Source organism: Nannobrachium achirus (genome assembly GCF_963921795.1).
Source record: "Nannobrachium achirus genome assembly, chromosome: 11".
Classification (NCBI taxonomy): domain Eukaryota; kingdom Metazoa; phylum Chordata; class Actinopteri; order Myctophiformes; family Myctophidae; genus Nannobrachium; species Nannobrachium achirus.
Genome location: NC_137820.1, coordinates 7,538,872 through 7,599,302, shown reverse-complemented (window position 1 = coordinate 7,599,302; position 60,431 = coordinate 7,538,872). Strand labels below are relative to the sequence as shown.

General features: G+C 41.7%; 3 protein-coding genes across 3 annotated transcripts; all 3 read left to right on the top strand.

Moving 5' to 3' along the window:
- Positions 1–16,893: 16,893 nt before the first annotated feature.
- On the top strand, positions 16,894–23,087 carry LOC308293845 (5-hydroxyisourate hydrolase-like). The gene is made up of 4 exons (XM_080736482.1): positions 16,894–17,030; positions 18,033–18,170; positions 19,709–19,844; positions 21,772–23,087. Exons 2-4 carry the CDS (start codon positions 18,037–18,039, stop codon positions 21,859–21,861), a joined length of 360 nt encoding a protein of 119 aa, XP_080592608.1. The 5' UTR covers positions 16,894–17,030; positions 18,033–18,036; the 3' UTR covers positions 21,862–23,087.
- LOC308293846 (5-hydroxyisourate hydrolase-like) lies at positions 16,913–36,887 on the top strand. The gene is made up of 4 exons (XM_080736483.1): positions 16,913–17,030; positions 25,256–25,393; positions 26,874–27,009; positions 36,764–36,887. Exons 2-4 carry the CDS (start codon positions 25,260–25,262, stop codon positions 36,851–36,853), a joined length of 360 nt encoding a protein of 119 aa, XP_080592609.1. The 5' UTR covers positions 16,913–17,030; positions 25,256–25,259; the 3' UTR covers positions 36,854–36,887.
- A 14,411-nt stretch (positions 36,888–51,298) lies between these two features.
- On the top strand, positions 51,299–52,090 carry LOC308293689 (signal recognition particle receptor subunit beta-like; the record flags this gene model as incomplete). The annotated part of the gene is made up of 1 exon (XM_080736284.1): positions 51,299–52,090. The coding sequence occupies one exon, from the start codon at positions 51,299–51,301 to the stop codon at positions 52,088–52,090; it is 792 nt and encodes a 263-aa protein (XP_080592410.1).
- Between the last annotated feature and the right edge of the window lie 8,341 nt (positions 52,091–60,431).

Here is a 60,431-nt window from a genome sequence, read left to right as displayed (position 1 = left end):
CATTTTTTAAATGATAAATACAAAACGAAGTTTTGGACATACAAGGTTTCCACCCGACAACGACGATATATAAGGCTTTTATAATTTTTTGCGGCTCCAGACTTTTCTTTTTTGGTCCAATATGGCTCTTTCAACATTTTGGGTTGCCGACCCCTGCACCATCACCTCCATTAGCCTACCACCTTGAAACGGTACTCAAAAGTACTCACATTTTTCTACTTACTGTAAGTAAAAGTAGGCTATATCAATACTGCAAAGAAAAAAAATACTCTGTTACAAGTAAAAGTCCGGATTTAACAGTTTTACTTGAGTAAAAAGTACAAAGCATTCTTAGCAAACATTTACTTAAAGTACCAAATGTAGAAAGTAGTTCATTATGCAGAATGTCCCATTGGAAAAGTTTTCAAATGTTTGAAATGTATTCATGACCGAACTGGTTAATGTATGTTTTGTAATAATCTAAATCTACAAAGTAGCCCTAGCCTAACTAGTAGCTAAAGTTTTCAAATAAGATATATAGCAATAGAGTAAAAGTACAATATTTGAGATGTAGTGGAGAAGAGATACTAAAAATTGGACATACTCAGGTAAAGTAATAAAAAATATACCTCAAAATTGTACTTAATGAATTGCAATTTTATAGCGCTTTTCCAAGTGCTCAAAGCGCTTATATGGTTCATTCATTCATTCATTAGTTACAGTACTTTAGTGAATGTACGTAGCTACTAGTTTCCACCACAATCACCACCTTGGTGGTGCAGCATCAGTATTATCATTATCATAACAGGACACAGAGAACTGCTAACTGCTGCTAGAATGTTCACCAGCAAAATAATGATGATTAAGTTCCACCATTATTAGCACTAAAATGCTAGTTGTTGTTTTGTTGTTGTGTGTGCCGTGCTTAGCACTTTCTCTAGATGGAGTGCCTATTTTGGAAAAGTAATTTAAGGTGAACCATGTTCTCAACATGTCTAAGGCCTAGAATTATTGAATGCTTTAACCAGTGAAAAATAGCAGATATACTAGCTCGCAGCGCGGCACCGAGTGCCGCGCTGCGAGCTTGTAGATCTGCTATTTTTGAAAAAGTCGTGAAAATGTGTGCAAATCTTTGAATATATGTGTTTTCAAAGCGAACGTTTGTAACTCAAATTTTGCTTCTGGGTGGTCCCTGGAACTAAATATTTTGAGATGCGGGTCCTTCACATGAAAAGGTTTGAGAACCACTGACATAGTAGTCTCTCAAGAACAGACTAACTGAGCTCCAGTTAAGTGAAAAGGACCTTTTCTTTGACGATAGCTGGCCAGATTGCTGACATAGAAACATAGGTTTTTCAAAAAAAAAAATTAGAAGGATTCAAAATTTAAATGTTCACGATTTTTCAAAAATAGCAGATCTACAAGCTCGCAGCGCGGCACTCAGTGCCGCACTGTGAGTTTGTAGATCTGCTATTTCAATAGTTAAAGCATAAAATAATGATACACAATAATGCATACCCGTTCTAAATTTAAAGAGTGTTTGAAAAATGCAAGAAAAATGCAAGAACAGCAGCTTCTTCAATCTCTCAATGTTGTCATGATAAGACGCAAGTTGAGCTTTTAGATGTAGGATTTTTGTTGTGGTGTTTTGTTTGTTTGTTATTGTTGTTGTTGCTAACACGGTTAACTCACTGAACCTTGACAGAATTTGTTCTGGGAGTGGAAAGTGTTTTTTCTGTCTGGGGATTGTATGACTCTGGCACCCTCTATTGGAGAACTAATGCATCAGCAGCACTTCATTGTCCACTTGGAACACAAGCTGAAGAACAGAAAATAGGCTATATATAAATATATATATAAATATATATATATATATATATATATATATATATATATATATATATATATATATATATATATATATATTACTCAGCACTGTTTTCATCAGTTATTATTAACCTTAACCATAGGAAACAATAATAGATTAAAACAAATAATGGTGCCCAATAATACAGTATCTGGCTTAAAGTCCTGTTCGCAATTTGGTGTTAGGGGAGTTTCTCACCTGAACTGAGTCAGTGGGTCCCTAGACATGAAAAATCACCGAGGTGCTTGTCCGCCATAGTGCCACGAATGGCGCAATGGCCAAATCAAATATGGCTGCCATCGGCTATGATGAAAATCCAACCTTTCTGTTTCTGGGTGTATATGCACATGTAATACCTCTATTTGGACTAATTGTGGTGTGGGGAATTCATTTCTGATATTGTTTTGACCATTTTGGGTGATTTGGACCTCAAAAGGCCATGGTCAAGGTCATTTTGCTATTCCGAAGACTGTGGGCCATAACTTGGCCATTGTTAGGAGTAAAAACAGGTGCAGTAGGTCTAAATCAACTAATGCTGACATGTATAATTCATTTCTGACATTGTTTTGACCATTAAGGATCATCTTGTCTTTGAAATATCAATGTCAATGCCATTTTTTAAAAACGATTTTGTTCATTACTTGCACTTTTATAGTATTTTTTGTAAGTTTGTTACCATTTTATAGTAAGTTTGTTTTGTTTATAACAAAAAACATACTAGTGAGAAATACAACAACTAAACATCCACATTTAACTTTAAAGGGGGGTTTTAAATGGGTGTTTAAATGAGCAAATAAGACTATTTACGAATAAAAGTGACAAATAAAATTACACAACAAAATCACACACAAAATTAAATAACAATTTCCCTCAAAGTGCACCATATTGTGATTGTGTGCATGCAAGTTAGTATGAGGTGTTTTTACAGGATGGATTTGTCATTGTTCCATGGCAAAATATGATGCACAGAACTCCATCAGTGTCTTGCTTCAGACATGGCAGGAGTGTACTAAAGTCAAAGTGCTCCTTCCATCCATCAGAGCTTGACATTGACTTTTTGAGGCAGTTGTCCGTTGGACAAGTATATTTCCCATTCACTTGTCCGGGGACAAAAGTCACTTGTCCGGATAAAAATGTCATACATTGAAATAATAACAAAAGGACAGCTAATGACCCCCCCTTGCTCCCTCCACTCCACAGTATGGGCACTTGTCCCGGACAACAGGACAAGCCTTTATGTCATGCCCTGTTCCATGTTCCATTGGTTCTAGTCTTTCCTCATGTTCCTTGGCTGTTGCAAGCAGGTGGCAAGAAATGCGCTAGAAAGGTGCCTTGTTGGTCTCAGCAGTTGTACTTCTCTGCTACCAATACTGTATCTTGTTCTGTCAAGGTCTTTGCCTCTCCAAAGTTTGTTAGATATTGTACTCGGTCAGAAGCCATAACTACATGTTTAATCCTCACCTGGCCCATGCAGTCATCTCTTGTATCCAAGGCATATGTGCCTTGATCACTGTCTTGGCTAGTGGTGCTCCAAGATGAGACTGCTTGATGCAGTGGAAGTGAGTCTCACCAGTGCCATACTGCTGCCAGATCTCCTTCATCCCAAGTGCTTGGAAATATGGGGTGTAGTATAGCAGTAATGTGAAGCAGACAACAACGCTCTGGGGTCCGCTCATAGTTCCGACATCCCATTATTCTGACCATTAGGTTAGTGAAGGTTAGGGATAGCTTTGTTATAATGGAGGCTGTACATGCACCAGGTGTCAGCCTCCTCAATATTCAAGATGTCTGGAATCTCTTCTCCACTAGCGACATCATCAACAGAGACAACAGAGCTGATAATAGTAAATGGACTGCATTTACAGTATATAGCGCTCTTCTCCAAAGCGCTGTACAATGTATTTCACATTCGCCCATTAACACACACATTCACACATACATTCACACCATGAAACCATGCAAGGTGCTCATCGGGAGCAGTTAGGGGTTCAGTGTCTTGCTTAAAGGGGAAGACCACCCATTTTCAATATTGAACTATGTCATTAATATACCTTAGAGGAGTTGTGTGGAAATAAACAAAAAGTTCCCCCTCTTCTGTGTTGCCTAGAACTGGAGGATTGATTTGGGGGTTTGTATTGCAAATTACAACTTGATGACATCACACATTGTACTTTACAATACAAACCCCAAAATCAATCTTCCAGTTCTAGGCAACACAGAAGAGGGGGAACTTTTTTTAAATTTCCACACAACTCCTCTAAGGTATATTAATGACATAGTTCAATATTGAAAATGGGTGGTCTTCCCCTTTAAGGACACTTCGACAAATAAGCAGGAGGAGCCAGAAATCGACCCTGGAACCTTCAGATTCCAAGGCAGCCGTTCTACCTACATCGCCACAAGCTTGAATGGACACCATATTCCGAACACACAGCTGGAGAGCTGTTTGTTCTCCTCAGACACCCAGAAAAGGTTGATGGGTGCGTCTGTCGACTCTAATATCTCTGAGGATGATGAATGGCTCCCTGCAAAAGGGGCTGGAGGTGAAGAGACAAAGATTGAACTAGATTGAGGAGGCTGTCACCAAGCTGCTGGTACATGTGGAGTCAACTAAACCTACCCATAACCCTAACATAATGGAGGAAATAATGGGTCGCCAGGATTATGAGTGGACCCCAGAGAGTTGTCGTAGTGATACTTCCAAGCACTGGGGATTAAGTAGATCTGGTAGCAGTATGGCACTAGGGGTGCAGCGGCACATGCTTCTACAGCATCAAGCAGTCTCTCATCTTGGAGCACCACTAGCCAAGACAGTGATCAGGGGACATATGCCTTGGAAACTGGAGATGAATGCATGGGCCAGGTGGGGACTAAGCATGCAGCTATGGCTTCTGACAGAATACAATATCTAACAAACTTTGGAGAGGCAAAGACCTTGACAGAACAAGACACAGCATTGGTAGCAGAGAAGTACAACTGCTGTGACCAACAAGGCACCATTCTAGTGCATGTCTTGCCACCTACTTGCAACAGCCAAGGAACCTGAGGAAAGACTAGAACCAATGGAACATGGATGGATGCAAGGAACACTTCGACTCTCGAGGATATGGCTGCCTTGCTGATGGATATCGGTGCATCATATTTTGCCATGGAACAATGGCAAATACATCCTGTAAAAACACATCATACTAACTTGGATGCACACAATCACAATATGGTGCACTTTGAGGGAAATTGTTATTTAATTTTGTGTGTGATTTTATTTGTCACTTTTATTCGTAAATAGTCTTATTTGCTCATTTAAACACCCATTTAAAACCCCCCTTTAAAGTTAAATGTGGATGTTTACTTGTTGTATTTCTCACTAGTATGTCTTTTGTTATAAACAAAACAAACTTACTATAAAATAGTAACAAACTTACAAAAAATACTATAAAAGTGCAAGTAATGAACAAAATCGTTTTTGAAAAATGGCATTGACATTGATATTTCAAAGACAAGATGATCCTTAATGGTCAAAACAATGTCAGAAATGAATTATACATGTCAGCATTAGTTGATTTAGACCTTCTGCACCTGCTTTTACTCCTAACAATGGCCAAGTTATGGCCCACGGTCTTCGGAATAGCAAAATGACCTTGACCATGACCTTTTGATGTCCAAATCACACAAAATGGTCAAAACAAAATCAGAAATGAATTTCCCACACCACAGTTAGTCCAAATAGAGGTATTGCATGTGCATATACACCCAGAAACAGAAAAGTTGGATTTTCATCATAGCCGATGGCAGCCATATTTGATTTGGCCATTGCACCATTCGTGGCACTATGGCGGACGAGCACCTCAGTGATTTTTCATGTCTAGGGACCCACTGACTCAGTTCAGGTGAGAAACTCCCCTAACACCAAATTGCGAACAGGACTTTAAGCCAGATACTGTATTACAACTGAGCAAATTTTTGAATTGAGGGTTGAGTTTTGTGAATAGGGTTTGGTATTGAAATGAGTAAGACACCAAACCCTTCTAATGAAGGAATCGAATTGGAATTGATAAAGTCCTAATCAATTAAGGGCCCTGTAAATATTTAATTTCTCCCATAAATACAAGCATTCACTAATAGTTTCTATTGTTTTGACATCGAGTAAACATGAGGGTTTACTATTCCTTTAAGTTGACAGTTGGCGTAAGATTATTTATCTGGACAATTGTGTTTGGTTAAGTTAAACACCATAGGCCTATTCTCATGACAAAGTTTCAGCATTGTCTCTATTCAGGATATATTAATAGTAAATAGAATTTTCTTCTTTTAACACTTAAATAATTCAGATTATTGCGACCATCAGGTCGCAGTTACTATCAAAACCTCCACCGGCTGTCAGTCTGTCTGTCTGTCTGTCTGTCTGTCTGTCAGTCACACGTTACACATCACACTTTTGTTACACATCACACTTTTGCCCTACTCATATCTCCGCCACCATTGCCCCGATCCATGCCAAAGTTTGCATTTCCCTCATTTCTAACATGGCCCTCTTCTAGCGCCACCATCAGGCCGATACTTGCAAAACCCATTTTTGGACACTGCTCCTACAGATTTTGTCCTAAAATCACACAAAGTGGTACACAGTATCTCTAGAGTCATGTCATCAACATGGATCCGTCCCATTTCCCATACTCCCTCCCGATTGGCTACCATTGCCTTTTAAAGTTTGTGTATGCGACCTGACGGTCGCTTATCTCCCGATTAGGGAGTCTTACTGGTTTTGTTATCCAAACATTTGCGCAGTGAGGCTTAATGTGCGCCCCCCCAGAACAGGGACCCCAGGGTGCATGTGGTTATAAAGAAGATGTCCTCTCCTCTTCCACACAACACAGGCGAGATGTTTCGACACAAGTTCTATCTTTGGCCGAATAATAAGGAGTTGTGTTGGGCCTGGGAGAGATAGAGAGCGAGAGCGGCGTGATTATTCATTATCACGTCTTCAGCAGCAGTGTGTGCCACCATCGCTTTTTTACAGGGGACGTAATTATGTATAATTAGACCCACCGGTTTCCCCTATACCTGGGCTTGACATAATGAGTGCTTGGCCCTGCCAGCCGGCTTGCTTATTAAATATGCCACTGCGTGTGGGCTCGGAGAAGAGAGAGTTTGGGGGTCTTTGTTTTCCTGAAGACGCCTCATTGTTCCGCTCTGACATCCTTCTCCTCCTTCTTCACCACACGTTGAGGAACGAGGAGGCGGATGGGGGAGGAAACTAACAGTGTAACTATAGTACACTACCAAGTACCGCCATTATGTTCCATCCTGCTCCAAAAGAGGAAGACTTTGCATCATTAAAAAAAAGTAAAAAAAAAAGTGTTGAAGTGAAACTTATTGAACTCATTTTGAACAGAATTGTGAACCTAAATCCCCTTGTTCTGAACCAACAGACCAGGAAAGAAATATAACATTTTCCTTTTCTTTATTGTTGTATCGTCGTTGTTGGGTGGAAACCTTGTATGTCCAAAACCGTTTGTTTTGTATTTATCATTTTTAAAACGATTTATACTTGTGAAGACAGCCGATCTACAAGCACACTGTTGTGTGCTTATAGATCAGCTGTTTTCACTACTTTTGTGCGATGGCCATATGATGAAGCAGTGCTTTACTTTGTACCAATGTACAAATTTGAAACTTGGAGATACGAGGTTTCTGCCCGACAGTGACGATATCCTACTTTAAAACGAGGAAACCTCTGTCTGTCACCTCAACGGGTTGACCGGTCGATCAGAACTTGCACACAGGTATTGACCTGGCCTTTACAGAGAGTATTTTTTGCTTTCCCCAAGGCTGTTGCTGTATTCGGTGCGGTATTCAAATATTGTACTTTTACTCCACTGCAATAATTTGAAGCTGTGATATTGACCAATTTTGTGAGCCTTATCATCACTTTAGTGACCAGGGGAAATAAGCAGGGAGATGAATGCAGCTGCAGCTCTGATCAGCTAGATTGTCTTTATGAAGGCCTGGCTGATTGGTGTGTGACTTAATTGGCCACAAAAAAACTCCACCTCTGCATTCTAACTCTGCGCTCTCTCTCTCTCTCTCTCTCTCTCTCTCTCTCTCTCTCTCTCTCTCTCTCTCTCTCTCTCTCTCTCTCTCTCTCTCTCTCTCTCTCTCTCTCTCTCTCTCTCTCTCTCTCTCTCACACACACACAGATAAACAACCATCATTCGGACATGGAGGATGACATGTGATTGGGAGGCTTCAGGTAGGCTACACTATAAGACAGAACTTAGCATAACGGTGTTTACTTAAAGATGAAGTGCCATGATCCCCCCCCCCCCCCCCCCCCCCCAAAAAAAAAACATGATTATCAGGTATTATGATTATACTAGGAGTAAAAAAAAAAAAAAGTGTACAGAAAGAGTTAAAATTGGGTTTTTATGTGGCCACAACCACCAGTTAATGAACTGGTGGTTGTGGCCACACCCACGTGTGTTGGGTGAATGGTAAAAGGGGACGGGGCGATTATCTCCAGATAGAGTGATGTTACTCTATCTGTGTTTTTGGATCGGCACTTTTGACCCACAAGGTGGCAGCCTCGAGAAAGAAATCCAAAATGCAAAGGCCATACATAATTGCTCATAACAACCACACCAGGGGGTCTAATGAAATACTGTCAACCTCCTAGACACATGAAAACCAGAAAAAGTACAAAACTATGGCACCACCTCTTTAAGGTTTATACATTATGACCACATATGTTTCTCTACGAATAGACATCCATAGATTACACTCTAAGCCTTTGCAGTGTATATTTACTTCACATAACTGGCATCAAAGTGGCCAGAAAGTTGCTGTATTTTCTAATTACAATAAACTACTGTAATCCAGTTTACACCATATAGCACACTAGTGTATTACTTTTATTGCTCTCTACAGGGGAGCGCTAAGGAAAATTGTCTATAGGGCAACAAACACACTATTGTTTTGGCCAATGAGGAAGCAGCATTCTCGTGACGTCCACTGCTTTCTCATTGGCTAAAAGCAGTTTTTGCAGCTTCCTTATTGGCCTAAAGTTACTCTATAAATCTTTCTAGTTGTCCCATGTTGTGGTTCCATAACCTCAGATCCATTGTCAATACGATCAATCAATATAATAATACAATCAAAATAAAATATGTACAATTGAAGGGAAAACTGTTTTCATGTATTGAGGTTACCCAATGCAGACAGTGCAGGGATATATACACACAATGATTAGCAGTCTTTAAAGGAGTAGTTCACTCCCAAAATGCCTTTTTTTCTATTGATTAGTCACGCCATGGAGACTAGAGTTAAATAATATTTTTTGTTTTTTGTCGCATTCCTAAGACAAAAATGTGATAACAATACATTTACCCCCATTCGTTCCAGATTTCGAAACGGGTCCCCATCCGGAATCAATAGTGTGCCAGCGGTGACGCAATTGTAGTCCTTAGCGGCCATTTCTTGGGTCAAAACACAGGTGTTTCAATTGTTTGATTGCATAGAACTAATGCTATAGTCTAATCAGAACACCTGTGTAAGTCTGTGTTGACCCAAGAAATGGCCGCTCTTAGAACTACATTTGGCACACCCTATGGGGGTAAATTTACTCAAATCAATTTTTTGTCTTAGGAATGTGACAAAAACCAAAAAATATTATTGAACTCTACTCTCCATGGCATGAGTAATCAATAGAAAAAAAGTCATTTTGGGGGTGAACTACTCCTTTAAGGTGGTTTTGTTCCATTTGATATTCTTATCCTATCACAGCAGCTCACCAATCTTGCTGCTGTGTTTGCTCATTGTTGTACTTCACCCATGCAGCAGATATGGGAGTTATTTATCATTGGTGATGTTTTCAAACTCTCCTTGGGTGGCTCCTCACCCGGCTTCCGTCCTCCGAACACGGACGGACCAATTGTGTTCGCATATACGCCCGTCGCCCGACAAAGCCGGATGCACCACGTTGGATTCGAAACCGACGTCCTCTGTGGTGGTGGGTGCAGGTCTCTGTGGTTCTTAAGGTCTCTCGTCCCCTCCACTCTCTCTCTCTCTCTCCAGACTCTTCAGCAACCTGGGATCAGCGATGGACGGTGCTTCAAGGAGCTGGTGGCCACCTACTGACCACCTACTGACCACCTACTGACCACCTACTGACCACCTACTGACCACCTACTGACCACCTACTGACCGCTGGTGACCACCTACTGACCGCTGGCATCCTGACCTCTGACATCATGACCTACTGACCTGCACTGGAGTCTGGACACAGTCTTCATATGGGACAGCATCGGTCAACACAGCCCGTCTCGCTTGCACCGTAGAACCTTGAGTGTTCACCTAAAGCCAGGGGCGTCACACCAGATTCTGGGCCCTGGGGACAAGGATTCACTGTGGGCCCCCCATGAATGTTCTTCATAGGGGGAGGGGGATTTTCAAGGCCCCCCACCTCCTCCTATAGTAACTCAGTCCCACCCCCCCCCCCACCCCCACCCCTTGTGACGCCCCTGCTTAAAGGACAACTTCATAACAAGGGTTCATTATTTAATTAGAGAAACGAAAGGGTGAGTGTTAAATGTTCACATTTACTGCTTTCTATCGTTTTAGCCATTTTAGCAATTTTGATTTCAATGGGTGGGGGCATGTGTACAAGTGGCTAAATATGTCTTTAGACACAATAAGCCAACAATATCTCTATAACTATTTACAGTAACACTACAACCCCCATAAGTCACATCTGCCCATGAGAGATTGCTGTGCATCTTGGGAATGGGCTTATTGTGTCTAAAAAGACACATTTAGCCACCCACTTAAACCCACGTTAAAATCGCTAAAACAACAGAAAGCAGTAAATTAAAACATTTATACACGCATCCTCTCTTTTCTCTAATTACAATCTAACATATCGTCTCTGTCGGGCAGAAACCTCGTATCTTCAAGTTTCAAATTTGTATGTTTTTCGCAAAGTAAAGCCCTGCTTCATCACACAAGGCCGTCGCACAAAAGTAGTGAAAACAGCAGATCTGCAAGCACAGTGCTTGTAGATCGGCTGTTTTCACTAGTTTAGTTCATTTTTTAAATGATAAATACAAAATGAACCGTTTTGGACTTGCAAGGTTTCCACCAGACAACGACGATATGAACCCTTGTTGTAAAAAAAAACAAAGTGTCCTTTAACTCTGACAGTGTACAAATGGAACCAAATACACCCTTATGGGTCCATTTGGTTCAATTCGTACACTCTCAGAGTTTCAGACCTGTAAGGTTACATTTGTACGGCCTTGGAATTAAATCAACACTCAGTGTTTTACTGTACAGTTAAATTATTTCCTAGATAGATCCAGTTTGGAAAAAACGCTGATCCCATTGAGTTATGGATGCCATAAAAACAATGGCAGCTTTCAAGATAATGTAGAGTAATGGCAAAAAATATTGTATAGGTCACACGCAGTCACACACACACACACACACACACACACACACACACACACACACACACACACACACACACACACGTCGGCTGACCTTGCATAAATCTGACCCCCCCCCCCCCCCCCCCCCCCCCACACACACACACACACACACACACACACACACACACACACACACACACGTCGGCTGACCTTGCATAAATCTGACCCCCCCCCCCCCCCCCCCCCCCCCCCCCACACACACACACACACACACACACACACACACACACACACACACACACACACTCACTCACACACACAAGACAAACAAATCTATTGATTAACGTTATAGTCACTTTTCTGTCCACTCCTCGGGGACATGGTCTCCAACACTGTATAATTTTCCATTATGGATTCCCACGCGGAAGCTCATAATAACCCTGTTAATGAGGGCTGTCGGCGCGACAACAGCTGTCGGCTCTCCTCTTATGACATATTTGATATTCATAAGGCCTGGTTTGGCAGTTTATTTGCAGCCCAGGCTGTATACGCGGCGCTGCTTAGACAGAGACCTCCCCTGGGTGCAGAGTGTTTGTGCAGTGGTGGAAAAAAGAGTCCTCACATGTGTTTTACTTAAGTAAAAGTATCAATACTGCAAATGTAGAGATAAGTAAAAGTCCCGGAATTCAAAATGTAACTAAGAACAACAACAAACTAAAAGTAACTAACTAAAGTTTTCAAATAAATCTAGTACAGTAAAAGTACAATATGCCTCTGAGATGTAGTGGGGTAGAAGTAAAAGTATTGAAAATTGGAAATACTCCAGTAAAGTAGCCTATGCAAATACCTCAAAACTGTACTTCAGTACAGCATACAATATGTATTTAGTTACTTTCCACCACTGGTGTGTTTGTACGTGCATGCGTGTGTGCGTGCGGTTTTATGAGTCTACGTCTCACTGATGTCGCCGGGGAAATCACGCTACGGAAGTGAGCCGACCGGAAAGCACAGCTGTCGTTTGTCGGTAACAAGAGAGAGAGAGAGAGAGTGCCTTATACCGCTCACTTTGTTAGAAGCTGCAATCCGTGACCTTTTTTTATTCTTTTAGTTTTTTTATGTCCCAGCCTGGATTCGAACCAGGGTTTTTCCCGTGTGAGAGACCACATTTCAATACGGCTCTGTGTCCGGGCTCATAGGGGACATGGTGCTCGTGAGCTTCATTTGTCCACTCTCAGCAGGGACATGCTGGGCCCTTGATTCAGCCCGGGTAAAAGAGTTGGAGAGGCCCTCATTGCGCGCTATAGAGAGAGATCGCTCAAACATTTGCCATTTCAGATCATGACAAGTGACAAGCCAGTGGGCCAGTTACTGTACATGATTTATATTTTGTCGTTGTCGGGTGAAAACCTTGTATGTCCAAAACCGTTTTGTATTTATCATTTTAAAAATGATTTAAACTAGTGAAAACAGCCGATCTACAAGCACACAACGCCTCGCGATGTTGTGTGCTTGTAGATCGGCTGTTTTCACTACTTTTTTGCAACGGCCTTGTATGATGAAGCAGGGCATTGCTTTGCGAAAAAATTTAAAAAATTTGAAACTTGGAGATACAAGGTTTCTGCCCGACAGTGACAATTTACTTTGTTGGCCGCCCGCCCCCAAAATGGAACGAAGGCCTACATTTTATTTGATTTTTTTTCCTAATGGCCGGCCTGGACCGGCCGGGAATGAACCGACCGTTCGGGAGTTGTCCCGCTTTTCCCAATGGCCAGCACGTCCCTGACTCTCAGAGTTACAGACCCATAAGGGGCAGGTGTAGCAGAGTGTTTCCAGTGAGCCAACGTGCACAATATCAGCACCCTGACTCTGTACAGCGTGGAATTGAGATTGGTATCATTGGTAACACCTGAAGTAAGTAAGTAAGGAAGAGGCCCAATTTCTTTCCAATATGGCTGCTGTGCATGGATCCTATAGAAGAGTTGGGAGACCGCATCCAACCACTGTTCATGTAATTACTAGTTTTATTGTATTACCATAATCCACCATACAGATTGGTCCAAAGTTGTATTCTTAAAAATAAGTTCCGGATTGCAGCTTTAAAACGAGTGCATGTTGTAGGTTAAAAGTATGTTGGCTCAGCCAGAAACCACCATGTCAAGTTGAAGGCAAATCAAATGTCCCCCTTAGCATTCATTTGGCATATCTTTTAACCACTTGAACCCCAATAACGCCCGAGGCTAATTCTTTGGGGGTGGGAACAGAAAATTCACCAGAAATAGCAGACGCTGTGAGCTTGTAGATCTGCTACTTCCGGTGAAGAGATTTGGTAAGGAAACAAAGAGCAGACCAAGTACAAAGGCCAACAGTGGCGTCAGTTCAGAAAAAGGTAAGGTATGGCAATATGACTGGTGTCTTCGCGCGCGTCCAAGACACCAGTCATGTTGCCATACCTTAGCAACAGGCATGATACATTTATTTTAAGAAGAACATACTATGTTTCCCCCCGTTTCTACGGTTTCTTGGGCTGGATATGGCAGCCTGGAACAGTTGTTCAAGTGCAGCTAAACTTGACATAATATAGTAAACGTGCCACAATTAACACTAATGAATTGCACCTGTGCAGCTGAACTGCGGAACCTGGGAATATACTATTCTGTCAAGATGGGGAGAATAAAAGTGTGGAGAATATAATTATAATACCTTGTTAAATTTTGCATTTGTAGTTATTTTAACGTAATTTAACAACATAACCAGCACAGATAGATAATGGGACATTCATGGATTTATATTTTAAAGTAACTTGTATTCTCCCCCTGGACCCAGGGTATGGCAGCTGCATACCCCTGCCATACCCAATTGACGCCCCTGAAGGCCAACCCTCAGGTCCGTTTCACTAATATAAAGTGGTTAAAGTGTCCCCACCTGAAGATATGGACTCTGTTGTATTAACATGACAAATGTAAATATAGTGTCACTGTAATATATTCACAAACTGTAGGCTACTGTTTGGAATATGGATATTTGAAAAGAAGACATTGTGTATAGCCTATAATACAAAGCGCTTTATACAGCTATAATTGTACTCGTTTAAAAAACCCAGGAAAAAAAAAACACAACAAAAAAGTGTTACACGGCGTGTGTAGGCTGAGAGGTGTGCGCAGAATGTGATGAATTGAATTGAGAGGTGCAATTAATCATATTCTTTCAGCTGAGCACGCTCAGTCTGCTGCGTATGAATATAATTACATACATCATTATGCTCTACTGTGGTTCTTTTCCTGCCTCTCCGTTTTAAGCTTGTTCTCTGTGCTTTTGTGTTTTTTCGTCCTTGAGGCTTGAATGTAAACTTATGATAATGGTGTCTGTAGTAAAGGTATTTTCATAAAAACCCCAATGTCATGTTGTGTGTTCTTTGTTTGTTTGTGTGCTTTTTTCCGGATGCCATGGGTCAGCATTTAGCAAACTTTATAAGCGCAGTTACACGCTTATGTTGCGTTCCATCAAGCTTTGTGTAATTATGAAACGGAAAAGGCCAAACAAGGCTACTATATCAAGCTGACCTCAGGGCTAAAGCGGTTCGGAAATAAATGCCCTTCATTACAATATGGCAGACTATTTATATTTAAAACCGCAATCCTTCCTTTTAGTTATGTCCAGCAGCAGAGAGGCAGTCCCCACTTGTCCAGTGGGGATTTTTCACTTATGAGCTTCAACCAGTACTACCTCACCAAGTAATAATAAGATACATTGCTGTAATTTGAAATTTGTTCTCCGCCTTTGACCCATATCTCTTAAGAGCGTTGAGCTGCAGCCGTGCCGCACTCGGGAATCAGTAGGCTAGTGTGGTGATCAGCATCTGTTTTGCACAAAAACATTCCTTGGGCTAAAAAACTTCCCCACAAGACTATGGTTTAGTGATGAAAAGTGATGAGTCATCACTTCACACTTTTGTGGGGGCCGTTTTAGCCCAATGAATGTTTTTTTTTTTAATGCAAAACAGATGTTTGCAATGGATTTAGAATCATGAAAAACCCCTCATATGTTACTTAAAGCAGATTATTTAGCTTTTTTTCCCCTGTAATGTAAAGTTAATGGGACACCAACTCTAGCGGCTGATAACACCAATTTAGCTGTGTCTCAGAAAGGGTTATCATACCAAAATATAATCTACAGATATAGAGCTTTTCAAAAATGCATGATAACCTTTGCCACCTTTCCGATACCGACATCTCGTATGGCCCATGGACTATATGACCCGACCGGGAAGTGAACCCCGACCTCCCAGTCTCAGGACGGACACTCTAAACACAAGGCCACTGAGCTGATAAGGTTTAGAAGTCTCAATGGAAGAGTAGGGAGAGCACCTCCAACCACTGCTAATAGTTCTATTAACATAATCTACTGTACAGATGGACTGGTTTACCAACATGCTCTACTGCAGTGTTTCTCAACCTTTGTTCTGCATGGGCACACTTTTCATGTCCCAAGAATCCATGGGCACACCAACATAATACGGGGGTGTAAATATCGTCACTGTCGGGAAGAAACCTTGTATCTCCAAGTTTCAAATGTGTAAGTTTCTTCGCAAAGTAAAGCCCTGCTTCATCATTCAAGGCTGTCGCACAACAGTAGTGAAAACAGCAGATCTACAAGCACACAACGAGGCGTTGTGTGCTTGTAGATCGGCTGTTTTCACTAGTTTAAATCATTTTTAAAATGATAAATACAATTCTGGCTTTCAAGCAGTTTCAAGGGGCACACTTGACCCTTCTCAGGGGCACACCAAAGGTCCCCAGGCACAGTGGTTGAGAAACACTGCTCTACTGTACATATGTTGTATTACTGTACCATACAGATGTACTAGTTGTATTGTAGCAACATTGGGGTTGCTACAATACAACTGGGCCACTGCCAACATTGGGGTGGCAGTGGCCCAGGGGTAAAGTGGCTGCTTGATTGGCAGCCAGAGTTGCTGTCGATGTTGAAGTGTCCTTGAGCAACACTCTAGTTGCTCCCGGTGAGCAGGTTGGTGCCTTGCATGGTTTCCTCTGCCATCGGTGTATGAATGTTTGCGTGAATGTAATGCACAATCTCTTTAAAGAGCCTTGGATAAAGGCACTATATAAATGCACCATTATTTGGCATTTACCATATTGGTTCAAATGGTTTATCCATTAAAATGAGCTATGGACTTGCAGGAAGTGCATTACATCAACAAGTGACTTTCTTTGACCTATTGAACAGCGTCTTACTGGAGCAGCTCAGACTGCTTGAGTCTTCCTCAGACTGAGTCATGAGGAGGATGCAGTATGTAGCATCAAAACACCACTCTTTGATCTTTGTATACTTAATAAAGCACTTTTTAATAAAGAAGCTTATCATCAGAGCTGCTCCAGTGTGTTGCTCTACATTTATATGGATTATAGGCCCATATCAGCTGTCCAAACACAATAAAAACAAAACTATCTAGCATGGCAATTAACTTTGTTGACAAAAGCACAGCAGACAGAGCCTTTGTAATGATTCATTGGAGCCACAGAACAACCTTTAGCACAGTGTTTGTTGTTGCAATGAATGCTGGGTACGTGGCCGGCCGCAGCATGCACCTCTCTGGCTCAGGGCAGTCAATAATGAACCAGCGCTTCTTGTTTAAAAACACTTTGACGGGAGAGAAGAGAACCAACTTCACTTTAGATAGTCAAGAGGAGGGAGTCAACCGCTTTGGCTCAGTAGTCAAACCAGTCCAGTAAAACAACACAAAGGTAAGAGAGCTGTACTTATGAATGAGACTATTGATTCACATTGTTGCTGTAGGACAGATAGCAGTAACACTATGGCAATATAAGCTACAATTTGTGTTTGTGCAGTATTAAGTAGTCTATAAGCTGCATGCTCAAGTTTAAATGATTGATTGATTGAATATTTTTAGCAGTTTGCATAGGAAAAGCACATGAAAACTGCACATGTACAGTTCAGATAAAATGTCTAAAATAGCATTTAAACCCAAGGAAGCACTATATGGCTTGTTTACATCGGGGTCCTTTGTACTCATTTCATTGAGTTAAATTAAATGACAGACAAATATACACAGTAGGCCTACTATGCAAAGAAAACATCATATAACAGTCAGAAATCAGAAAAAAAGTCCCCTCTGACTATGGACATAGTGTTAACATATAGTTACCATTATGTTAGAAATGTTTAGTCAATGTGTTTTACTATGATGTTTTGCTTAAACAACCAGGTCACAGGGAAGGGTTTACCTCATTTGACCCATGCACGCACTCTCTCTCTCTCTCTCTCACACACACACACACACACACACACACACACACACACACACACACACACACACACACACACACACACACACACACACACACACACACACACACAGACAGGCTTGTGCAGACATAGATATCAAAGGGGGCTTGAGCCCCTGCCCTTTTACCCGTCTGTGGTGAAAGAATTGCAAATGCCCCCCCCCCCCCCCCCAAACCCCTGAACTTCAATGCAGCATCTTATGTTGAAAGAATTGCCCTCTCCAGTGTAAAAATCCATGCCGTTACGCCACATCTCCAGCAGTAATTTGATTATGCTTAGTTTAGTGTGGTATCAAGTACTGAATGCGTCGCAGCGCGACGCGTTGTGAGCTTGGAGGTCTGCTATTTTCAATATTTTCACCAAAAGGCCCTTTTAGAAATGTCAGCCCCTGCCTCTCTAACATTCTCTGCATGTCCCTGCACACACACACACACACACAGAGCCATGTCTACAGCAGAGGACAGTCCCCTGACCACCCATGTGTTGGACACCGCGGACGGGGTCCCAGCGAGGAGGATGTCCCTGAGCCTGCACCGCCTGGACTCCAACCTGGTCATCTGGAGCCTTGTCACCGTGGGGTAGGGTTCACATCCCTGACAATATGCTAGACTGTTAGGCCAGTGGTTCACAGTGGGGTGGAAATCTCGCTCTTTCGACAACGCGACATTTCGCCAACGGAGCGTCGGCAGGATAGGGTTCAAATCCCTGGACAATCTGATGCTATACTGGAGGCCAGTCGTTCTCAAAGTGGGGCTCCCGAGACCCCCAGGGGTCCTTGATGGGGTATACTTTACACCCCATATGTAGATATAGCCATAGCCGATCTACAAGCTCACAACAAGTTGCATGTGGTCATTTAAAAAGACACTTGAAAAAGGCTTTTCAGATGGCATGGACATGTTTGAGGACCACAGTGCTATACACCATTGTCCCTAACAGGAATGTCCACAAACAGGAATGTCCAGAGGACTTTAAAACTTGTGACCTGATCAGTTTTTAGAAGTCAAGCTAATGCATTGGTGGTATTAGTGTGGTTGCCCAACAGGGCAACACATTATAGTCCTGGAGAAACTTTATTTACTACTAGGATAACTTTATTTACTACTAGGGTAACTTTAGGGTAACTTTATTTACTACTAGGGTAACTTTAGGGTAACTTTATTTACTACTAGGGTAACTTTAGGGTAACTTTATTTACTACTAGGGTAACTTTAGGGTAACTTTATTTAATACTAGGGTAACTTTAGGGTAACTTTATTTACTACTAGGGTAACTTTAGGGTAACTTTATTTAATACTAGGGTAACTTTAGGGTAACTTTATTTACTACTAGGGTAACTTTATTTACTACTAGGGTAACCTTATTTACTACTAGGGTAACTTTTCCGCTGCCATTGGAAATTGATGGAATCAATGGGAATGGGAAGAATCATTAGGGAATCAATGGGAGTGGGAATCAATGGGAATCAATTGGTCAAGCTTCACATGACAGTTAGCCTGCTGTAGAATATAGTCATGTCAGCAACCACACTCGCAATTTCCCAGAATTGCATCTTTCTAGTATTTTCTTTATTGTGTGACATTTTTACTCGATTGCTTTTGGGACAAAAGGGGTTTTGAATAGCCTACAGCTGGGTTCCCCGATTAGTTTTCCCCAAGGGCCGAATCATGTCTAGGGTACCAAGCCGAGGGCCACAACATTGCAGGGGGCAACGGTGGCGTTCCCACAACTCCATTGACAGTTTTCGTCGTTGTCGGGTGAAAATCTTGTATGTCCAAAACCGTTCGTTTTGAATTTATCATTTTAAAAATGATTTAAAAAGCGGTGCGAGGCGTTGTGTGCTTGTAGATCTGCTGTTTTCACTGCTTTTATGCGACGGCCGGGCCTTGTATGATTTACGAAAGAACGTACAAATTTGGAGATACGAGATTTCCACCCGACAACGACGATATACTAGTGTTGTAGCTGCTCTTATACCACCATTATTACTGGGGTTGGTGGGGGCCAGACAGTAAACCCTACAAGCTATGCCGCCCTTCCACGTTGTCACTTTTTATTTAGGAAAAAGTCACGCTGAGCGAACAACAATACATCACGTCCATCTCTGCTGTTTCAGGACAACAGATGACAACGGACGCTGTCCAAGACTCATCACCAAGGAAGCCTTCACGCCGGGGATGTATAAGCTGCGTTTTGAGACCGGAGCATATTGGGAGAGCAAGGGGCAGGCGTCCTTCTACCCTTATGTTGAGGTACTGTAGGTTACATTAGAGCAGTGGTTCTCAACCTTTTCAGGCCGTGACCCCCAAAATAATTGTATTTTAACTGGGGACCCCCCCCCCCCTCCCACCCTGACAAGCACTAAGAGTTGAGGCATTACATTTTGTATAACATGCGTTCTATTGTGAAAATAGCAGATCTACAGGCATTGTGACATGTAGATCGGCTATTTTCACAATGTCTGTCCCTAATATTTGACAATTTGGCCAATGTTTAATTGTAATTTTAGAGATATTCCTGCTAGGCCCGATAGTCTCGAGAATATTTTTATGTCTCTCCCTGCCAGGCCCGATAATCCCGAGAATTTTGAAAAAAAAAAAAAAAAAAATGTTTTGGACCCCAAAAAATTTAGTAGGCATGATAGCAATCGCGAAATTGCATGTTTAACCCCCATAGCAACCCCATCTTTCAAACATGGCAGCCATCTTTGTTTACATTTTAGGAAAACATAATGGCTGCTAGTTCATGAATGCCTGAACGGATTTCCATTCGGATGTTTTTGTTTGAAAGCTGTGAGCAATGTACACACACGTGGTGCATTATCTAGGCATTATCAGTGCACTATGAATTACATGGAAGTCTATGGAGACAGAGGCATATGAGAGTACGAAGGTATTTACAAATGGCGGGGTATGAGTTAAATTGTCACTTTCTTGGCTTGTTTACTTTTGAGTGAGAAAACAATGTTGCACATTAAGTTAATCATCTGGGGATAATTTGGGGACCACCCCTGGGGGTCCCGACCCTCAGGTTGAGAACCACTACATTAGAGAGCAAGGGGCAGGGGTCATGTTGAGGTATAGGTTATGTCAAAGGGGTACTGTCACCTAAAGGGGTTGAGGGGCAGATTACACCGTGACATGAGCTTCTCTGAAAACGATCTGAAACAGTCTGAAGCTCATGTCACAGTGTAATCTGCTCATCGCCCCCAAACAACAGCTGACCAGTACAGTAAGTAGTCATACAGTCAGGCTATACAGACAATTCATTTGATTGGCTTATAATTGCGCATCCCCACAATGACATCGTAAAAATATTAACTTGTTTTTTAAGATGATTATTAAAGTGACAGTAACCCTTTAGTTGACAGGCCCCCTTTAAACAGGATTCTTGTCCCCAACCTCACCAAATTGTTCACCACAATAATGAACATAGAACAGCAATCTGCCACAGTGCCCTGCATATCCTCTAGGTGGCAGCATCATCACAGTGTAAAGGTCATAAGAAAGAGAACAAAGGGGAACAGGAATATTAATAACTTAGGAAACCTATTCATAAACATATGTATTGATATACGGTACTTGGATATACTGTGGGTGTACAACAGCCATGTTCAAACGCAGTGTAGAAGAGGAAAGTTACATATTGCAGATTTAAGACCGGAAACGCATCTGTGTCACGTAACCACTTTTTTTTTTTAGGTTTTTACTTTGGCTATTCAAAAATACCAGGTATACAAGCTCATAGCGCGGCACCGAGTGCCGCACCATGAGCTTGTAGATCTGCTATTTTTGAAAAAAGATTTAAGATTTGTGCAAATCTTTGAATACAAGCGAACATTTAAAACTCAAATCTTTACTTCTGGGGGGGTCCCTGGAACAAAATATTTTGAGATGCCGGTCCGCAGTCAAATACATATAATTCTAGGCCGGGGTCCTTGACATTAAAACTTTGAGCACCACAGATAAAGAAACATGTTTTTTTTCAGAAAACCATTAGGATTTAGAATACATTTTCAGGTACTTTCCAGGTCTTAATTCCCACTGGGCCAGATGAACAGATAATAAATATCTGTCTCCATTCAAGTGGATGGTAAGATACAGATAAAAACATTTTGTGACAGATATTTTTTTTATCAAGGTGTGAGAAGCTATATTTTTTCTCTGTCACCTCACCCAGGTCATCTTCAACATCACCGACCCTGGCCAGAAGTTTCACCTGCCTCTCCTGATGAGTCGCTTCTCCTACAGCACCTACAGAGGGAGTTAGATGTTCTCCTACCACAGCAGGGGGTTTCTCAAAGTGGGTGCTCTACGTGGCACCCTAGGGTGCCACAAGTCCAGGCAGGGGGCGGTGCCGCAGAACGCTTTGATAATGTTTGACTTGTAAAACGGACCTGAGTTGCACTGTACTTCTTCAGTCTACGGCTCTATGCCAAATCTCTTCAGCAAAAAATAGCTGATCTACAAACTCACAACGCGTCGTGAGTTTGTGGATCAGCTATTTATTGCTGAATGTTCCCCCCCAGAATAGGGATGCTGGGGTGCAAGTGGTTAAATGACAAGTATAAAAGTTGTTTTCAATCTGCCCTATAATGGAAATGGGTCAAGTTTTCCTTGTGACATACTGTATCTTAAGGGGAAAGATTGTTGTTTTTGAGTACAGTAATATGAGAAATGTACAGTAATGTAAATGTAATGTGTTATAACGTAATGATTCAGGGAATTAAAAGGCTATTTACAAAGGGTGACCTGAGACAAAAACATTTGAGAACGCCTGAGTTAGAGGAACCATCAGCTAAACTGCTGTTGCATGATAGTTCCAATATGCAGTGGTGTAAAGTAACTGAGTCAATTTACTTACTGTACTTAAGTACAATTTTGAGGTACTTTTAATTTACTGGATTATTTCCTATACTTTTACTTCTACTCCATGAAACCATTAGTTACTTGTTACTTTGTAGATTGTGATTATTACAAAACTTACATTACATACAAACATGAACCTTTGAAAACTTGAAATGAGACATTCTGCATAATCACTACTTTATACTTTTGGTACTTTAAGTACATTTTTATGCCAATGCTTTTGTACTTTTACTCAAGTACATTTTGAAGTCTGGGCTTTTACTTCTAGTATTTCTATAATTTATTGCAGTATTGATACTTTTACTTGAGTACAACATTGGAGTATACCTTTCCCACCACAGCCAATATGTTGGAGGTCCTTCATCACTGAACTGTCACATCGAGGGCCTCGGGTTTATTAAACCTTGTATGTTCAGAACAGTTAATTCTCAGGAATTGGTTGATAAATAATAACCTGTGTTCCAGTGGATCCAATGCAGTTGTTATTAAAAGTCACATGCATAAGCTCTCTATACTTTTCATTGGTGCCCACACAAGTACTTTCACTTTCAGAAATAGTTTTATTGGTTGATTAATTGAAGAATTTATTAGAAGATTGCAATAGAAACAAGTACAGTTTCATGACAGTACAAATCAATGGTACAAGGTCAACTAAAAGGAGATCCTAGAAAGCCGAGGCTTATTTCCACAGGAACCACACTTTAAGTATCTCATAACATTGAAAGACAGATGGATAGAACATAGTACTTTATCTAGGATAATATCAATTTCAAAAGCATAAAAAGCACAACATCAAATACAAAGGCAGAGAAAAAAGGGTGGGGGGGAGCATGGGGGCTTAGTCTATTTACAAGCCACGGGTAGCAGCCGCCTGAAGATGACTTTTCATACCAATTTTGAAGGAGGCTAGGGATTTGCTCTCCTTTAAGACTTGTGAGAGGGCGTTCCACATGTTGATGGTGTAGCAGGAGAACGAGTTAGAGCCTTGTTTGGTGTTAAATCTACGTTACAGTACAGTATAGCAACAAAACGTTGCATTGCATCGATGTGCTGTGAGCTTGTATACCTGCTATATTCACTACTTTTCTGCCACAGTGTCGATAATAAGAGTAAAAACAGCCATGTCTGCTGGGTCAAGTACAGCAATGTGCAAGCATTTGTGTGTGTGTGTGTGTGTGTGTGTGTGTGTGTGTGTGTGTGTGTGTGTGTGTGTGTGTGCGTGTGTGTGTGTGTGTGTGTGTGTGTGTGTGTGTGTGTGTGTGTGTGTGTCTCTCCAAAACTTTGCCTGCCTCTCTCCCTCCCCCCATTCCCTCCACTGTTTATTTATTAAATGTAGTTTATCATATAATTTATTCACAGAATCAAAGGTTTTATGGCCATGATTCACCAGGATGGCTTGATTCTATAGGCTTAAAGTAATTGATACTTTTGGAAATCTCAGTGGGGAAAAATGAATGACCGATATTGATGTCCGTATATGGCCATATCCCCGAATGGGGCCTGATCTCTAGATGTGAGGGCCCTAATCGAAGCTCTTGATTAGTTCAAGACATGTTGTTTAACTTGAGTCTCTTCTTACTTGAAACCAGGGGTCGGGTGTCGCAAACAAGGATTCACCGAGGGCTCCCAAAAGAATGTTCTTCACAGGGGGGAGGGGCTTTTCAATGCCTTGGGCCCTAGTAACTCTATTCCACTTGCCTCACCCCGCTTGTGAAGCCTCTGGGTGAAATTCTGCAGGAAACGGAGAAAGAAGTTAAGAACACAAGACAGTGAAGATACAGTTTCACACAGGAGGTGCAATCAGTGACCACAGAGCAGAGCTGCATGCATGAGAATCTCCTTCTGCTGGAAACTTTATCCAACATTTTGTTCAGCTTCTTTTTCCTGTGATACATTCAAGCCTTAAGGTAAGATATTTTCTCTGCTTTGACTCTTTAAAAGCACATGTGATAAGACTACAGACTTGGGCCTGTGTCATGTGTAGGCAAGGCAACTTTATTCATACAGCACCTTGCTCTGGCTATGGCTTGTTTACACAAGGTCCTTTCATTGAGACATTAAATGACACAAATATACAGTACTATTCAAAGAAAATATACAGTAGGCCTATAACAGAAATCAGAAGAAAACAAAATCTGGCTATGGACATAGTGTTAACATATAGTTGCTATTATGTTAGAAATGTTTAGTCAATGTGTTTTACTATACCATATACTGTATGTTTTGCTTAAACAACCAGGTCACTGGGAAGGGTTTACCTTATTTGACCCCCCCCCCCTCCTCTCTATCTCTCTCTCTCTCTCTCTCTCTCTCTCTCTCAATGGCTATGGGTGGCTGGCTTTTTTAGGGCGGGGGCTAATTTTGGCAACAAACAATAATGAATATAATACTAATACGACAAACGTGAATTCTCTCGCTTAGGGTATTGATAACTGAACATGACCAGATCATTGGCAGAGTTTCTTTGTGTGTGAGGTCCTTGTTATGGAGTGCATCTGGATCACTTTCTTTTTAGTGGCTATACAATTTGAATGCCCTCTTTTTTATTTTGATTATGAGTGAGTATCATCCTAATCCTGCCCTGCATGCATTATGTGGTGTTTTCCGCTGGATTCAGAGAATTGATTTGCAGAATTCTGTGTGCAGGGTCTCAATTTGGTGTTTGTCACCTTTTTCAAGGTCTTGGTTTGCAGATGGTCCCCAGATCTCGCAACCATAGAGGTAAAGTATTTTTAGCCAGGTTTTTATTGGGATGTCTATTTAGATTTTCCTTTTGATGGCACACACACACACAGAGCCATGCCTACAGCGGAGGACAGTCTCCTGACCACCCATGTGTTGGACACCGCAGACGGGGTCCCAGCGAGGAGGATGTCCCTGAGCCTGCACCGCCTGGACTCCAACCTGGTCATCTGGAGCCTTGTCACCGTGGGGTAGGGTTCAAATCCCTGACAATCTGATGCTACTGTATACTGTTAGGCCAGTGGTGGGCCAGGGGTAGGGTTCAAATCCCTAAAAATATGCTCTACTGTAGGCCAGTGGTTCTCAAAGTGGGACTCCGGGTCCGGCGACCCCCAGGGGTCCTTGATGGGGTATACTTTATTCAAGCATAGCCGATCTAGAAGCTCACACAACAAGTCGCTTTTGGTCATTTCAAAATAAAATTGAAAAAGACGTTTCAGATGGCATATGGAATGGAAATGTTTGAGAACCACTGTGCTGTACGCCAGTTAGCGTGTCCCTAACAGGAATGTCCACAAACAGGATTGTCCAGAAGACTTTAAAACTTTACCAGAAATGACCCGATCAGTTTTTAGAGGTCAAGCTATCCAGGTCAAGCTTAGCCTGCTTCCAGACCAGAGACCCCGCCCACTCTCAGAGTGGACTCTTTCTCTGGTCTGGAGCTTAGTACATGAATCGGTTTTTATTTTCGGCTGTCCAATGAGCGCGCGGGGTGGGGGTGGGGGTGGGGTGGGTCTAACGAATATCCAATCCGCGCAGCAGTTGAAACGATTCAAACGAAGTTCACACACACACACACGCACGAGCGCACTGATTTCACCAAGCTGTTTAATGTTGATTACAAGTTTCTGGTCGCAGTTCTGTGTGGAAGCAGTCACTGGCACAGACAGAGACACACACACACACTCCCCGACGGTGCGTCGCGTCCACCGTGCGTCTCGATCACCGTGCGTCGCGATCACTCGCGCGCGGACACGCGCGTGCACGCTCGCAAAAAAGTCCCCCGTAAATCGCTCAGAATGGAGCACAGTTTCAGACTAAAGCGTGAGCTGAGTCTGAAATCAGGCTAGGTCAAGCTATCCATTGGAGTTATTGCGACCGTCAGGTCGCACTTACTATCAAAACCTCCTCCAGCTGTCAGTCAGTCAGTCACACGTCACACTTTTGCCCTTCTCATATCTCTGCCACCGTTGCCCCGATCCATGCCAAATTTTGCACACACACACTCCTTGGCTGCCAAACCACAACCTCCACCCCTCATTTCTCACATGCCCCTTCTAGCGCCACCGTGAGGCTGATTCTTGTTACACACATTTTTGGACACTGCTGCTACAGATTTTGCCCTAAAATCACGGTACACAGTATCTCTACAGTCATGTCATCAAAATGCATCTCTCCCATCTAGCGCCACCATCTGGCCAATTTTTTAAAAACACATTTTTGGACAGTGTTCCAACAGATTTTGCCCCAAAAAATCATGCAAAGCGGTACACAGTATCTCTAAAGTCATGTCATCAACATGGTTGTTAAACTGAAAATAAATAAAACCTGCAGTAGAGCAATAAAGCTGCACCTTCCAAGCTATACCACCCTTGCACGTTAGTACTTTTATTTAGGAACAAGTCATGCTGAACGACCAACAATACATCACATGCATCTCTGCTGTTTCAGGACAACAGATGACAACGGACGCTGTCCAGGACTCATCACCAAGGAAGCCTTTACGCCGGGGATGTATAAGCTGCGTTTTGAGACGGGAGCATATTGGGAGAGCAAAGGGCAGGAGTCCTTCTACCCTTACATTGAGGTAGGTTACACCAGTAAGACTCCCTAATCGGAGATAAGCGACCGTCAGGTTGCATACACAAAAAAAAAAGGCATAGCCAATCAGGAGGGAATATGGGACATGGCAGATATACTGTGTACCGCTTTGCGTGATTTTAGGGCAAAAAAAATCCCAAAAATGTCCAAAAATGCAAGAATCTGCCTCATGGTGGCGCTACAAAAGTGTGACGTGACTTGTGAAAGACTGACAGACAGACTGACTGCACAGACAGACAGACAGACAGACAGACAGACAGACAGACAGACTGATAGCCGGTGGAGGTTTTGGGTTACATTAGAGCAGTGGTTCTCAACCTTTTCAGCCTGTGACCCCCAACATAATCACATTTTAACTGGGGAGTGGGCTGTGGGGACCCCTCACCCTGACGAGCACTAAGAGTTGAGGAATTACATTTTGTATAACACGTTTCTATTGTGAAAATAGCAGATCTACATGCTCACAATGCAGACTCTGCGTTGTGAGCATGTAGATGGGCTATTTTCACAATATACCGGTATCTATTTGACAATTTGGCCAATGTTTAATTTGTCATTTTAGATGTATTTATATAGCATAGTCATTGTCACTTTAGAAATGTGCATAGCGGGGTAAACTGAGACACTTTTTACATTTTCTCCCCTAGAGGCGAACTAAAAGATATATCAGTAAAAATATACACATTTCCCAGTAATTTGGGATGTTTCCTAACAATGGAAGTTATCAGAACATATTCAAGACAAAAGGCAGAGAAAATATGATTGTTTTAAAAAAAGTGGTCTTGTGTCTCAGTTTACCCCAGGACCGGGGTAAACTGAGACAGACCAGAGAAATCAACGGGGTAAAGTGATCCACTCACTTTTTTCACTTTAAAACTACCATAAAAACACAAAAACCCGGTTAACCGGGTTAAATATGCGCAATACAAAAATGTACATAGCAGACATTCTTTTAATAGGCTTTGTCCTGTCATTTCCACCCATGTGTCAAATAATGTGACACATGGGCAGAAGGAAAAAACTAAAAACCCTATAAAAAATGTATAGAAGGGTTTACCAAACTTTCCTCAGTTGATCCTTATGTAATTCTTCCTGTAGAATCTATTTCTGCAAAGTATATTGTTGTATTGTGCATAACTAATGAAATAATTCGCATATTTAGTCAAATATGCTAATTATCTCATTAATTATGCACAATACAAAGAAATATATATCAAAAATGGATTCTACAGGGGAAAATACATAAGAATCAATTGAGACTAGTTTGGTACACCCTTTAATTAGGTTTTTACAGCTTTCTCCCTGTCTTTCATGTTAAGGATAGTCTCACTTTACCCCGAAGCAATTGTCTCACTTTACCCCACAGCCACATTTTGGGAAAAGGGATATTTTTATCAATTCAGGGTAATCTTCAGCTAGCATCTATCACATGGATTTATAAGTTGGTAGTTCATCAACATGTATGATATAAAATGTTCTCCCTGCATCAATTTGCTTTGACACAACAGCTTATGTTGACAGCAAGAAAATTTACTTTTACATGCAAAAAACACATTTTTGTGAAAAAAGCATGTTTTCTACAGCACTATCAGGTCTCTCTTTTCATGACAAGTGGGAAATTCAAGGGGCTTGAAAATATAATGGTCACATGGCCACAAATGTGTTCCATTGCCAAGATAAATGGAGCGTCTCAGTTTACCCGGTGTCTCAGTTTACCCCGCTCTCCCTACCTACACTTAAACGTCATGTTGGTTTGTTGAGAGAGAAAACAATGTTGCACATTAAGTTAATCATCTGGGGACCCCCCAATATAAGACCCACAGGTTGAGAACCACTGCATTAGAGAGCAAGGGGTAGGCGTCCTTCTACCCTTATGTTGAGGTAGGTTACATCGATTGGACTCTAGTCAAACCTTTTAGCCCGTGACCCGAAAGAGAAATTAGACGTTTGCCCTGTACCCAAGCTAGTGAAAACAGCAGATCTACAAGCTCACAACGCGTTGCTTTGCGCCACGCTGAAAAAAAATTATAATGTTTTTTGAAGATATTTTGAATAATAATAATGTAGGAAACAAAAAAACAAAGGGACCCATACAAATCTGTCTGCGACCCAAAAATGGGTCCCGACCCAGTGTTTGGGGAACAGTGCATTAGAGAGCAAGGGGCAGGCGTCATTCTAACCTTATGTTGAGGTAGGTTACATTAAACAGAATTCTTATTATCCTCCCCCCCAACCAAATTGTTCACCTACAATAATGAACATAGAACTTCCGCTGGCCGCCGCGTCCACGTCCATGGACGCGGCCGTGGACGGGTCCATGGACGCGGACGCGAAAAAAACGTCCGTGGACGCGAGGCCGCGTCCACGGACGCAAACGGCCGGCCGTCCCGGCCGTGGACGCGGCCGTGGACGCGGCCGTGGACGCAGACGGCCGGGGACGCGGCCGTGGACGTGGACGCAAACGGCCGGCCGTGGACGAGTCCATGGACGAGGCCGCGAAAAAAAGGCAGCGAAAAAAGAAAAAAAAGGTGTCTATTGTATGTATTTTTTGATGGAGAATTCAAATATGACCTTCTTTTTTGCATAGGACAACTCTAACCTGCATCAATTGGTATTTTATAATTGCCAATTGTACCCTATCCATCTGAAAAACAAATTGGATGTCTATTGTATGTATTTTTTGATGGAGAATTCAAATATTACCTTCTTTTTGGAATAGGACAACTCTAACCTGCATCAATTGGTATTTTATAATTGCCAATTGTACCCTATCCATCTCAAAAACAAATTGGATGTCTATTGTATGTATTTTTTGATGGAGAATTCAAATATTACCTTCTTTTTGGAATAGGACAACTCTAACCTGCATCAATTGGTATTTTATAATTGCCAATTGTACCCTATCCATCTCAAAAACAAATTGGATGTCTATTGTATGTATTTTTTGATGGGGAATTCAAACGTTACCTTCTTTTCTAGATAGGACAACTCTAACCTGCATCAATTGGTGCATCAACCTACTATCTATCTATCTATCTATCTATCTATCTATCTATCCATCTATCCATCTATCTATCCATCTATTTATTTATACTTCACCTTTAGTCCAGAAGAGAGTTCAGCATCAGGAACTTGCACACATGGAACTGTGTCATGACTGTGTCATGGAGCTAAAACAGGGCTATGTTAAATACTCAAAATGACTCTGATGGACCAATCAGGGTGGTGGTGGGGGGAGGGATCAACAATAGACAGAAACTGGATAATGCTTTGTTAACTGTCCCACCTAAGTCCCTGCTAGTCTGAACAAACATCACCTTCCCTCTCATAACACTACTACTACTACATTTATATAAAGCTGCTCTTGCATTTGAATTCAAGTCTGACACAAGTTAAGGTTAACTTAGGTAGTATTTCATGTTGCTGGCTTTTAGGGTCTGTGTGTGAGTGTGTAGGCTCACAAATTATTATAATTGTCATTAAGTGACTCTATCTATCTATCTATCTATCTATCTATCTATCTATCTATCTATCTATCCATCTATCCATCTATCCATCTATTTATTTATACTTACTGTTTACATTTTCTATAAATATTTATTTCTATATAAAACTCAGTTGTGTGGAGTTATTGTGTGCCTTTTCTTGTAGCTAAAGAGTCCATTTGTTCACTAGACATTAAGTCAAGGTTACTATTTTGAGTTGAAGCTAAGTGTTTTATTGCTTTGTGGTTTAACATGATTTAAAAGGCAAATTCATTGTTATGGTTACTTTAGAAGACTGCTTTTGCATTCATGAGTTAAAAAGAGAGCCAAGCTAATTTAAAGAGTTAAGTTAAAGGAACACAAAACATGACCTAACTCGCTGCCATTGGACAGACAGTTACAACATAGGCCTACTCTTATCTTTCACAGAACAGACAATTATCATTTGTTTTATCTATTTGAGACTATGTAGCTGCTCTATGGGAAATAGAGCATTATATCAGCCTATTCAATTGATAATGACCAATGGGTGCCAGTTTCTAAGTAGTTAACCATATTAACATAACAATATATGTGGCCTAGACATGGATATTGCCCAATCAACTCGTAATCTACAGAAATGTCCACCACATCACACAGTATAAAACTTAGTAGGCTCAGTGGATTCACCTATGTTAAATCATGTCAGGTTAGTTTGGTTCAAGGTTCAAGTATAATAATTTATGAGACAAAAATGTAAACAGCACAAATGTACAATCACATCTCGGCTAGAATGATAACATAAAGTCCTGACTACTCCTTGTTATTGTGGTCCTAAATACTACAATGATTAGTTTGGATGCATTGCTTCTATCATGTCCAATTAAAAATAAATACATTACATACATACAGAAATCTGCCTTCTCCTGTATTGTATTAGTGACATTCATTATAAATAGTAAAATAACAGGACAGAGCAAAAAAGGCCTCTGTTGTGTCTTTATCTGATCACATGCAATCAGACACTCACACTGCACAGCAATATATAAACTTTATTACAGGCTCAAGGCCCACAGGGTAAGAAGACAATACATTACAAAGATAATAATTTAAAAAAACAACAACAGAGAGTACATTCACAAAGCCCCACCGGAGCTAAAGAGGCACTCATGCCACTCATGCCAGTGTCCACTAATGGTAGACGTGTACCTGACAGAGCTACATCCAGGGTCTGTCATCAGTCTCTGGAACAATCTGAAACAATGTATCTTTCCTGTGGCTGTTATAATGAACACAAACAGATCAGAAAGTAATTTAACATACAACAATGTAAGGGATTCCTTTCTATTAAAAGCAAAATCATAACTGGGTCAAAGTTGCTTGGTTCTCCCCATATAAAGGCATGTAGGTAACAGTAACATGATATTATGTCATGAATGATAAAAGTAATGTTTAAACACTTTGATGTGTGTGAGTTTATCTGGAGACTTACTCAGTCTGTGACTTACAGAGATCTTGATGGTCTTTGGGTTCCACCCGTTCATCAGAATTGCCGCTGGTGCCGTCTAGAGATTTCATCTTCACTTGAAGTCTGGAGTCTATTATGTACAGTGTATTCTGGACAGTTGTGGACACTCTGCAACTAACCTAACCTAACACACACTATGTGTTAATGTTGATCAATATAATAATGTAAAAATACAAAGTTAAGTAGACCTAAGTAAGAAATAGTAAATACATTGTAATAATACATTGAAGGGGAAAATGTAGGAAAACAAATGCAACTCAGCATTGAATTTATGGCAAACATTTTGCTAACCCTTTCCAAATAATATACAATTAAGAAGTGGGATGTTACACTTAGTAAGAGAAAGAATTAATGAAATATTACATTTTTAAAAAGCTAGAAGACTCACCTATTATAGTAACCATGTGAATTGCTAATAATGTTATGGGTCAGATGTGTAAAGATCTATCACATTGTATTGTTCTTTTCAGACTCAACAATAATAATGATGATGTTACTTAAATGCTGATCAATGTGTGAATCTGGCTCTTATCAGGTGTGTGTTTTCTCTCCCTGTCCTGTGCTGTCCTCAGTTAAACCAAGACAGTGCTGTTGTGACCAATGTGGAAAAAGCCTTCAGCTCAATTTATTATCTCAAAGTAGACCAGAGAATTCATACCGGAGTGAAGCCATTCAGCTGTGAACAATGTGGGAAGTATTTTGCTCGGTCTGGACAATTAAAAGATCATAAGCGTTCACATACTGGAGAGAAACCTTATTGTTGTGACCAGTGTGGGAAAAGATTTGTTCAAAAGGGGATTTTAAAAGAACACCAGAGAATTCACACTAGAGAGAAGCCCTATTGCTGTGACCAGTGTGGGAAAAGCTTTACTCGATTGTCTTATCTCAAAATACATGAACGAATTCACACAGGAGAGAAACCATACAGCTGTGTCCAATGTGGGGAAAAGTTCAGTTTAATGGCTGCTCTGAAAGTACACCAGAGATTTCACACCGAAGAAAAGCCTTACTGCTGTGAACACTGTGGCAAACGTTTCACTGTAAAATCTAGCCTCGTACAACACAAGAAGATTCACACTTGAGAGAGACCTTACTGCTGTCACCAATGTGGGAAAAGGTTCACTCTGAAGACGGCTCTGAAAAGACACCTGAAAATCCACACTGGTGAGAAGCCATATACTGCTGTGTCCAGTGTGAGAAAAGGTTCAGTGATATGCATCATCTCAAAGCACACCAGAAAAATCACACTGGAAAGAAACCTTATTGCTGTGACCAGTGTGGAAAGAGCTTTCCTAGACTGGAACATATCAAAATACACCAACAAATTCACACCGGAGAGAAACCTTATATCTGTAACCAATGTGGGGAAAGCTCTGTCAGGTACACGTCTACCGTTAGAGGACACTGGCATGAGTGCCTCTTTAGCTCCGGTGGGGCTTTGTGAATGTACTCTCTGTTGTTGTTTTTTTTTATTATTATCTTTGTAATGTATTGTCTTCTTACCCTGTGGGCCTTGAGCCTGTAATAAAGTTTATATATTGCTGTGCAGTGTGAGTGTCTGATTGCATGTGATCAGATAAAGACACAACAGAGGCCTTTTTTGCTCTGTCCTGTTATTTTACTATTTATAATGAATGTCACTAATACAATACAGGAGAAGGCAGATTTCTGTATGTATGTAATGTATTTATTTTTAATTGGACATGATAGAAGCAATGCATCCAAACTAATCATTGTAGTATTTAGGACCACAATAACAAGGAGTAGTCAGGACTTTATGTTATCATTCTAGCCGAGATGTGATTGTACATTTGTGCTGTTTACATTTTTGTCTCATAAATTATTATACTTGAACCTTGAACCAAACTAACCTGACATGATTTAACATAGGTGAATCCACTGAGCCTACTAAGTTTTATACTGTGTGATGTGGTGGACATTTCTGTAGATTACGAGTTGATTGGGCAATATCCATGTCTAGGCCACATATATTGTTATGTTAATATGGTTAACTACTTTGAAACTGGCACCCATTGGTCATTATCAATTGAATAGGCTGATATAATGCTCTATTTCCCATAGAGCAGCTACATAGTCTCAAATAGATAAAACAAATGATAATTGTCTGTTCTGTGAAAGATAAGAGTAGGCCTATGTTGTAACTGTCTGTCCAATGGCAGCGAGTTAGGTCATGTTTTGTGTTCCTTTAACTTAACTCTTTGAATTAGCTTGGCTCTCTTTTTAACTCATGAATGCAAAAGCAGTCTTCTAAAGTAACCATAACAATGAATTTGCCTTTTAAATCATGTTAAACCACAAAGCAATAAAACACTTAGCTTCAACTCAAAATAGTAACCTTGACTTAATGTCTAGTGAACAAATGGACTCTTTAGCTACAAGAAAAGGCACACAATAACTCCACACAACTGAGTTTTATATAGAAATAAATATTTATAGAAAATGTAAACAGTAAGTATAAATAAATAGATGGATAGATGGATAGATGGATAGATAGATAGATAGATAGATAGATAGATAGAGTCACTTAATGACAATTATAATAATTTGTGAGCCTACACACTCACACACAGACCCTAAAAGCCAGCAAAATGAAATACTACCTAAGTTAACCTTAACTTGTGTCAGACTTGAATTCAAATGCAAGAGCAGCTTTATATAAATGTAGTAGTAGTAGTGTTATGAGAGGGAAGGTGATGTTTGTTCAGACTAGCAGGGACTTAGGTGGGACAGTTAACAAAGCATTATCCAGTTTCTGTCTATTGTTGATCCCTCCCCCCACCACCACCCTGATTGGTCCATCAGAGTCATTTTGAGTATTTAACATAGCCCTGTTTTAGCTCCATGACACAGTCATGACACAGTTACATGTGTGCAAGTTCCTGATGCTGAACTCTCTTCTGGACTAAAGGTGAAGTATAAATAAATAGATGGATAGATAGATGGATAGATGGATAGATGGATAGATGGATAGATAGATAGATAGATAGATAGATAGATAGATAGATAGATAGATAGATAGATAGTAGGTTGATGCACCAATTGATGCAGGTTAGAGTTGTCCTATCTAAAAAAGAAGGTAACATTTGAATTCCCCATCAAAAAATACATACAATAGACATCCAATTTGTTTTTGAGATGGATAGGGTACAATTGGCAATTATAAAATACCAATTGATGCAGGTTAGAGTTGTCCTATCCCAAAAAGAAGGTAATATTTGAATTCTCCATCAAAAAATACATACAATAGACATCCAATTTGTTTTTCAGATGGATAGGGTACAATTGGCAATTATAAAATACCAATTGATGCAGGTTAGAGTTGTCCTATGCAAAAAAGAAGGTCATATTTGAATTCTCCATCAAAAAATACATACAATAGACACTTTTTTTTTTTTTTTTCGCTGCCTTTTTTTCGCGGCCTCGTCCATGGACTCGTCCACGGCCGGCCGTTTGCGTCCACGTCCGCGGCCTCGTCCACGGCCGCGTCCCCGGCCGTCTGCGTCCACGGCCTCGTCCACGGCCGCGTCCACGGCCGGGACGGCCGGCCGTTTGCGTCCGTGGACGCGGCCTCGCGTCCACGGACGTTTTTTTCGCGTCCGCGTCCATGGACGCGTCCACGGCCGCGTCCATGGACGTGGACGCGGCGGCCAACGGCTCTTGCTGCTTGTGACAGCAATCTGTCACAGTGCCCTGCATAGCCTCTAGGTGGCAGCATCATCACAGTGTAAAGGTCATAAGAAAGAGACCTCAGGGGAACAGGAATATTTAATAACTAGAAACCTATTTATAAACATATTTATTGATATACTTGGATACACTGTGGGTGTACAATTGTCATGTCTCACAGGGACATGCTGGCCATTGGGAAAAGCGGGACAACTCCCGAACGGCTGGTTAATTCCCGGCCGGTCCAGGCCGGCCATTAGGAAAAAGATACAAATAAAATGTCGGCCTTCGTTCCATTTCGGGGGCTGGGTGGCCAACAAAGTAAATCGTCACTGTCGGGCAGAAACCTCGTATCTCCAAGTTTCAAATGTGTAATTTTTTTTCGCAAAGCAAAGCCCTGCTTCATCATACAAGGCCGTTGCACAAAAGTAGTGAAAACAGCAGATCTACAAGCACACAACGCCTCGCGGTGCGAGGCGTTGTGTGCTTGTAGATCGGCTGTTTTCACTAGTTTAAATCATTTTTTTAAATATAACTCATGTAATTGGCCCACTGGCTTGTCACTTGTCATGATCTGAAATGGCAAATCTTTGAGTAGCAGCAGCGCTATAGAGAGATCTCTCTCTCTATAGCGCGCAATGAGGGCCTACAACTCTTTTTCCCGGGCTGAATCAGGGGCCCAGCACGTCCCAGGATCTGACACAAACATTGACCTGATGGTCAGGATTCAATTTATCCCCTGAGCAAGCAGGGGATAAATTAAATCAGCTCAATTGTAAAAAGAAATGTCAGCACTTGCAGGAAACCATCCATGAATCTATCATAGTTAAAACGTAGTTTGAAGTTACAGTGGGTTTGTATATGAATGAGCCCTGGATGGTGGTGTCTGATAAAATGAATATCAAATATCTAAATATTGAATTAAGCAAATTAAAAACTGCCCACAAAAGCCTGATTAGACGATAAAATGACCAAAAGTTATTGTTGAAAGTGGATTAAATCCAAGGTGTCAGATGCTATATTTGATGGATTTGCTCTTAACCAGATTCTCTGTCACCCAGGTCATCTTCAACATCACTGACCCCGGCCAGAAGTTTCACCTGCCTCTCCTGATGAGTCGCTTCTCCTACAGCACCTACAGAGGGAGTTAGATGTTCTCCTACCACAGCAGGGGGTTTCTCAAAGTGGGTGCTGTACGTGGCACCCTAGGGTGCCGCGATACAAGTCCAGGCAGGGGGCGGTGCCGCAGAACGCTTTGATAATATGTGACTTTGTAAAACGGACCTGATCTTGTTCAGTCTACGACAAATCTCTTCAGCAAAAAATAGCTGATCTTCAAATTCACAACGTGTCACATTGTGACGTGTTGGTAGTTTGATCGGCTATTTGTTGCTGAATGTTCCCCCCCAGAATAGGGATGCTGGGGTGCAAGTGGGTAAACGCCAAGTATAAACGTTGTTTTCAATCTGCCCTATAATGGAAATGGATACTATTAAGTTTTCCTCGTTACATACTGTATCTTAGGTGGTAAGAATGTTGTTTGGGTACAGTAATATGACATTAATGTAAAGGTAATGTGTTATAAAGTAACTCTCAAGAGTTAAAGATCTATAAGGGTCCATTTGGTTACCATCAACTCTCCATCATTTAGCTGGGGACCACCTAGAACCCCCTCAAGGACCACTGTGGACCCCGGACCACTGGTTGAGACTTGGGAACCATTGAGTTAAACTGTCATGTAGATGAATATTGCTTTCTACATGATGAACCTTTGTTACTTTAGTATTCTTTATTTTTTTCTCTCTTTTTTACGCATAGACAAGTGGCATCTCTATAAGCCCTACAGTGTTTTATATGTCAGATAAAGTTGCTCAAGGAAATCTACAGTAGCCAGATGTGCAGCTTGTGTTGGACAATACACAATAAACCATGCTTTTATTGACAACTGCGTACAGTGTTGATGCTCTTGTCAATACATTTGACAAGTCTTTTGGCTGGCTGGCTGGCTGGCCGGCCGTGTCTGTAGCCTGCCATACCTCTCCTGACCACACACAAACACACAAGTTAAAGGAGGGGCACTGTTGAGCAGGCCACAGACACACACACACACACACACTCACACACACACACACACACACACACACACACACACACACACACACACACACACACACACACACACACACACACACACACTCCACAGCATACCACATCATGACACAGGAAGGGGTCAATCGGTCAGGGGTCATTGAGGTCAACACAAGCCCAGAAGAGACCAGAGACACACACAAGCACGCACGCACACACACACACACAGACACACACACACACACACACACACACACACACACACACGCCCCCACCCCCCACCACACACGCACACACACACACACACACACACACACACACACACACACGCACACGCACACGCACACGCACACGCACACGCACACACACAAACATAAAAATGTCATAAGCCCTTCAGAGAGTTGGATTAGATCATTTTAAGGTATTTGTACTTGAGTATTTCCAATAGTTTTACTTCTACTACATATACCTCAACCCCTGCATGTACCTCAAGGTGCGCAGGCCTCCACCGCTCAGTTCACACAGGTGTGATTTTTATCCCATGATTTTGTAACCCATTTTTCACCCAGTGCCAATTGCCTATGTAATCCTGGCTCTGCTCTCCCTCTGCCGCGCCTGGGGAGACAACGGACTGACCTCATGCTTCCTTCTATGCATGAGGAGTCCAAGTTGCTTCTTTTCACCTGACAGGGGGGATTTCCCTGGTTTGGACGTAGCGCGTGGAAGGAACACGTTATTCCAACCAGTTCCTTTCCCCTCCATCAGGCGCCTCGGCTGGCCAGGGGGAGGCATTATTGAGACCAGGATTACTGCATGCTTTTGTGAGGGTATCAACCCTAGGAGACACGGGGAGAACATGCAAACTCCACATAGAAAGGCCCTATCGCCAACCCCACCTAGGGTGTGGGCGCTGATGACGCGGAGGGAGGAACACGCCCCCAGTGCCCACAGCGTCCCCCGGCGGGAATGGAACCCAGGACCTTCTAGCTGTGAGGCGAAGCGCTAACCACTGCGCCACCGTGCCCCCCATTACAGATATTCTAATATTCCGGTAGCCGATCTACAAGCTCACAGCGCATCGCATCCTGAGTTGTTTCGAGCTGGTAAATCGGCTATTTTAAAAAAATAAATCAATAATAATCATAATCATAATAACTAGAAGTACACTCTGTTGAGGTGCCAACTTGCGCCTCACGCTCAAGCAGGCCACATATGGCCTACTTGTGCGCAAGCAGAGAACGCACGAGGTGTGCGCTGATGGCTTCATACCCCTAATTTCTTGGCCATGTTAATGAAGACATTACCAAGAGCGCTCTTATATACCAAACTCTGCTGACATCATCACAAGGAAGGAATGCAAACTTCTAATAAAGTCAATCTTTTCAAACAAGCTATGGCTTTGACTTGGGGTGTATTTCAAATACAGTACAATTATTCAAGGGTAACATTCTTCACTGAACAGGCCAAAGTGAAAAGGGTGCCACGCTTTCTTGGGCCTTTCACGGCAATCATATTTAGACTAAGCCCCCATGTCCCCCCCCCCTTTTTCTTTTTTTCTGCCTTTGTATTTGATGTTATGCTCTTGAAACTGATATTATCCTAGATAAAGTACTATGTTATATCCATCTGTCTTTCAATGTTATATGAGATACTTAAAGTGGTTCCTGTCTAAATAAGCCTCGGCTTTCTAGGATCTCCTTTTAGTTGACCTTGTACCAGTGATTTCATGAAACTGTACTTTTTTCTATTGCAAAATTCTAATAAATTCTTCAATCAATCAATCAATCAATCAATCAGACGCTGCATGCGGGATATGAGGCATTTTGTTCCAAAAATGTGTTTTGCAAAAGTTGACCTGCTGGTGGCACTATAACACGCCAATGTGTGAAGGGTGGCATCTGTTCCTTGGCCTAGTGGGAATGTGTTTTCAAGATTTCACACATTGCAGGCTGCATGCATGATATTAGGCATTTTGTTCAAAAAGGAGCAATCCTGCAATAAAATCCTGGAATACAATGTTAGCCAATTAGATAGAATATGACATATCGGACACATTCGTCATGATTACATCACTGTAGAGATACTGTGTACTGATTTGTGTGATTTTTGGATAAAATCTGAAGGAGTAATATCGAAGAATGTGTTTTACATACTGTAAGTCAGCCTTCTGGTGGCGCTATAAAAGGCAGATGTGAAAAATGCAGGACACAGGTTTCTTACAGATCTCTTACCAGACCTGTGTGTGATATTACTATTTAAATCTAAACTCAATATTCCACTGTGTTAGAGTTTTAACCAAGCCCCAAAGTAATGTCCATTAATGAATGTAACCTGAGGGATCAAAGGTCACAGGCATTCATTGTTGGTCTTTGGCCTTGCCCCTAGAAGATGGAGAGATTTCTCTAGATTTTTTATATTAAATATCTTTTTTATATTATACTCCTTTTACACCCACTCATGACACTATCACGTGTTTCCTAATCCTTTTTTTCCAACTTTCCTGGTTCCTTTTGCTGGCCCTGTCCCAACTGTTTTTTGAAAGGTGTTGCTGGCAACAAATTCAGAATAACTATACAGTCACAAAGACCAATAAAGTTGGTCCGGTAAAACATTACATACCGTATATTGGCTTTACACTGTTTTCACTTGAATGTATGTCTAAAATGGATTCAGGAATCATCAGATATTGTTTTACTTACAACATAATTGGGGTGTATGAATCAGTTCAGTAGGCTATTTTGATTGATTGAAGACTTTATTAGAAGTTTGCATAGAAACAAGTACAGTTTCATGACGGTCAAGGTCAACTAAAAGGAGATCCTAGGAAAGCACTTGGCTTATTTACCCAGGAAACCATTGAAGTATCTCATATAACATTGAATGACAGACGGATAGAACACAGTACTATGCAGTAGATATGGTCAGGAGAAAAAAATAAAACAGAAACAGAAACAAAAAAAAACAGTGCAAAAATATATATACAGTAGGTAAATACAAAGAAGGTTCAGGGGAGGGTAAGGTGCTCTACACACTACAAGCGGTTGCAGTCGGGGCTACCGCTAGGATCAGCGGTGGCCGCACCGTGGTGAGACACAAACACACTCGTTCAGTGATTACACGCTCGCGGGGGATTTCACGGGGCCGCGCCCGCTCTCCTCGCCGCCCCAAAACTTCGCTGCGTGGCTGAAAAAGCCGCCCGCCTCCCGTTGAAAATGAATTGCTAGGAGGCGGTGACCGCGGCTAGTGTGGAACCCCCTTAAGGCTGGGCTAGGTTTGTGATTGCCAGTTGCGAACGGCTGCCGCCTGTAAGTGGTTTTTCAGGGCGATTTTAAAGGATGCTAGGGACCCACACTCCTTTAAGGCCTTCGGTAAGGCGTTCCACATTTTGGTGGTATAGCAGAAGAACAAGTTTGACCCTTTGTTTGAGTTGACTCTGGGTTGAACGTGATCTGTGGCGCTGCCTCTGGTGTTATAAAGTATTTTGACAGGTACATGGCTACTGTGGCAGCACGGTGCCACCCAGGTGGCAGCTGATTAACCAGTAAAAGCTGGTCTGTCACCCTCTCTGTTCTTTCATTCATCTACCCTTAAGCCAGGGCCAATAAAGGCCACATATGGGATAAACAAATTATCACCACATTGTTGTTGGCTGTGGTTATCCTACCAAGCACCGGCGCTGATGTGCAGGTGTACACCATGCAGTACAGTGGAAGAAGGAGGAGTTGGGAAGGAATGGTTAAAGGAGGTAAAGCAGAGAAGACATCATTTGGAGGATGTGACATCAGGCATCAGGTAGACAGCAATCTGGGAACCTGGAATTATGTATTTTGCTCGGAATCTGTACTTGTTTTGAAAGATTAGTGTAGTGAAGACAGACTGTCTGAAGAAGAGACTTCACCAAAACACCCAACTCTGAGATCTGAGACACTCTGCAGGCATACGAAAACGTGAGATCACTTTATCCTTGTGTTCATTGTTCAAATAGTTGTTGGTTTCTGAAGAACTTTGAGAAGAGTTGTTTAAAAACAACTCTTGTCATTGTTACGTATATTCAGTCTGCACTATTATTCAGACTGCACTAACATCCAGACACTATCTTGCTCTTCTGAATGGGTTGCAGGGAAAACACTTAGGAGTCTTAGGATGAATGACACACTGGAAAATGGCACCAACTCCTCCATCCCCTTCATATCCCCAGGAGACGACACCTTCCTGGACCTACGAACTGCAGTGAACTCTATCCACCTCCTCCTGGTTCTCCCCATCAGCAGCTACGTTGTGAGGTTGATCCTGAGTGGAGCTGGTGGGACGATAGCCTCCGAGTTCTTTTATCTCAACCTGATTGCATCTCTGATCATCTTTTCCCTGACCGCTGGCTCCTACTTTGCATGGCTCTTCACAGGCATCTTGGTTTTTCACATGATATGTGTCTTTGCTTTTTTTATTTTCTTCTTCTCTGTTCCATGGTTCCAGTGTTGTATCTGTGTGGAGCGTTACATAGCAGTGGTTCACCCTGTGGTATTTCTCAGATACAAAGCTCTTCGGTACAAGGTGGCCTGTTGCTGCATTGTCTGGCTGATGGTGCTTGCCTTCAGCTTGTTATATTTTTGGTCAAGCACTGTGTTGTCATACATCTTACTGGGCTTTTGCACCGTGTGCATTGCTGTGGTGTCTTTCTGCTGCTTCTCGGTCCTCAGAGCTCTGAAACAGCCTGGACCAGGAGAAGGACAGAGGGACAGTGGGGAGGGAAACAACATGAAGAGAAGGGCTTTTAGAATCATTCTGATCAGCTTGATAGTGATGGTACTGACTACACTGAGCTATATTCCTTGTGTTCTGTCTTTTTTGTCAATTTTTTCTGTCAATTTCTTTAGCCCAGTTGCTATTTACATCACCTATACAATAGCCATGATGTCATTGTTTGCTCATCCTTTGCTGTACATCCACAAAGCTGGAAAACTGCCGTGTTTCGGGGGAATCTGAAAGCGGTACTGTGGTGGAATTCAGATCAATCAATAATCATGAGAAAATGAGGAGACAAGACAATTATATTAGGTGGTGGTGTGGTCAGGTTTATGTAACATGATATCATGGACAGAAGTACAGTTTAACACTCTGGGCAGAGGTAAAGTAGTTCTGCACTAAGCAAAGGAAATCAAACCCTAGTTATACATTAATACATTAATACCTAGTTATACTGGCATTGCAAGGACAAGCTGTAACATAAACAACATCTATCAACCTAGGAAAACATCTTGACTCTTACAGTACATCATGTTATCTGTAATGCATGATGCAGCATAATCTACTCTTACTAATGTTACTCATAATCAATCATAATAATATAATATCTACTACTGTTATTAACGTCACGTAATCAATCTCTACGACAGGTGCCATGTAATTATTCTGATTATTCTTTATTCCTGCGTCCTGTTTGTCCGGGCCCCATTATCCCTAATAACCCAAACCTCAAACTAACCTAATTGTCAGAATAATGGGAATTTTAAAAGCAGCATAGAGCATAGATGTGTTAGAGAAACGTATTATAGTTATTCGGCTATTTGTCATGTTGTAATGGAATTTTTCATCTTATAGAGAAAACTGCATTTTGAAAATTACAATATAATTATATATTATTGTTCATCATAAAAAAAATGTATTCATGTAAACAAATTGTTTAATGTGCGTGTGTGTATTTAATAATTATTAAATTTGTACACAATCTGGCATCATCACTCCTCAAGTTGACTGTTATAGCAAGTGATTTGACACCACATTATCTGAAATGAGTGTTAGTGAAAATGGAACAATCAGATCATCTGTGTGTATTGGTCAGAGGTGTGTTCAAATGGTTGTAGCTTTCAATTTAGACATGGATTTGATGTGGTTGCATTACTTCACTTTATTTAAGAGTTTAAGAGTGTCGTATTTGGTACAGAATCCACTAAGCCATGGTCTGACACCAATTAATAGCATTTCCTTTATCTACAGTATGACAGGGGTCTTCAACAGGGGGTCCGGGACCCGTAGGGGGTCCTCTACAGGGGGGCCGCCAAATCTTTGTGTGATACTGTAGGATAATTCTTTTAAATAAACAATGTGAAACCCTCACATCCCTATTCTGAGGAGAACGTTAGCCAAAAATAGACAGATCTACAGGCTCTCAGCGCCTCGCGCTGCGAGGCGTTGAGAGCTTGTAGATCAGCTATTTTTGGCAAATAGGTTTGGTGTAGAGGTTAAAAAAATAGATCAGACCAAGTACAGAGTGAAAGGTCAAATGTACTATCAACAAGGTTAAATGTCTGAAAAAACACGTTAACATGAATAACATGTAGGTCTACTGATGACAGTGCTGTCAAACAAGTCGATGAAAATCTGCAGCACAATTTTATTCAATATGTAGTGGGGGGGCTTTATCTCCCTCTCAGTTAAGGGGTCCTTGGCCTGTAAAGGTTGAAGGCCCCTGATCTATGATGTTATGGCCCCATAGAAATAGGTTCTATGCACATGCAGCTGCCATATTTGGAAAGAAATTATCCCCTTTAATTTACTTTCTTCACAGTTCTATGGCTCTGTTCCATTTAGTGAAGCACAGTCGTTCTCAAACATATTTTTAATTTCACGGACCCCCATAACTCTGAGAGTGTACTCATGGAACCAAATGGACCCTTATGGATCCATTTTGTTCCATTTGTACACTCTCAGAGTTACACACCCCATAAGGGTCCATTTTTGGATAGAACAGTAGACTAACAGGAGATGGGAGGAGAGACGGGGAGCGACACACGGCAAAGGTCGTCCGGATCGGGAATCGAACCAGCGACGCCGCCAGGCATCCATGCCTATATGGTATGCCCCTGTACCAGTAGGCCAGCGGGTGCCCCCAATCCAGTGACTTTGATTGGTGCAGGGCTGAGTATGGATCAGATTGTAAATCCATATATATATCTTTTTTTTAACTGCATATTAAATAAATAAATAAATCCATAACCCTAAATTCAATTCATTCTTTCAATTGACTAAAATATTTTTTTTTATTCGATGGCCTTCCTGCCCTGACATTTGGCTTTTGTGCCCTAAAATAATGGACAACACCAAAGGCCAAGTGTCCTTGACCCTAAAATGACGAAATTACAGGCCTGCCCCGATGATCCCAGAACTGGCAGCAAGCCGGTACTGAATCTAGAACGGAACCAGTTCTAGAACCCTTTTTGGTGAAAAAGGGGGGACTGGTGTGCATATCACCAACAACAACAACTCAAAATGAGTCTTGCTTCAGTTCCAACATGTTGATGTCGGGGATGAGTTTTGCATTGAAAAAACATTGTGGCTTCTGCATCATGGAGCTGCATGCACATTAATCATCATTTGAATGTCAGTGTACCGGTATTTGTATAACATATTTAAACAACAAAGCCATTCAAATTGCAATTACGCAATAGGCTAATAAGTCAATCCAAAGAACTCAAGTAGAATTGCAACAGAAAAAATAGAATATAATATTACAGTGCATAATAAATAATGAACTCAATGGCAAACAAAAAGGGTTTTATCACTTACTTTTAGTATATCCCCTTCAATACCTTGTTAAAATATAGTGAAAATAGGCGAGGAGGAAGTTCAAAAGTGCTATCTCTTGTACGGCAAGAAAGTTCAATTTGAAGTGCTCGTCTTTGCTGGTCGGAGGGCAGGCAGAACGTAGAAAGATTATAAAGTAAACAGAACAGTCCCAGTGTGTGTGAGTGACACACGGATGACCTTTGCTGCATCACTGCGTGTCACTCCCCTCTCTCTCCCCATTTCCTGTCACACTACAATAATCTATCACAGGCACAACAAAAAGTGACGCGAGCCGTGGTTCCCAACCTTTTAGCCCGTGACCCAAAAGATAAATAAGACATTTGCCCGGCTTCGCGCTGAGATGTGACCTTGTAGATCGCCTATTTTCACTATTTCTTGAACATTTGTTTTCTAATTTTTAGAATGTCTTGTTTTTTTCCCTTTTATTCATTAATTAAATTACATAGAAAAATCATTGCATTTTATTTTTATTCATGAAAATCTTTTAATATAATTTTTAAATGTTTAGAAATAACACAAATTAAAAACAAAATGTAGGAAACAGTTTCAGCATTTATTTCCACTCCAAAAGAACGGTTTGGGGGTCTGGCATGAGAATAGTCACACCGTTTTTGAGGCGCTCCGTTGCTCTGAACAGTTCGATACAGCACCCCACCCCCATCAGTGGCCGACTACACACTGGAGTGTGGTGCAGGTTAATCTGCGTGACATTCAATAAACGATCTGTTCTTAGTGGTATATCTAGTCAGTGCACACTGACTAACCAGTGCAAGCTGGTTAGTCACACTCTCAGTAAAGGCTACATGGGTGTATGATAAAAAAATTATCACAACGTTGTTGTTGCCCGAGGTCATCCAGCCCAGGGCAAAGTGTGCTGTGCATAACGACTGTACGGGTGATTGAATATATTTCCATGGAATAACCATCAAAAGCTATTTGAAAATGCTTATATGTGCAGGATGTGCAACACGTAACACAGTTGCAGGAGGAGGAGGGCTGCTGTTAAGTTAGTAGGGGATCCCAAATAAAATAATCAATAAAGGAATGGTTAGAGGAGGTAAAGCAGAGTGGACATCATGTGGAGGATGTGACATCAGGAAGACAGAGACTGTCTGAAGAAGAGACTTCACCAAAACACCCAACTCAGAGATCTGAGACACTCTGCTGGCATCCAAAACGTGAGATCACTTTAACCTTTTGTTCTTCGTTAAAATAATTGTTTTCAGAAGAATGTCGAGAAGAGTTTTTCAACATGTTTAGTGGAGTCATTGTTATAGTCAGTCAACTGCAGTCAACTGCACTCAAATCCAGACATTATTGCTCTCCTACAGGGCAAACACAGAACCTTAGGATGAATGGCACACTGGAACATGGTACCAACTCCTCCATCCCCTTCATATCCCCAGTAGACCACACCTTTCTGACGCTACGAACTGTTATCAACTCTTTCTACCTCATCGTGGTTTTCCCCCTCAACAGCTACGTTGTGTGGCTGATCCTGAGTGGAGCTGGTGGGACGATAGCCTCCGAGTTCTTTTATCTCAACCTGACTGCATCTCTGATCATCTTTTCCCTGACCGCTGGCTCCTACTTTGCATGGCTCTTCACAGGCATCTTGGTTTTTGACATGATATGTGTCTTTGCTTTTTGTATTTTCTTCTTCTCTGTTCCATGGTTCCAGTGTTGTATCTGTGTGGAGCGTTACATAGCAGTGGTTCACCCTGTGGTATTTCTCAGATACAAAGCTCTTCGGTACAAGGTGGCCTGTTGCTGCATTGTCTGGCTGATGGTGCTTGCCTTCAGCTCGTTATATTTTTGGTCAAACACTGTGTTGTCATACATCTTACTGGGCTTTTGCACCGTGTGCATTGCTGTGGTGTCTTTCTGCTGCTTCTCGGTCCTCAGAGCTCTGAAACAGCCTGGACCAGGAGAAGGACAGAGGGACAGTGGGGAGGGAAACAACATGAAGAGAAGGGCTTTTAGAATCATTCTGATCAGCTTGATAGTGATGGTACTGACTACACTGAGCTATATTCCTTATGTTCTGTCTACACTGCTGAACATCCCAGCTATTGCTATTTACATCACATATATAATAGCCATGATGCCGGTGTTTGTTCATCCTTTGCTCTACATCCACAAAGCTGGGAAACTGCCTTGCTTCAAGGGAATCTGAAAGATGGCGATATCTCTTGCCAGACCTGTGTGTAATGTTATATTTTAGATCTATCTAAAGCCTTTGCTGTGTTAGAGAACCGTATTAAAGTTATTCAGCAATTTGAAATGTTGTTGTTTATTGAATTACTCATGGTAGAGAAAACTGTATTTTGAAAATTACAAATGACAAATTATAGGTGATTCTAATTACAATAATAATATATTGTTAGGGATGGAAATCGGAATCGGCCAATATCAAAAGTCGGCAGGTATGATATCAAACCGGCCGAATCGGTGACCGGCAGGTCACTGACATAAATACCGGTTTTATGCCAATTGTCTATGGCACTGCACAGCATGATGCTTTGGTCCTGTGACTAAAGTAAACATTAGCAAGTAGCAGCCAGTCTACTTAGTGGCAGCCTACAGAATACAGATGGTGCATGATTACCTTTGCAATGTAAGGATATATTCCATAATCCTGTGTCAATGTCGTCTCCAAAAAGAAGGGAGATATGTGTCACCTGCTTTCCTCCTGCCTAGTCCAGACGGTCATATTAGACTGGATAGTGGATATTGTCTGTGATTTTGGATATTGTACTATTGTGATTGATTTGGCATTAGTGTTCCTCTAGCTTATTGGTACTCACATTGAAGTATGTCCTGTAGGACTACTTGGCCTGAAAAAAAGGGTATTGGAGCAACCCTATTTTCTAGTTCTTAGCTAAAGAAATCGGTAACGGAAAAATTGGTTTTGGCAGGTCAGACCTTCATAAAACCGAGGGATCGGTATCGGCCAAGAATTTTGCAATCGGTGCATCTCTATATATTGTTGTTAGTTGTCTTTTTTAATTGATCAAATAATTGTTTCCCAGGCTGGATGCATGCATGTTTATTAATTACAAGCACACACATCTAAAATGATCACTCCAGAAGTTGATTCTTATATAATTTTCTGAAATGATTGAAAGTGAATATTGCGCCATCAGATCATCTGTTTTCTGTCTAGTGATCTGGGGTCGATCAAATGGTTATATAAATGGTTAAGATTAGACATGGGTTTAATGTGGTTTAATTACTTCACTTCATTTCAGGGTTTACTGTAGCATTTGATACAGGATCCACCAAGCCATGCTCTAACACCAGTTAATATCATTTCATTTTTGGTAAAAAGCTGTTCATGAACTCAATGTAATTCATTAATTTTATTAATATTGTGATGGAACATCAAACAGCAACAGTGGAAAATAAAAATATGAACATGATGTTACTATTATCTGAAATGTACAGAGCACCAAACATAGCAAGACAACTAACATCAAAACTAGCTCACTTGTTATATGAATACAGAAATGATCAACATAGCTGAAATTATCTTTGAAGAGAAACATTGTTTGGAGTTTCCCATTGTCTGAATTAACATTAAAAGGGTGCTCCTCTGAGTGCAGGTTTTCGCCAGATTGTGTGGCCTACCCAGGATTGTGTCAGTGTGAGTCGTGGGTTGCAGCCGGCGGGGATGCAAGGAAGCTTTGGGGGAAATAGTGTTTCAACAAATGGTTGACCTTTTCGCATTTGTGGTGAAAGTGCCGCCCTGCTATATATGGAGCTGCATGTTGCTGTGGTGTCATATGTTGTGGTGACAACAATAACAACAACAACTCCAATGAGTCTCGCATCCGTGCAAACATGTTGATGTCCAGGGCATAATTTTGCATGGTCAAAGCTGCATGCCTGCTTGTTGTTTTAACAGGTAGGCTGTGAATAGGTGGTTTCTGCAGCATAGAGCGCCACACCAGTCATTATTTGATCAATCTGGGAGCCCATCGTCAAATTAAAACCAGCGCCCTCTCTATTTTGTTCTACTGCACAGCATCAGAGAATCTGAGAGATTTATCTTTGATATACATTGTGACAAAACAAAAAAAACAGGGCACATTCACAGCAAGTTTATTTTGTAGCACATTTCAACTGACTAACCAGTGCAAGACTCTTAATACAGGTCACATTGATTGATTGATTGATTGATTGTATTATTTTTTGTACCATGTGTTCACAATTATTGAAACAGTAACAAATATGTATTCGGCAAGAAGCTGAAATGGCTTAAAAAGGCCTCTACCCATATTAATTAAGCAAGTGCAACATGATTGCAAAAAAACAGAGAAAAAAAAACAACAACTAAAAAACAACTAAAAAACAATAAGCAAACATAGTTGGCATGCATGATTATATGTTTACAAAAGACATGATTATGTTACAAAATGTCACATTTGGCCACATATAGTTGATTTTGATTGATTGATTGATTGATTGATTGATTGATGTGTTACCCATGTTCTAACTACACTACTGGTTATGTTCATCACATACAGTATAGTACGCACAATGTCAGGGTTTGTTCTACTCCTCTCTCTACATCCACAAAGATGGGAAACTGCCATGCTTCAAGGGGTTCTGAAAGCAGGATGGATCTCTTTACCAGATCTGTACAATAGCATGTTTTAAATATAGCTGCAAGCAGCGATAAAGTGGCCAAGCCATAAAAATTCGGAAAGGGAAAAAGCGGCGGAAAAAAGCAGGAAAAAGCAAGAAAAGTGGGAAAATAAATAAAAGAAACACTGGAAGTAGTGAGCACAGAGCACTGAGAACAGGTCTACGGCAGGTAAGTTAGGTTTTTTTGGCCTGGTGGCTCTATAATAGGCCAAAGTGAAAAGGGTGCCACGCTTTCTTGGGCCTTTCACGGCAATCGGACACTGCATGCGGGATTTGAGGCATTTTGTTCCAAAGATGTGTTTTGCAAAAGTTGACCTGCTGGCCAATAATGTGAGAAGGGTGGCATCTGTTCCTTGGCCTATTGGGTGGTCTAAGAAGAAAGAAAAAAAAAGCAGTTCCTGAAGCGGGATTCGATACCGCTTTGAAGGGTTCACTGGTTTACCAGCCACCCGTCGCTACCGCTCACGCCACTATAAACGACGGAGCAGCGCGGTATTGGGTGGTGGGAACGGTGACCAATCCCACTCAGCCGCGTTACCGAATTATGTGCCGTTATGGACAGAATAGTAAATTTTGACCAGGGGACTGCTTCCGCGTCCGAATACGGCTCAAAGAAGGGACTACGTTATCATCCACGTTTTGTCAAAGATAAAAGCACAAAAAAAAAGGAATTTTCCAGTCGTTTGGTTAGCTCAGTCGGTAGAGCATGGTGACACCAATCCAGAGGCCGGAGTTCGATTCCCCGTGACGGCCGTCATCGTAAAATATTCCAGTAAACAAATGTCGGCGCATGCGTACTAAGACTACATTCTCGTCCTAAAACTCTCCGATCGCGTCCGACCGTAGACGCAGTAGGTGTTCCGAAAGCGTCGCACGGGTGAAGCAGAAAGCGAGTTGGGAAAGCGTCGGACGGGTGAAGCAGAGGGGGTGAGAATGGGCTGATAGTTTATAGGTTAGAGTCTAACCTATAGAGTATACATGTCAATCTAACCGTTAGACTGACAAGTATATTGGCATTCACAGATATGGGCTTAATATTGATGACATCGGGGATCTCCATATATGGGCATAAAAGGGATTCTGTTAGTGTGTTTCCCCTGACATCACAGTGATGTCAGAGCTGTGTATATAAGGTGTGAAGTCCACTTCAACTCTATACAATCCATATGAGCTATAAAAACTATACGACCCGTGCAACATACTGAGGGTGTCCCGAGAGAGACTTAGAGAACACAGCCTCTACACTCCCATCCCCATCACAGTCCTGAGTCCACATGGGCTTCTTTGACAACGAACTGCCGCTCCTCCTGGAAGGAGCGGCGTCCGAGACTTCAGCGTTCGTCGTCGGATTCATCGTCGCTTTGCTAGTAGTCATCATCACATTTGTTTTCCTGAGGTACTCGCAACACAGTGGTAAGGCGACCGCGGGAAGAAGAGGGAGCGCCGTGCTGCTGGCGGGGTTGTGCGATTCCGGGAAGACGCTGCTGTTCGCCCGGCTGCTGTCTGGGAAGTTCAGGCGGACGCAGACCTCCGTCACCGACAGCAGCGCCCCCTACAGGGGCAGGAGTGACGGATGCGGCACGTGGACCCTGGTGGACCTCCCCGGACACGGCAGCCTTCGCCCTCAGTGCGTGGAGAAGTTCAAGTCGGCCGCGAGGGCGATCGTGTTCGTGGTGGACAGCGCCGGCTTCCAGAAGCAGGTGAGAGACGTGGCCGAGTTCCTCTACCTTCTGCTGACGGACGCCGTGATAGCCCGGAACGCGCCGGGTCTCATCGTGGCGTGCAACAAGCAGGACGTCGCCATGGCCAAGTCGGCCAGGCTGATCCAGCAGCAGCTGGAGAAGGAAATGAACACGCTGCGAGAGACGCGCTCGGCGGCCCTGGGCTCTCAGGACGGCTCCGTCGCCGGGGACGGCGGCGTGCACCTGGGCAAGAAGGACGAGGACTTTGATTTCAGCCAGCTGCCCATGAAGGTGGAGTTTGTGGAGTGCAGCGCCCGCGGTACCAAGGGAGAGGACGGGGAGGCGGACATCGACAGTCTGGAGAGTAGCCTGGCTCAGCTCTAGTGTAGCCTCGCGTAGCCAGACGAATCTGCCATTGCGAAGAGAAATTGCCCTTGGCAGATTAGGCATGGACATAGAAAGGTAGACGCCTCCTTCGGCTCTGGGGCATATGCATCGGGGGACCAAGGGAATCCGTGTGCCTCGCTTCCAGTTGGTAGGCCAATCAGAGGCAGGTAGGGGTGGGTCTTTTCAGCTGAACCGCGAAACATCAGAACTGGATGGAAACAAAGTCCTGGAAAAGATACGCTGTGATTGGCCTGTAGTCACTTTGACTGTCAGCTTTCCCTCGATTTTTCTGACTCCAGTGAACCAATTCCAATGAACTGCAGAGGCGGATGAGGTATTTAGTGTTTCATATCTATGAGATTAGGTCTGGCCCCACTCAGTTATTCAAATATTTCACAGCTCACAAGTCTTAAGGAACCAACCAGGGGCCCGATATGCAAATGTAGACTGGGCATATCACCTTTGTGCTACTCTGATTAGTTGTAGGTTTAAATCTTTTTGAAATCGCCCCTTGGGGGGAAAGAAATAACACTGACACCAACCAGGGCCCAGTGTGCAAATATAGAGCGGGTGTATCACCTTTGCGCTATCTGGTTGTAGGTCTAACCAATAGAGTTTTAAGTTTTAATCTTTTTGTAACCGTCCCTTGGAAAAATAAATTACACTGAGAAGAACCAGACTAATATCCATGCAGTGATATTGTCTGGCTATGCAAGGCTACAGCTGTAGAACCAGGTTTTCCACGGGCAAGGAACCGGTTCCAGAACCAGTGCCGGTTCAACTTTCTTGGAACCTTGGTTCGTTCTTGCGAAGCAGCTTGTGTTTCCACCAGATTGAACCATGATTGAACCAGAGGAACCAAGGATTTTGTGGTTCCCGTTCCGAACCAACTTTTACGGTTCAGAACCAACTCAGTTCTCGCTGGAAAAGCTCACCTCTGGTTCATCCCATAGGCGGGAGAAAGAACCAGAACCGGTTCTTTGCCGGTCGAAAAGCGCCCGGTGCAGCAGGGTTCCAAGCTTCCAGGGAGAGGTTCCACTCCATGGGGCCTTTTCCACCGGCAAAGAACCGGTTCTGGTTCTTTCTCTCGCCTATGGGATGAACCGGAGTTGATTCCGAAACGTAAAAGTTGGTTCCGAACGGGAACGGTTCTGGAACCATTGGAAAAGACCCCCATGAGGTCTCCAGGTGCAGCAGGGTTCCAGGGATAAGTTCCGAAACTGACCTCGGATGTCATCACTGTGTATTTACAATTACCAGCATTAGAATTACCGGCCTGAAATGTTGTTTGCACCCGTTAACATTGCAATGCAAAAGGTTTTATTTTCATTTTTTAGGAATCAGCCTAAGTGGTTTTATTTCGCTTTCCGCCTGCCCTAAGACCAGTGCTGTTGATCTATGCTAATGCTATCACTATCAATGGACCCCAAACCCAAGGTGGAGCTGAAAGGGAGAACAGGCCTATGAAGAGGAGACGGACAGAAAATCGTAGCCTACCTAAACAATACCAAGTACACACCCCTAAGGATATTCAAACACGACTAGAAAAGTGCACCACGGTCAAGAGCACAGCATCAGATCTCCGCCAGGCCGGTTTCGCTACTAAGTGCCCATAACACTTTGCCAACTGGAATGGACTATGAACGAGAAAAGACACATTCCGGGAGAACATAACTACGATAGATTTCATGTGGATGTTGTTATTTATATCAGGCCGCACTTGGTGGTGGTGATGTCATCAAGAACTCTGCTCCCTCAATGGCTACATTTCTGCTCCTCATTGCAAGCCCACAATAATAATACATTAACACTTAAAGGGATATTACACTTTCAAAGTCATTTTATCGTCTAATCAGGCTTTTATGAACACCCTGAACAGTTTTTTATTTGCTTGATTCAATATTTAGATATTTGATGTAAATGTTACCAGGCCCGACACGCCCAGGCCCTCTCCACATACACACCCATTGTAACTTCAAACTCCATTTTAACCATGATAGATTCATTAAAAACACCCGTTGTTTTTTCTGTTGACTCATACTACCCTCCTAATACGTGAGCAGGCCGTGTTTTTTCGATAACTTTTTTCATTAATTTTTAATAATTATTTGGGAAAATGAAAAATATTTAATACAAAAATGGATTATTAAAAATAAATGAAAAAAGTTATCGAAAAAACACAGCCTGCTCACGTATTAGGAGGGTAGTTTGAGTCACCAGAAAAAATAATGGTTGTTTTTAATGAATTTATCACGGTTAAAATGGAGTTTGAAGTTACAATGGGTGTGTATGTGGAGAGGGCCTGGGCGTGTCGGGCCTGGTAACATTTACATCAAATATCTAAATATTGAATCAAGCAAATTAAAAACTGTTCAGGGTGTTCATAAAAGCCTGATTAGACGATAAAATGACTTTGAAAGTGTAATATCCCTTTAACATTTATTTATGTTTTAAATTCAGGTGATTTCCGCATACTGGATGATGTCATCAGCTGACTGTCATAGTAAAAATGTCTGTAGCAGCAAACCTCTTTTATCACATTAATGTGTATGCAATGTATAAGTGCAACTTGAGTGTGATTTGCTATATTATGCAGTGTTGGATAGTAACACATATGGTACTTTTTTTTATCCGTAGCTGATATGTATACTTTTGTGTGTGAATGCCTTCACCTTGACTCCTTTTTTTCTTTTGACATTTATAGGACATAATGAATTATCCACATAAACCGAATCATAGTGAAAGTAACAATTCTACAAGTTTCATTATGACTGATTGTTTTACGTCTAAAAGTTCAATACAGCAATGTTTTGATATTACATTTTAAAGTATTATTTTTAGGCAAGTACTCCTGCACTACAAATTTGACCAAAACTGTTACTATTAAGGATTCAAATGCAAAAGCATCAAAACAAAATGTTAGAAGGCTAAATAAACAACCCTTTACAGCAGCAAGACCCTGTTGAAATAAAACAAGTCCACATCTCCCTGAACGAGAATTACATCTGTTTTTTTTCCCCTCCCAAATATTCAGTATTCATTCTTTTTAATTGTGGGCTCGCTGAAATTGAGCACACGTACTGTATGTTATCTTCATTATTGCCAGACCCATGAAATGGGTAGGCCTACATAAGCAAATGTCGGTCTGTCTGTCCTGGTTTTATATATGATGATGACATGCCTACAAAAGGCATGATGTCATAAATGATGATGACAGACAGGGGGTCTGGCACAACCAGGTTGACCTGGTCTAGTTTATCTGTCAAGTTCTGCTCAAAATGACGTAATTTATCAGTCAAGTTCTCCTCAAAATGACGTAAGACACTGCCTTTGTACGTCAGTATAAAGGCGGGGCCCTTAGCCAATGAGGTGCAGCCAAAGGGTAGATCTTTGTGCTCATACATGGTGTTACATGCGAGCCCACACTGTTTCGTAGGAATTGCAATTGCACCTTTCCTCCATTGAATTCCAATTTCAGAACATTTCTGAAAGCAAGTACACGTATGTTAAAAGCGAGCACACATAATGTTATCTTCATTATTTATTGTGGGCTCGCCTGTAAGGCGAGAACACTGTTATCCTCATTATTTATATAGAGAGTTCCGCCGCAGACAGTCCAAAGGCGAAAACACTATGGTTTTGACATTATTTCCGCCGCATATCGTGTTCCGTTAGCCAATGAGGCGCAATTTGTGGAAAAAGATCTGGGAGTGGTGTTAGCTGGAGTGTTGGTTGAGCTTCACATGACAGTTCGCACGCTGCAGAGTATAGTCACGAGCGAGCCCACACTGTTTCATAGGAACAGTATTTCTAGTTACGTATGTTATCTTCATTATTTATCTATCAGTCAAGTTCTCCTCAAAATGACGTAAGACACTGCCTTTGTACCGACAGTACAAAGGCAGGGCCCTTAGCCAATGAGGTGCAGCCAAAGGGTAGATCTTTGTGCCCATACATGGTGTTACATGTGAGCCCACACTGTTTCGTAGGAACAGTATTTCTAGTTCTAGAAGTTTTCAACTGATTGTTTAAGTCAGTGGTTTTCAACTGATTGTTTAAGTCAGTGGTTTTCAACTCTTTTCATATCAAGGTCCTCCCTGGACCACCATGTGATGAGATTCAGCTTTTCAGACCCAAAACGTTTTGTTGTCCTTGGATAAGATGTTTAATAATTTAACTCTTGAGAGTGTAAATTTAAACCAAATGGACCCATAAGGCTCCATTTGGTTTAATTTTACACCCTCAAAGGGTCAGTTTGGTTACCAATAGGGATGTCCGATATTGACTTTTTTTTTACAGATAACCGATAATATCCAACTCTCAATTTCTGATACAGATATTAACCGATACCGATATATGCTAATATAATACCTAGCTATCTAGCAGTGATTCTCAACCATTTGAATTTCAAGGACTCCCAGTTTGAAACACATTAGGCTACTCTGACCATCGCTAAGACTCCAATTTATATTATATAAAATCATATTAAAGGAGTAGTTCACCCCCAAAATGACTTTTTTTCTATTGATTACTCATGCCATGGAGAGTAGAGTTCAATAATATTCTTAGTTTTTTGTCGCATTCCTAAGACAAATGTGACAACAATAAATTTACCCCCATTCGTTCCGGATGGGGACCCCGGGACCCGTTTCGAAACGGGTCCCAATCCGGAATCAATGGGGGTAAATTTACTCGAATCAAATTGTTGTCTTAGGAATGTGACAAAAAACAAAAAAATATTATTGAACTCTACTCTCCATGGCATGAGTAATCAATAGAAAAAAAGTAATTTTGGGGGTGAACTACTCCTTTAAGAATGTACAAATGGAATGGGTCCATTTGGTTATATTTGTACACTAAGAGTTACACCCCTAACCATACAGTAAAAAACTCCTTAAAAAAAAACATTAAAGAAATATATATCAGAATATTTTCTGATATACATTTTTAAGCCAATATCGGCCGATAATATCGGACATCACTAGTTACCAACTCTGTCATTTAGCTGGTCCCCGGACCACTGTGTCATTTAGCTGGTCCCCGGACCACTGTGTCATTTAGCTGGTCCCCGGACCACTGTGTCATTTAGCTGGTCCCCGGAGCACTGTGTCATTTAGCTGGTCCCCGGACCACTGTGTCATTTAGCTGGTCCCCGGACCACTGTGTCATTTAGCTGGTCCCCGGACCACTGTGTCATTTAGCTGGTCCCCGGACCACTGTGTCATTTAGCTGGTCCCCGGACCACTGTGTCATTTAGCTGGTCCCCGGACCACTGTGTCATTTAGCTGGTCCCCGGACCACTGTGTCATTTAGCTGGTCCCCGGACCACTGTGTCATTTAGCTGGTCCCCGGACCACTGTGTCATTTAGCTGGTCCCCGGACCACTGGTTGAAAACCACTGGCTTAACTCAAAGCCTCCAGGTCAGTGAAATCATCGCAGCCCCATATTCTTTAAGTAAATCATGTTATAATTAAGTTAGACCATTCTCATACTCATTTATTTTTAATTGGGCGGCTGAGATGAGACGATATAATATCCGTTATCGTCAGTCATAGAGGATTGATTTCACTTTCAATAAAATAAATATGTATACAGAGAGGCTCATCTCTTCAAGCGGTGCAAATATACACAACTTTACACTTAATTTTGGAAAATCAAAACATGAAAATGCTTAAAAAGAGCAACACTGTGAAGAATGTGTCCACGGTGGTTACATCGCTAGTTCTCAGAATGTGTCCACGGTGGTTACATCGCTAGTTCTCAGAATGTGTCCACGGTGGTTACATCGCTAGTTCTCAGTACTTCAAACATACTGTACAGCAGGGCAAAGGGTCACTCCAGACAGTATTAAGCCTGAAAAGCACATTGACACTTTGATAGAGGTTTGGGTTGTGTAGTCAGTCACCTTGCCATGGTGTAACTGCACATAACGGTGATATGGTTCCTGTTTATCAGAAGATTGTACACTGAAAGAGGTCTTTATTTATTAATGAATAGATAAAATGTCCCTTCCTGTTGTTTTGACTATTTATACATATTTGCATCTTATTCCTAATTCAAATTGTGAAATCAATCAAAAAGAATCAGCTGAAAGACAGAGCCATCCAAAAGACACTTCTTTGACTTTACCAATGAGAATGACAAGCATGTGAATTTTAAGATTGTTATTATAAAATACTTTTAAAGTAGAATTGAATCAAATAATAAATGAATTAACATTTTGAATTAAGAATAAATATAATTCTGTACTCTCTAATGTTATCTAATTGTCAGAATCTCCTGCGTGTTTGTTCATGACCCCCATAAAGGGGTCCACTTTAAGTCCACAAAGACACTAGTTTTCAACATCAGTTTATAATCGACAGAGCAACTATTGAAGATATGTTGCCTATAGCTGGCGTTACATCATGGCAACCCAACTACAAAACCAAAACCTCTACCAATGATTAACTGGGCTTTGACCTTTAAAGCCTGACACTGGACATATACAGCGAAAATAACCGATCTAAAACCTAACATAAACCGGCTATTTTCACCATGCAACATGGATTAAATAAGCATAATAGGCCTCGGCAATTCGAATTTTTACCTATAACGACGTGCCCAAAATAGGGACACCAGGTTCTATGAAGTGTCCCATTCTGAGCAAATAAACAGAAAACACACAAACAAACACACACACAAAAAAAAAGAAATCCACCCATGTCCACCCTACATTGTCATTAGTCCAACGTACAAAGCAACAAAACGGTGTGATTCCTTGAAGCGCGGAGGGGATGGAGTTTTCCTCTTTACACCTGGGATGCTACGTGTCCCGTCCTGGGCGATCGCTTTGTACACACAGAAAATGCATAAAATGTCGGCGTAATTGCGTTGAAAGTCCAATCAACCGCACCGTCTCCCCCTCCTCAAAAAGTGTCCAAAGACTCGTTTTGGCCACATTTAGTAATAAAAAGGGTACGTCGAATAAAATGCGTCTTAAATCCAAATACAACACCTGTGAAAGGGAATAAACATTTGCCACTAAGGAAGGAGTGGCTAGGCCTGGGTGAGCAGGATGTGTTGTTTTGCTTTGTGTATCGTATTGTATTTTCTGTACATTCATGTTAAGGACCCGCCTGGAGGATATCTGCACATTTCTAAAGTGACAATTTAAGGACTTTGAAGACCTTTTTAGTACCTCTGGTCAAACATTGGTAAAACTGTCAAATATTAGAAGCAGAAATTGTGAAAATAGCAGATCTACATGCTCACAACATGTAGATCGGCTATTTTCACAATGGAACAGATCGAGTCAAACTAAATGTAATGCCAACTCCTGTAATGCCAACTCCTACAATTCCAAGTGCGTGTGCAGGGCGGGGGGTCCCCGGTTGAAATATGATTATTTTGGGGGTCGCGGCCTGAAAAGGTTGAGGACCACTGTTCTAGTCTAAAGGCAGAATAAAGCGTATGCAAGGTCTAAAACATGGACAGGAAACTTTTGATAGTAATTTAAACAAGCAGGGAAAATGGGCTTAATTTTAACTTATTACAAATGCCTCAGAGGAGAGCAGGTATGAAAACAAAGGATGTAGGTCCCTTATTATAAGGATGTATGTTATAATAAGGAAGTGCAGCACAGCATTTTACAAGTGGAAAGCAGTCACATTTGACTGTGATAAATTAATACCCTGGGCCTTTAAAAGGCCTTTAAAAAAACCTATTCTTGGTTGAATAGAGGGACTATAATACATCTATAGAGGTTGAATAGAGGGACTATAATATGGTTGAATAGAGGGACTATAATACATCTATTCTTGGTTGAATAGAGGGACTATAATACATCTCCTTTTTTCCTCGCCACCACCAAATCTCTTCGCTCACAGGAGGTGTCACAACCCACTATTTTCAATGTTGCCCCGGAAATGAACACCAGATTTAAACCTGTAATGGAGTTAAACTGGTGGTTCTCAAAACATTTTCATGTCGAGGTCCCACAACTGGATATGCATTGGGCTGTGGACGCCCATCTAGTGTGCCAGGGACCCCTGTTAAGGGGAAGATCTGTATTGTTACAAATTAATGTTGATGATTACATTTTTCAAGAAAATAGCCGATGTACAAGCCGCGTCACAACGCATGGCATCGCGACAGTCTTCGGCCCCGAGACCCCACTTTGACAACCAATGAGCTAAACCAGTGGTTCCCACACATTTTTAGCCCGTGACCCAAAAGAGAAATTAGATATTCGCCTGGGACCCAAACAATGTCGCTTCGTGCCGCGTTGAGAGCTTGTAGATCGGCTATTTTCAAGACTTCTTAATTATTATATTTTATTTATGGCATTTCTTAGAT

Excerpts from the sequence above, each read along its gene's own strand:
- LOC308293845 (XM_080736482.1), top strand. The coding sequence starts at position 18,037 with ATGTCTACAGCAGAGGACAGTCCCCTGACCACCCATGTGTTGGACACC. Across the intron at positions 18,171-19,708 it reads TGGAGCCTTGTCACCGTGGG|GACAACAGATGACAACGGAC; the intron begins GTAGGGTTCACA and ends CTGCTGTTTCAG. Across the intron at positions 19,845-21,771 it reads CCTTCTACCCTTATGTTGAG|GTCATCTTCAACATCACCGA; the intron begins GTACTGTAGGTT and ends CACCTCACCCAG.
- LOC308293846 (XM_080736483.1), top strand. The coding sequence starts at position 25,260 with ATGCCTACAGCGGAGGACAGTCTCCTGACCACCCATGTGTTGGACACC. Across the intron at positions 25,394-26,873 it reads TGGAGCCTTGTCACCGTGGG|GACAACAGATGACAACGGAC; the intron begins GTAGGGTTCAAA and ends CTGCTGTTTCAG. Across the intron at positions 27,010-36,763 it reads CCTTCTACCCTTACATTGAG|GTCATCTTCAACATCACTGA; the intron begins GTAGGTTACACC and ends TCTGTCACCCAG.